This window comes from Pristiophorus japonicus, chromosome 2 (assembly GCF_044704955.1).
Source record: "Pristiophorus japonicus isolate sPriJap1 chromosome 2, sPriJap1.hap1, whole genome shotgun sequence".
NCBI classification, from domain to species: domain Eukaryota; kingdom Metazoa; phylum Chordata; class Chondrichthyes; family Pristiophoridae; genus Pristiophorus; species Pristiophorus japonicus.
This window is the reverse complement of record NC_091978.1, coordinates 63647125-63719213: the sequence shown is the minus strand read 5'-3', so window position 1 is coordinate 63719213 and position 72089 is coordinate 63647125.

Genomic DNA, 72089 nt, shown 5'->3' with positions numbered 1-72089 from the left:
CCCTTTCCAGAGCCCATATCACCACTGAGAGGGCAGGCTCGGTGCTCTGTCAGGCCTCTGGCAATTCCATTGTGTTACCCTGTGCTGCAGAGTTCACAAGAGGGTAGTCCATGGGGTTTTCCTCTCATTTTTCTTCACTCTCTGTGCCAGTGTCTTGGTCCACCTGCCACTACCCCCCTAAAGACCTTGACCAAGACCAAGAACGCGACAGGGTGGGCCCAATTTTAGCTCCAGCCGGGATTCATAGAAACATAGAAAATAGGTGCAGAAGCAGGCCATTTGGCCCTTCGAGTCTATCCTGCCATTCAATATGATCATGGCTGATCATGCAACTTCAGTACCCCACTCCAGCCTTCTCTCCATACCCCCTGATCCCCTTAGCCGTAAGGGCCATATCTAACTCCCTCTTGAATATATCCAATGAACTGGACTCAACAACTTTCTGTGTTAGAGAATTCCACAGGTTCACCACTCTCTGGGTGAAAAAGTTTCTCCTCATCTTGGTCCTATATAGCTTACCCCTTATCCTTAGACTGTGACCCCTGGTTCTGGACTTCCCCAACATTGGGAACATTCTTCCTGCATCTAACCTGTCCAGTCCCATCATAATTTTATATGTTTCTATGAGATTCCCTCTCATTCTTCTAAATTCCAGTGATTATAGGCCTAGCTGATCCAGTCTTTCTTCATATGTCAGTCCTGCCATCCCGGGAATTAGTCTGATGAACCTCCACTGCACTCCCTCAATAGCAAGCACGTCCTTCCTCAGATTAGGAGACCAAAACTTCACACAATATTCAAGGTGTGGTCTCATGAAGGCCGTGTATAACTGCAGTAAGACCTCCCTGCTCCTATACTCACTATGAAGGCCAGCATGCCATTTGCTTTCTTTACTGCCTGCTGTACCTGCATGCCTGCCTTCAGTGATTGATGTACCATGACACCCAGGTCTCATTGCACCTCCCCTTTTACCAATCTGTCACCATTCAGATAATAATCTGCCTTCCTGTTTTTGCCACCAAAGTGGATAACCTCACATTCGTCCACATTATACTGCATCTGCCATGCATTTGCCCACTCACCTAATCTGTCCAAGTCACCCTGCAGCCTCTTAGTATCCTCCTCACAGCTCACACTGCCACCTAGCTTAGTGTCATCTGCAAACTTGGAGATATTACATTCAATTCCTTCATCTAAATCATTAATGTATATTATAAATAGCTGGGGTCCCAGCATTGAACCTTGCGGTACCCCACTAGTCACTGCCTGCCATTCTGATAAGGACTCGTTTATTCCCACTCTTTGCTTCCTGTCTGCCAACCCGTTCTCTGTCCATGTCAATACATTAACCCCAATACCATGCGCTTTAATTTTGCATACTAATCTCTTGTGTGGGACCTTGTCAAATGCATTTGAAAGTCCAAATACCCCACATCCACTGGTTCTCCCTTAACCATTCTACTAGTTACATCCTGAAAAAACTCGAGAAGATTTGTCAAGTATGATTTCCCGTTCATAAATCCATGCTGACTTGGACCAATCCTGTCACTGCTTTCCAAATGCGCTGCTATTACATCTTTAAGAATTGATTCCAGCATTTTCCCCACCACCGATGTCAGGCTAACCAATCTATAATTCCCTGTTTTCTCTATCCCTCCTTTTTTTAAAAATGGGGTTACATTAGCTACCCTTCAATCCATAGGTACTGATCCAGAGTCCATGGAATGTTGGAAAATGACCACCAATGCATCTACTATTTCTAGGGCCACTTCTTAAGTACTCTGGGATGCAGACTATCAGGCCCTGGGGATTTATCAGCCTTCAGTCAAATCAGTTTCCCTAACACCATTTCCTGACTAATACGGATTTCCCTCAGTTCCTCCTTCCCGCTAGACCCTCGGTTCCCTAGTATTTTCAGGAGGTTATTGGTGTCTTCCTCAGTGAAGGCAGAACCAAAGTATTTGTGTAATTGGTCTGCCATTTCCTTGTTCCCCGTTATGAATTCACCTGATTCTGACTGCAAAGGACCTACATTAGTCTTCACTAATCTTTTTCTCTTCACATATCTATAGAAGCTTTGCAGTCAGTCGGGAGCAGCGTCAAGGAGGTGCGTTGGTGAGGCCTATAAAAGGCACAGCAGGGAGTCCGGGGCCCAGCGTCGGCGGCAGTCGGGAGCAGCGTAGAGGAGGTCCATTGGTGAGGCCTATAACAGGCGAGCTTGTGCAGCTACAGGGAGAAGGCAAAAAGAAGTAGAAAGAAACAGAAAGGTGATGTCACAGTAAGTGATTGGCTGGTGATTGGTGAGTAGCTTTTCTTTTTCTTTCTTTTTTATATCAGTCAGTAACTTTTAACATTGTTGTTGCCAATTTAAGTGTATGTAAGGGTTAAGTCATGGCAGGGGAGCTCGGTCACGTGATATGCTCCTCCTGTACCATGTGGGAACTCAGGGACACTTCCGGTGTCCCTGACGACTACGTGTGCGGGAAGTGCATCCGCCTCCAGCTCCTGACAGACCGTGTTGCAGAATTGGAGCTGAGGGTGGATTCACTCTGGAGCATCCACGATGCTGAGAATGATGTGAGTAGCACGCGTAGCGAGTTGGTCGTACCGCAGGTAAAGGGTCCACAGCCAGCTAGGGAATGGAAGACCAGCAGGAAGAGTAGTGCATGGAAGGTAGTGCAGGGGTCCCCTGTGGTCATCCCCTTGCAAAACAGATACACTGCTTTGAGTACTGTTGAGGGGGATGACTCATCAGGGGAGGGCAGCAGCAGCCAAGTTCATGGCACCGTGGCTGGCTCTGTTGCACAGGAGGGCAGGAAAAAGAGTGGAAGAGCGATAGTGATAGGGGATTTAATTGTAAGGGGAATAGATAGGCGTTTCTGCGGCCGCAACCGAGACTCCAGGATGGTATGTTGCCTCCCTGGTGCAAGGATCAAGGATATCTCGGAGCGGGTGCAGGACATTCTAAAAAGGGAGGGAGAACAGCCAGTTGTCGTGGTGCACATTGGTACCAACGACAGAGGTAAAAAAAGGGATGAGGTCCTACGAAACGAATTTAAGGAGCTAGGAGCTAAATTAAAAAGTAGGACCTCAAAAGTAGTAATCTCGGGATTGCTACCAGTGCCACGTGCTAGTCAGAGTAGGAATCGCAGGATAGCTCAGATGAATAAGTGGCTTGAGCAGTGGTGCAGCAGGGAGGGATTCAAATTCCTGGGGCATTGAAATCGGTTCTGGGGGAGGTGGGACCAGTACAAACCGAACGGTCTGCACCTGGGCAGGACCGGAACCAATGTCCTAGTGGGAGTGTTTGCTAGTGCTGTTGGGGAGGAGTTAAACTAATATGGCAGGGGGATGGGAACCAATGCAGGGAGACAGAGGGAAACAAAAAGGAGACAAAAGCAAAAGGCAGAAAGGAGATGAGGAAAAGTGGAGAGCAGAGAAACCCAAGGCAAAAGAACAAAAAGGGCCACAGCAAAATTCTAAAAGGACAAAGGGTGTTAAAAAAACAAGCCTGAAGGCTTTGTGTCTTAATGCAAGGAGTATCCGTAATAAGGTGGATGAATTAACTGTGCAAATAGATGTTAACAAATATGATGTGATTGGAATTACAGAGAAGTGGCTCTAGGATGATCAGGGCTGGGAACTCAACATCCAGGGCTATTCAACATTCAGGAAGAATAGAATAAAAGGAAAAGGAGGTGGGGTAGCATTGCTGGTTAAGGAGGAGATTAATGCAATAGTTAGGAAGGACATTAGCTTGGATGATGTGGAATCTCTATGGGTAGAGCTGCAGAACACCAAAGGGCAAAAATCATGAGTGGGAGTTGTGTACAGACCTCCAAACAGTAGTAGTGATGTTGGGGAGGGTATCAAACAGGAAATTAGGGGTGCATGCAATAAAGGTGCAGCAGTTATAATGGGTGACTTTAATATGCACATAGATTGGGCTAACCAAACTGGAAGCAATACGGTGGAGGAGGATTTCCTGGAGTGCATAAGGAATGGTTTTCTAGACCAATATGCCAAGGAACCCACTAGGGGGTGGTCATCTTAGACTGGGTGTTGTGTAATGAGAGAGGATTAATTAGCAATCTCGTTGTGCGAGGCCCCTTGGGGAAGAGTGACCATAATATGGTGGAATTCTGCATTAGGATGGAGAATGAAACAGTTAATTCAGAGACCATGGTCCAGAACTTAAAGAAGGGTAACTTTGAAGGTATGAGGCGTGAATTGGCTAGGATAGATTGGCGAATGATACTTAAGGGGTTGACTGTGGATGGGCAATGGCAGACATTTAGAGACCGCATGGATGAACTACAACAATTGTACATTTCTGTCTGGTGTAAAAAAAAAGGGAAGGTGGCTCAACCGTGGCTATCAAGGGAAATCAGGCATAGTATTAAAGCCAAGGAAGTGGCATAAAATTGGCCAGAAATAGCAGCGAACCCGGGGACTGGGAGAAATTTAGAACTCAGCAGAGGAGGACAAAGGGTTTGATTAGGGCAGGGAAAATGGAGTATGAGAAGAAGCTTGCAGGGAACATTAAGACGGATTGCAAAAGTTTCTATAGATATGAAAAGAGAAAAAGGTTAGTAAAGACAAACGTAGGTCTCCTGCAGTCAGAATCAGGGGAAGTCATAACGGGGAACAAAGAAATGGCAGACCAATTGAACAAGTGCTTTGGTTCAGTATTCACTAAGGAGGACACAAACAACCTTCCGGATATAAAAGGGGTCAGAGGGTCTAGTAAGGAGGAGGAACTGAGGGAAATCCTTATTAGTCGGTAAATTGTGTTGGGGAAATTGATGGGATTGAAGGCCGATAAATCGCCAGGGTCTGATGGGCTGCATCCCAGATTACTTAAGGAGGTGGCCTTGGAAATAGCGGATGCATTGACAGTCATTTTCCAACATTCCATTGACTCTGGATCAGTTCCTATCGAGTGGAGGGTAGCCAATGTAACCCCACTTTTTAAAAAAGAAGGGAGTGAGAAAACAGGGAATTATAGACCTGTCAGCCTGACCTCAGTAGTGGGTAAAATGATGGAATCAATTATTAAGGATGTCATAGCAGCGCATTTGGAAAGAGGTGATATGATAGGTCCAAGTCAGCATGGATTTGTGAAAGGGAAATCATGCTTGACAAATATTCTGGAATTTTCTGAGGATGTTTCCAGTAGAGTGGACAAGGGAGAACCAGTTGATGTGGTATATTTGGACTTTAAGAAGGCTTTCTTGTCCCACACAAGAGATTAATGTGCAAAGTTAAAGCACATGGGATTGGGGGTAGTGTGCTGACATGGATTGAGAACTGGTTGTCAGACAGGAAGCAAAGAGTAGGAGTAAATGGGTACTTTTCAGAATGGCAGGCAGTGACTAGTGGGGTACCGCAAGGTTCTGTGTTGGGCCCCCAGCTGTTTACACTGTACATTAATGATTTACACGAGGGGATTAAATGTAGTATCTCCAAATTTGCAGATGACACTAAGTTGGGTGGCAGTGTGAGCTGCGAGGAGGATGCTATGAGGCTGCAGAGTGACTTGGATAGGTTAGGTGAGTGGGCAAATGCATAGCAGATGAAGTATAATGTGGATAAATGTGAGGTTATCTACTTTGGTGGTAAAAATGGAGAGACAGACTATTATCTGAATGGTGACAGATTAGGAAAAGGGGAGGTGCAACGAGACCTGGGTGTCATGGTACATCAGTCATTGAAGGTTGGCATGCAGGTACAGCAGGCAGTTAAGAAAGCAAATGGCATGTTGGCCTTCATAGCGAGGGGATTTGAGTACAGGGACAGGGAGGTGTTGCTACAGTTGTACAGGGCCTTGGTGAGGCCACACCTGGAGTATTGTGTACAGTTTTGGTCTCCTAACTTGAGGAAGGACATTCTTGCTATTGAGGGAGTGCAGCGAAGGTTCACCAGACTGATTCCCGGGATGGCAGGACTGACATATCAAGAAAGACTGGATCAACTGGGCTTGTATTCACTGGAGTTCAGAAGAATGAGCGGGGACCTCATAGAAACGTTTAAAATTCTGACAGGTTTAGACAGGTTACATGCAGGAAGAATGTTCCCAATGTTGGGGAAGTCCAGAACCAGGGGTCACAGTCTAAGGATAAGGGGTAAGCCATTTAGGACCGAGATGAGGAGAAACTTCTTCACCCAGAGAGTGGTGAACCTGTGGAATTCTCTACCACAGAAAGTTGTTGAGGCCAATTCACTAAATATATTCAAAAAGGAGTTAGATGAAGTCCTTACTACTAGGGGGATCAAGGGGTATGGCGAGAAAGCAGGAATGGGGTACTGAAGTTGCATGTTCAGCCATGAATTCATTGAATGGTGGTGCAGGCTAGAAGGGCCGAATGGCCTACTCCTGCACCTATTTTCTATGTTTCTATGTTATGTTCCCTGCAAGCTTCTTCTCATACTCTATTTTCCCCCTCCTAATTAAACCCTTTGTCCTCCTCTGCTGAATTCTAAATTTCTCCCAGTCCTCAGGTTTGCTGCTTTTTCTGGCCAATTTTTATGCCTCTTCCTTAGATTTAACACTAACCCTAATTTCTCTTGTTCGCCACGATTGAGCCACCTTTCCTGTTTTATTTTTAGGCCAGACAAGGATGTACAATAGTTGTAATTCATCTATGTGATCTTTAAATGTCTGCTATATCCACTGTCAACCCTTTAAGTATCATTCGCCAGTCTATCCTAGCCAAATCATGTCTCTTACCATCGAAGTTACTTTTTTTTAAGTTCAGGACTCTAGCCTCTGAATTAACTGTGTCGCTTTCCACCTTAATGAAGAATTCTACTATATTATGGTCACTCTTCCCCAAGGGGCCATGCATGACCAGATTGCTAATTAATCCTCGCTCGTTACACAAGTCCCAGTCTAGAATGGCCTGCTCTCTAGTCAGTTCCTCGACATATTGGTCTAGAAAACCACCCCTTATACACCCCAAGAAATCGTCCTCCACAGTATTGCTACCAGGTTGATTAGCCCAATCAATATGTAGGCTAAAGTCACCCATGATAACTGCCATACCCTTATTGCAAGTGTCCCTAATTTCCTGTTTGATGCCATCCCCAACCTGCCAAACTACTGTTTGGTGGCCTGTACACAACTCCCACTAACGTTTTCTCCCCTTTGATGGTTCGCAGCTCTACCCATATAGATTCCACATCATCCACGCTAATGTCCTTCCTTACTATTGCGTTAACCTCCTCTTTAACCATTAACACTACCCCACCTCCTTTTCCTTCCTGTCTATCCTTCCTGAATATTGAATACCGCTGGATGTTGAGTTCCTAGCCTTGGTTACCCTGGAGCCATGTCTCCGTAATCGCAATTACATCATATCCGCTAACAGCTATCTGCGCAGTTAATTCGTCCACCTTATTACGAATGCTCCTCGCATTGAGACTCAGAGCCTTCAGGCTTGTTTTTTTTAACACTCTTTGTCCTTTTAGAATTATGTTGTAATGTGGCTCTTTTTGATTTTTGCCCTCGATTTGCCTGCCCTCCACTCTTGCTTGTCTCCTTCCTACCTTTTGCTTCTGCCCCCTTTTTACTTCCCTCTGCCTCCCTGCATAGGTTCCCATCCCCCTGCCATATTAGTTTAACCTCTCCCCAACAGCACTAGCAAACACTCCGCCTAGGACATAGATTCCGCTCCTGCCCAGGTGCAGACCATCCGGTTTGTACTGGTCCCACCTCCCCCAGAACCGGTTCCAATGCCCCAGGAATTTGAATCCCTCCTCCTTGCACTATTCCTCAAATCACATATTCATCTGAACTATCCTGCAATTCCTACTCTGACTCGCACGTGGCACTGGTAGCATTCCTGAGATTACTACCTTTGAGGTCCTACTTTTTAATTCAACTCCTAGCTCCCTAAATTCAGCTTGTAGGACCTCATCCCGTTTTTTACTTATATCGTTGGTACCTATATGCATCACGACAGCTGGCTGTTCCCCCTCCCTCTCCAGAATGCTCTGCAGCCACTCCAAGACATCTTAGACCCTTGCACCAGGGAGGCAACATACCATCAGGCATGCAGATAGCAAGGTGAGTGTGAAACTCTCCCGCTACCATAGCAATAAGGCCTAGGCTACTTTAACTCCTGGGTCGCATGTAAATCCCACGGACCAACTTCATCGAGGCAGCAGAAAATTGCATGGCATGGAAGCCACCCTCCAACACAAAGTAGGTGGCAGGATTGGATTCCAGGGTGATCTTCCGTGGGTCTCGCATTCAGGAAGGGGAGGAAGCCCAGGGCAGGGGATTCCTAAGCTTTCCTCGTAGGTCTCAGAGGAGCACTCCTGTTTTACCTGCTTATCGTTATCAGCCTCTTCTTCCCGGTAGGTCCTGACTGGCCTGCTCCTGGCGGAAAACCGCGGTGGCTTCCCCGCTCAGGCTTCAGTTAACTTTGCCATCATTGGGACCCGACGTGCATTCTAAAAAAGGGCCCCATCAGCTTTGGGCAGGTGGCCTTGCTGCCTGCTCAAGAGAATCGGTTAAAATCCCGGACAGTAGATCCTGCGGCTTTCCAGCAGGCATGTAACCATGGCGATTTTAACATCGTTCACCCGGTTTACACCGGGCAGTTGAGAGTTAAAATTGCTTCATTGTTGCATTTGTGAAGTGATGTTCCACCCAATGTTTCCTGTCATTTTGGGGCGGGGAGGGGCCATCCTGCCCCTTTATTGGATGTGCAGTTCTTCCAATTTAAAAGCCGGATGGACCCCTGGAGCATTGCGCAGTTTAAAGGGAGCATTGGTTCTACCAGTCTGCGCAAACATGTACAAAAAGCATTAACCTGGTACGTACCTACGATAAACTGATACAGTAATTCACTCAAGCCCATTATTACGGTTATTTCTTTGCACTCCAGTGAATTATCACTTGTTTGGGCAATGACAATAATGTTTACTCCCAGAGGATTAAATATGTTTTACATTAGAGAAAATTATTATCATAAACTCAAAGGAAGCCCAAAAATACAGAAGAAGACAAGGAAATTACAGTGTAAGGTTAATATATTGTATCCCATCATGCAGTACCTCACGTGTTCTCTTTGTTCATGCTGTATGGATGCATGGGCAAGCAGTTCAAGCCAGTGCCCATAACATTCGGGGTTTATTGGAGGTTATTAGGCGTGTTCTTGAAAGGTATGTACATAGAATTCCACTTAAAGAGTCTTATTTGAGATTTATATTCCCACAATTGCCGGTTGCTGAGGGCGTTCATAAGGGCAATATCACCAGGCTTGTATGTATTATTCTTTGTCAAGTAGAGTCCTGAAAAAAAGTCTGAAAACTGTATTATATTTTTATTAATCACCTGTCATAGCTCTCCTTTGTTTTCCCTTCATGCTGCAGCAGCATTATTTTACAGGTGCTCGACAAAATATAAGAAGACGCAGGTTTGAATTTCATTTAGCAGAGCTTTTTTTTCCAGTGGGGAGGTTAGTGTGTGCATGGCACAATCTGTTTGGTTAATTTTTTTTGCTGAAACGTATTCAATTTTAAACGATACTTTTTTCTATTTTTTGCAAACCAAGTAACTTCCACATAAACAGAGGACACTGGAGATTAACCCCCTACACTGCACTATCTCTTATCCATGCGTACATAGGAGACTCTGTTGGAAGATGTCACATGCTTCCGTATCATTCTTACAAGATCCTGGAGAAAAATGTACAGAATTGTCCTGATCTAAATAATAGTGATCTACCATTCCATCCAAAGCAGACAAAGCTATTAAACCCCATTGCATGGCAGCTCATCATCATCATCATCATAGGCAGTCCCTCGGGATCGAGGAAGTCTTGCTTCCACTCTTAGCATGAGTTCTTAGGTGGCTGTACAGTCCAATACAGGAACCACAGTCTCTGTCACAGGTGGGGCAGATAGTCGTTGAGGGAAAGGGTGGGCAGGGAGCCTGGATTGCCGCACGCTCCTTCCGCTGCCTGCGCTTGATTTCTGCATGCTCTCGGCGACGGTACTCGAGGAGCTCAGCGCCCTCCCGAATGCACTTCCTCCACTTAGGGCGGTCTATGGCCAAGGACTCCCAGGTGTCAGTGGGGATGTCGCACTTCATCAGGGAGGCTTTGAGGGTGTCCTTGTAACGTTTCCTCTGCCCACCTTTGGCTCAGTGGGTAGCACCACTGCTTCTGCATCAGAAGGTTGTGAGTTTAAGTCCCACTCCAGAGACTTGGAGCATAAAAATCCAGGCTGACAATCCAGTGCAGTACTGAGGGATTGCTGCACTGTCGGAGGTGCCGTCTTTCAGATGAGATGTTAAACCAAGGCCCCGTCTGCTCTCTCAGGTGGACATAAAAGATCCAATGGTGCTATTTTGAAGAAGAGCAGGGGAGTTCTCCCCCTGTGTCCTGGCCAATAATTAACCCTCAATCAACATAACAAAAACAGATTATCTGGTCATTATTACATTACTGTTTGTGGGAGTTTGCTGTGCGCAAATTGTCTGCCACGTTTCCTACATTATAACAGTGATTTTGTTTTCTTGGAAATAATGGAAATTTCAGAAAGGTCAGGGAAGGTTAAATCAGACTTTTAGCTCTTGTCTATTGTTGTATTTATATGGCAGTTTCGTGCCATTATCCAGGACTAGTGCAGATCAGTTGGAGCTACCTGATTATACTACCGTCTGTAAATGGGGGGGCACCAAGGTTTTTTTTTACATAGCGGGCCCAATGTTCCTGACCACCTCTGCCCCCGGAGCTTGGACAGGTGTAGCATGTATGTCTAAAGTGTGCAACATCTGTCCAAGCTGTGTCCAAATTTGGCTATCACACCTAACTGCAGGCCTGCCCCCTGCCAGAATCGAGCTCTGGGAAACTGGACTGCAGCTACAGGCCTTGCTACCAACCCGGGGACCTTCCTGCTGTTGTTGGAGAACATAAGCCAGCTTGTCCCAAGGCCTAAAGATCCAGTTAGTCATAGAATCATTGAATAATAGAAATTTTACAGCACGGAAGGAGACCATTTCAGCCCATCATGTCCACGCTGGCCGACAAAGAGCTATCCGGCCTTATCCCACTTTCCAGCACTTGGTCTGTAGTCCTGTAGGTTACAGCACTTCAAGTTCACATCCAAGTACTTTTTTAAATTTGGTGAGGGTTTCTGCCTTTACACCATTTCAGGCAGTGTGGTCTAGACCCCACCACCCTCTGGGTGAAGACATTTCCCCTCAAATCCCCTCTAAACCTTCTAAACTTTAAATTTATGCCCCCTGGTTGTTGAGTCCTCCGCTAAGGAAAATAGGTCCATCCTATCCACTCTATCTAGGCCCTCATAATTTTATACACCTCAATAAGGTCTCTGCTCAGCCTCCTCTGTTTCAAAGAAAACAAACCCAGCCTTTCCAATCTTTCCTCATAGCTAAAATTCTCCAGTCTAGGCAACATCTTCATAAACCTCCTCTGTACCTTCTCTAGTGCAATCACTAGTCACTAGAAAAGAGTTTGCAGCATGCCTTCAAGATCCTCTGTCAGGTTTACTGGCAAGTCCCTTCAGACTATCTCATCTGAGAGGTGGGGGTGGGTGGAGGTGTGAAAGAAGTCCCACCATTAGTTTTTTGGGGAGCCCATGTATGTGAGAATGCTCACGTCTGCCTTATTAACATCAGCACAGACCCAGCTCCATCCTTCAGGGCAAGCTCTGGAAAGAAAGGCAATTATGAGAAGCAAAGGAGGAAATAGCAGAGGCTCTGACCATCTTTTTCCAGTCCTCTCTGGCTACAGGTGTGGTGCCAGAGGACTCAAGGCCTGCTAATGTTGTACCTCTGTTTAAAAAGGGAGAAAGAGATGGACCGAGTAATTACAGGCCAGTCAGCCTAACCTCAGTGGTGGGAAAATTATTGGAAAAATTCCTGGGTGACTGGATAAATCTTCATTTGGAAAGACATGAATTAATCAAGGACAGTCAGCATGGATTTGTTAAGGGAAGGGCATGTCTGCCTAACTTGATTGAATTTTTAGAAGAGGTAACCATGAGGGTCAATGAGGGCAGTGTGTATGATGTAGTGTATATGGATTTTAGCAAAGCTTTTGATAAGGTCCCACATGGCAGCCTGGCCATGAAAGTAAAATCCACTTGGAATCCAGGGTAAAGTGGCAAGTTGAATCCAAAATTGGCTCAGAGGCAGGAAGCAAAGGGTAATGGTTGATGGGTGTTTTTGTGACTGGAAGGGGTTCCGCAGGGTTCAGTGCTGGGTCCCTTGCTTTTTGTGGTTATATATCAATGACTTGGACTTGAATGCTGGGGGTAGAAGTTTGCAGATGACACTAAAATAGGCTGTGCGGTTGATAATGAAGAAGAAAGCTACGGACTGTAGGAATATATCAATGTACTGTTCAGGTGGGCAAAACACAGGCAAATGGAATTCAATCTGGATAAGTGTGAGGTAATGCATTTGGGGATGTCTAAAAATGCAAAGGAATACACTTTAAATTGTACAACACTGAAACGTGTAGAGGAATAAAGGCACCTTGGAATGCAGGTCCACAGATCCCTGCAGGTAGCAGGCCAGGCAGATAATAATAATAACTTAATAACAACTTTTATTTATACAACACCTTTAAGGTAGGAAAATGTCCCAAGGCGCTTCACAACAATTTTACAACACGTTAGATATTGACCATTATGGGAAAGAGAGAAAAAGCGTGAGAAGGAAGTGTAAAAAGATGTTAAAGGCTCGGGTCCAAAGCGGCAGCCAAAATGTGCACGCAGATAGACACAGCGAAAAAACTAAAAAAAAAGAAATTCAAATTACATTGTAAATAATACAATAAGGAGTATACAATAGTAAAATCAGTATAATAAAGGTTAATTGTAATTAAACACAATTAAATAATATATTGTTTATTATAAATTATCAATTAAATCAAATTAAATCAAATTAAATCAGTTATTAGCTTTCTTTAAGATCCATTCCCTGTCCAGTGATACAATTAATATGGAAGAACCAATCACTGTCCCTAATCCTTGTGATGTCAGAATTTTATTACTTTTTATTTCTCATTTTGTCCTCTTGACAAGACCTGTAATAGCTCCAAGTTCGAGCTGCCTCCGTTGTCAGGGAGACGCTGGTGTTTAAATCTCCCTCCAGCTGCTCCAGGCTCGAGCTGCCTCCATTGTTAGGAGGCACTGATGTTTAAATCTCCCTCCAGCTGCTCCAGGTTCACACTGCCTCCGTTGTCAGGAGGCACTGATGTTTAAATCTCCCTCCAGCTGCTCCAGGCTCGAGCTGCCTCCGTTGTCAGGAAGCACTGGTGTTCAAATCTCCCTCCAGCTGCTCCAGGCTCGAGCTGCCTCCGTTGTCAGGAGGCACTGATGTTTAAATCGCCCTCCAGCTGCTTCAGGCTCGCACTGCCTCCATTGATAAGGAGATTAAGAAGGCATATGGAATACTTGCCATTATTAATTGAAGCATGGAATACAAGAGCAAAGAGGTTATGCTTGACCTGTATAAACACAGGTTAGGCTGCAGCTGGAGTACTGTGTGCTGTTCTGGTCACCACAATACAGGAAAGATGTGATTGCACTGGAAAGGGCACAGAGGAGATTTACAAGAATGTTGCCTGGAATTTTGGCTATGAGGAAAAATTGGAGATTCTGGGTATGTTTTGTTTGGAATGAAGGAGGCAGAGGGGAGACCTAATTGAGGTGTATAAAATTATGAGGGGCCTGGATAGATTAGATAGGAAGGACCTGTTTCCCTTGGCAGAAGGGCAACAACCAGGGGACAAAGATTTAAAATAAATGGGGAGAAGTTTAGAGGAGATATAAGGGTAAATTTCTTCACCCAGATGGTAGTGGGGGTCTGGAACTCATTGCCTGAAAGCGTGGTAGAGGCAGAAAGCATCACCACATTTAAAAAATACTTGGATGTGCACTTAAAGTGCTGTAACCTAGAGCGCTACGGACCAAGAGCTGGAAAGTGGGATTAGGCTGGTTAGATCTTGGTCAACCGGTGCGGACACGATGCAACGAAATGGTCCCCTTCTGTGCAGTAAATTTCTGTGATTCTATGATTCTATGAAATCCAGGGGCAACATAAGGTTGAACTTTTTCTTTCCACTCTATGGGCTCAATTTTCCCCAATTATCTGCGCTGTTTTTTGGTGTGCACCGTTTTTTTTGGAGTAAATAAAAATCTCCAAGTTTCCCCAAAGTTGGAATTCCCCCAGCGTAATTCACTTAGGTAAGATTTCTTTAGGTTACGATTTTTTTGCTCATGGGAGCGTAACATGATGTCTGTGCCAGTTTTTAGATTTAAGCAAGTTTGGCCAACTTATATTTTTCCGAGGACGGCGAATGTGACCACTCCCAAAGAACCTTCTGGGCATTTAACAAAAAACAGCACACATTATAAAACTGGCGCAGAAAGACGTCATTGTTTTTAGCTGAAGTTTGGGAGGGAGTGAAGAAGGCAGAGAATATGCATCATAAATGTTGATTTTTTTCAAAGTCAAAAGGGAGAAATTGAACGTGTAATACAATTCTTGAATTTTTGATTTTTTTCTAAGTACCGCCCCACCACCGAACCTCTCCTCACCGGGCTCAAAGATTGTAACATCGGCTGACAGAATCGCTACCTCGTCCGGACACAGGTTTCTCGGGGCTCGCCTTCAAAAGAAGCCCGGAGTGACAGGGAGCGGGGGGGTGGGGTGCAATTGGAAGCCGAACTGAACTGCCAGCCACTTAGATTTCTTATATAAGGAATGAGAACCCTTAGGCTATAAATTATCAATTTCTAAAAGTACTGTTTTAATCCTCAATACTGTCCACCACAGCAGCTTCAAAAGAAGCCCGGGGGGAGGCGGGGCGGTGGGGGGGGGTGTGGAAGCCAAGTCCCCAGCCCATGTGTCTGGATGAGGGAACGATTCTGCCGGCCGACACTCCAACCTTTGAGCCCGGTGAGGAAAGGAGAGGTGCTGGGATGGTACTTTGAAAAAATTAAAAATGTAAGAATTGCATTACACTTTGTTGCTCCAAATGTCTTCATTGAATGCCTAGCTTCACGTTGTAAGCAATCTTATTGTGCATGCGCAGACGAGGGTGAGGTCCATACTAGGGCATCCACTTTGTAGAGAGAGAGGAAAGAAGAGGTGAGTGCTTTCTCCTGCTCTTTTGAGTTTGTTGCAAAGCTACAATATAAGTATGGGGGCAATATTGGCAATGCCATACCTTGTGCAAGCCTTCTGCATGATGGTGCTGTGGAGGAGATGAGTGATTAAACAGCATCACCTGAGGAACCTCAGAGCATGTAGGATGATGGGCAGGAGGCCTTACCCACATTGGGTATATCGAGACAGGCATTTATACCTGCACCTGAGTGATGCAGACTGTGTGAGAAGGCTGCGTTTCCGCAAAGAAGTTGTAACCAAGATCTGTGAGTTAGTAAAAGCAGACCTGCAACCTAGAAGCGTCAGGAGGAATGCTTTGTCAGTTGAAGTAAAGGTTACAGCTGCACATTCATTTTATGCACCTGGATCATTTGACACCACAACTGGGGATGTGTGCGTCATTTCTCAACATGCAACACATACCTGCAGTCGGCAGGTGACTGCTGACCAGAGGAATGATTACATAAAGTTCCCATGACCGCCTAGGAAATGCGTGACAGGGTTGTGGGCTTCTCCAGGATTGCTGGCTTCCCCAAGGTACAGGGCTACATTGATTGTACCCCACATCACCTTGCGAGTACCTTTGGGGGATTCCGAAATGTACAGGAACAGAAAAGGCTTCCACTCCATGAACGTGCAGCTCATCTGTGACGACATGCATCGCATCATGGCAGTTGATGTGAGATACCCTGGGAGCACCCATGATGCTTTCATCATACACGAGAGTGCTATATCTGCCATGTTTCAGCAGCAGCCAGAAGGGCAGAGCTGGCTGCTTGGTAACAAAGGGTACAGCCTCGCCAACTGACTCATGACGCCCCTACACGTAACCCGGATGGAAGCAATATGTCGCACATTGCAACGCGCAGCACAATAGAGAGGACCATTGGCATCTTGAAGCAGCATTTCCGATGCCTGGACCATTCCAGAGGCTACTTGCAGTACTCCCCTGAGATTGTCGATCAGTTCACTGTTGTGTGCTGCATGCTGCACAACTTAAACATCATGAGGCAACAGCAGCTGGTATTAGAAGACCCACCTGAGATGAGAATGGCTGATGATGAGGATGAAGATGCAGATAACGAGAAGGAGGACGAGGACAAGGAGGACGAGGAAGCCATGAAACTACCTTAACCCGGAGCATGACAGCGGAGGAAGGCAGGCTATCGTGGCCCTATAACGATTGCTAGAGCCTTGCGCCAGCAGTTCATCCATGAACACTTTGCTGCCTGAAGGCTCAGTGGCAACTATTCCACATGGACCCTGTTTATTGTTTGGACCTGTTCCGTAATGTTGTGTTGTGTTAATACTGGAACAAATAATGTAAATAATTCAGTTATAATTTAAAATATATTTTATTCAAAATTTTAACATGTTTGTACTTAACTTTAATAAAAATATTTGTGTATCAAACTTTAAACTATTCAGTTATGATCATTTACAAATTTTAAGATCACTTACAAACTTTTAAACTTGTAAATTTAAATCACTTACAAAAAACTTAATTTGAGAACAGTTGCAACAGTAACAACAATAATAATAACAATAACACCAGCAGCAAACAAAGGCTGCACCCATCTCTCCTCCACTTTATTCTAAGACCGCCTGCTGCGCTTGGTCTTGGTGACTCCACCTCTGCCCATAGACGATGGCACAGCGTTTCTTGGATTGGTACCAAGCTTATTCTTCCGAGCATCTCGGGTAATGCGCACTTCTTGATGAGGGGCATGGGCAGGCGGTAATGTGGAAGGCCTGGCTTGGGCCTCTTCAGAGGGTGGTCTGGGGATTGGAGTGGGAGTGGCAGTTGATTCCGTCAAAAGCCGCAGGATCTGTGCATGTTCCTTTATTGCATCAGCTACCTTTGACATTCCATCCCTCATGTACCCCAACAGCGTATCAGCTACCTGCGACATTCCGTCTCTCATGTTCACCGACAATGTATTAGCTACCGGCGACATTCCCTCCTTAATCTGCCCGGACAGTGTTCTCATTTCTCGGGAGAGTGCTGTTACATTTTCCGACAGTCCCAATACCTCATCACCCACCCCACCGATGATGTCCAGGAGTGCTCGTGTAAGGTCACTGCTCTCCGCACTCATTGCCATCATCCGAACCACATCTGTTACATCCTGCATCTCAGGAGAGCGCTGTCGAGCTCTCCTTCCCCTCCTCACCCTGGGTGTGGCTCACTGCACCCCACTGGGACCTGCAGCCTCGGAAGGCAGGGCCCTGGATGTGCCTTGCTGTATCCCACTGGGACCAGCTGTCTCGCTGCACCCTCGGACAGTATGAAACCATGAAATGTCCCAACACTCGCAACAATCAGGAATGGGGCTGGCACCTCAATGGGCGGCATGAGCACCTCCTCTAGAGTGAGTACGAGAGCGAGGGTTTCATCCTCTCCCTTCCCCTCACCCCCATGCTCTTGGTCTGCAAGGTCAGATTGGAAGATGTTCTCCTCTTCAGGCTCGTCCGCCTCTGAATCTTCTTCTGCAGCGACTTCAGCCTCGTCAGCGTTGACACCAAGTTCTGCAAAATATAACAGAACAGACAATGGTTAGCAGCAGAGGAGGGGGCAGGGTGGGTGGCATGAGTAGGCTCACACAGCGCAAGCAGCAGGCTGATTTGAAGGACCACAATGAATGATAGCACATTGCATCAACCGAAGCGTAGCTGATGGAGACATCCCCATGAACCGAAGCATGACTAGCCTGCGCAGTATTTAACATTTAGCAAAGCCAGACTGTGGAATTTGCAGGACTTACCCTCTCCCTCGAGTGTGGACCCAGCTTGTGCAGTGGTGGTTGCTTTTCTCCAGGCAGGACCCACCAAAGCAGCGTCCCTCTCTTCCAACAGTGTCAGTGGGTGCAGATTTGCCGGGCCTCCTCCTGTTCGAGTTCTCTCTCTTTTGTTGTGTGCCACCTTCCTCTGCAAAGATGAAAATATAACTTTTTAGAGAGGGTGTCTTTCTGCTGGGTGGGACATATACAGATGGTCACATTTACAATTGCAATTTCAGTGAATAAATGAAAATATTACTTAAACTAACTGCTTGACCATGGTCCTGTCATTTCTTTTTGCATTGGCCTCCGGACCTCGGGGTGGTCACCATAGAAACATAGAAACATAGAAAATAGGTGCAGGAGTAGGCCATTCGGCCCTTCTAGCCTGCACCGCCATTCAATGAGTTCATGGCTGAACATGCAACTTCAGTACCCCATTCCTGCTTTCTCACCATACCCCTTGATTCCCCTAGTAGTAAGGACTTCATCTAACTCCTTTTTGAATATATTTAGTGAATTGGCCTCAACAACTTTCTGTGGTAGAGAATTCCACAGGTTCACCACTCTCTGGGTGAAGAAATTCCTCCTCAATCTTGTGAAAGTTGGTTCCAGCGTTTAATTTCTTTTGGTGAAGCTTGTATTTGATCTCTGCTGGTGTCCAGCTCATGCCATCTGGCCTCAATTACAGTAACCAGGGCCTCCACTTCGTCTTATAAGAAATTCTTGGTCCTTGAACTGCGTTGCATATTGCAGCTCTGATTTTTTCCACTCAGAATAAAAGTTCTCACACACAACTGGCTCTTTAAAAATGGCTGAATGCAGACTGGGAGCTGTACTGGGCATGCGCACCCATACAAGTCATGTAGAAAACTTCATTTTTTTTTGCGCATATGCAGAAGGGGGGGGGCCTCATTTTATCGGCGCAGACCTTAGGCTCCATCTCCCAAAGCTAAAGGATAAGCTGCGTGGCACCAATTTCAAATATTCGAACGGAGAAACTTTAAAGGTTTTTTTTGGTGTAGTCGGGCCTAAAAAAACAGGCCAACTCTTCAAAAAACGGTAGTAGAGAAAATTGAGCCCAGACTTTGCATCTATTTTCACAAAAGAGAGGGGCGATGCAAACATTACTATCGAGGAGAAGTGTGAAATATTAGATGAAATAAACATAGTGAGAGAGGAAGTATTAAGGGGTTTAGCAGCTTTGAAAGTGGATAAGTTCCCTGGCCCAGATGAAATGTATCCCAGGCTGTTAAGCGAAGCAAAAGAGGAAATAGCAGAGGTTTTGACGATCATTTTCCAATCCTCTCTGGCTTCAGGTGTGGTGCCAGAGGACTGGAGGACTGCTAATGTGGTATGTTTGTTTAAAAAGGGATAAAGGGATAGACCGAGTAATTACAGGCCAGTCAGCTTAACCTCAGTGGTGGGAAAATTATTGGAAAAAATCCTGAAGGACAGGATAAATCTTGACGAAGAAAGACATAGATTAATCAATGACAGTCAGCAGATATTTGTTAAGGGAAGGTCGTGTCTGACTGATTTGATTGAATTTTTCGAGGAGGTAACCAGGAGGGTCGATGAAGGCATAGATAGCGTATGTTGTAGCGTATATGGATTTTAGCAAAGCTTTTGATAAGGTCCCACATGACAGACTGGTCACAAAAGTAAAAGCCCATGGGATCCAGGGCAAAGTGGCAAGTTGGATCCAAAATTGGCTCGGAGGCAGGAAGCAAAGGGTAATGGTTGATGGGTGTTTTTACGAATGAAAGGATGTTTCGAGTGGGGTTCCGCAGGGCTCTTTACTAGGTCCCTTGCTTTTTGTAATATACATCAAGGATCTAGACTTGAATATAGAGGGTATGATTAAGAAGTTTGCAGATGATACGAAAATCGGTTGTGTGATTGACAATGAAGAAGAAAGCTGCAGACTGCAGGAAGATATCAATCAACTGGTCAGGTGGACAAAACAGTGGCAAATGGATTTTAATCCAGAGAAGTGTGAGGTAATGCATTTAGGGAGGGCTAACAAGGAAAGGGAATACACATTAAATGGTAGAATACTAGAAGTGTAGAGGAACAAAGAAACCTTGGTGTGCATGTCCATAGATCCTTCAAAGTAGCAGGCCAGGTAGATAATGTGGTTAAGAAGACATACCGAATACTTGCCTTTATTAGCCAAGACATAGAATACAAGAGCAGGGGGGGTTATGCTTGAACTGCATAAAATACTAGTTAGGCCACAGCTGGAGAACTGTGTGCAGTTCTGGTCACTGCATTACAGGAAGGACATGATTGCACTGGTGAGGGTACAGAGGAGATTTACGAGGATGTTGCCGGGAATGGAGAATATAAGCTATGAGGACAGATTAGATGGGCTGGATTTATTTTCATTGGAACAGAGGGAGGCTGAGGGGACACCTCATTGAGGTGTATAAAATTATGAGGGACCTAGATACAGTGGATAGAAAGGGCCTATTTCCCTTAGCAGAGGGGTCAACAACAGGAGGCATAAATTTAAAATAATTGGTAGAAAATTTAGAGGGGATTTGAGGGGAAATTTCTTCACGCAGAGGGTTGGGGGGATCTGGAACTCACTGCCTGAAAGGGTGGTAGAGGCAGAAATCCTCACCATATTTAAAAAATACTTGGATGTGCGCCTGAAGTGCCGTAACCTACAGGGTTGCAGACCTAGAGATAGAAAGTGGGATTAGACTGGATAGCCTCTTGTCGGCCGGCATGGACACGATGGGTCGAAATGGCTTCCTTCTGTGCTGTAAATTTCTATGATTCTATGATTCTGTATTCTGTTTTTAACTAGTTGGATCCAGATGCTCAATTTCAGTGACAATGTAGACTCTTACCCAAGTAAAAAAAATGTCCACATTTTACAATTTTGTAACAATGCGTTGTACTTTATTCTCGTCACCACTGTTATGTCCAAATAATCATCATCATAGGCAGTCCCTCGGAATCGAGGAAGACTTGCTTCCACTCTAAAAATGAGTTCTTAGGTGGCTGTACAGCCCAATACGAGAGCCACAGTCCCTGTTATAGGTGGGACAGATAATCATTGAGGGAAGGGGTGGGTGGGACTGGTTTGCTGCACGCTCTTTCTGCTGCCTGCGCTTGGTTTCTGCATGCTCTCAGCGATGAGACTCGAGGTGCTCAGCGCCCTCTCGTTTAGGCCGGTTAGTTTAACATCTGTAGTGGGGAAAATGCTTGAAATTATCATTAAGGAAGAAATAGCGGGACATCTAGATAGGAATAGTGCAATCAAGCAGATGCAGCATGAAGGGGAAATCATGTTTAACTAATTTACTGGAATTCTTTGAGGGTATAACGAGCATGGTGGATAGAGGTGTACCAATGGATGTGGTGTATTTAGATTTTCAAAAGGCATTCGATAAGGTGCCACACAAAAGGTTACTGCAGAAGATAGAGGTACGCGGAGTTGTTGAAAATGTATAAGCATGGATAGAGAATTGGCTGGCGAACAGAAAGCAGAGACTCGGGATAAATGGGTCCTTTTCGGGTTGGAAATCGGTGGTTAGTGGTGTGCCACAGGGATCGGTGCTGGGACCACAACTGTTTACAATATACATAGATGACCTGGAAGAGGGGACAGAGTGTAGTGTAACAAAATTTGCAGATGACACAAAGATTAGTGGGAAAGAGGGTTGTGTAGAGGACACAGAAAGGCTGCAAAGAAATTTAGATAGGTTAAGCGAATGGGCTAAGGTTTGGCAGATGGAATACAATGTCAGAAAGTGTGAGGTCATCCACCTTGGGGAAAAAAAACAGTAAAAGGGAATATTATTTGAATGGGGAGAAATTACAACATGCTGCGGTGCAGAGGGACCTGGGGGTCCTTGTGCATGAATCCCAAAAAGTTAGTTTGCAGGTGCAGCAGGTAATCAGGAAGGCGAATGGAATGTTGGCCTTCATTGCGAGAGGGATGGAGTACAAAAGCAGGGAGGTCCTGCTGCAACTGTATAGGGTATTGGTGAGGCCGCACCTGGAGTACTGCGTGCAGTTTTGGTCATCTTACTTAAGGAAGGATATACTAGCTTTGGAGGGGATACAGAGACGATTCACTCGGCTGATTCCGGAGATGAGGGGATTACCTTATGATGATAGATTGAGTAGACTGGGTCTTTACTCATTGGAGTTCAGAAGGATGAGGGGTGATCTTATAGAAACATTTAAAATAATGAAAGGGATAGACAAGATAGAGGCAGAGAGGTTGTTTCCACTGGTTGTGGAGACTAGAACTAGTGGGCACAGCCTCAAAATACAGGGGAGCCAATTTAAAACCGAGTTGAGAAGGAATTTCTTCTCCCAGAGGGTTGTGAATCTGTGGAATTCTCTGCCCAAGGAAGCAGTTGAGGCTAGCTCATTGAATGTATTCAAGTCACTGATAGATAGATTTTTAACCATTAAGGGAATTAAGGGTTACGGGGAGCGGGCAGGTAAGTGGAGCTGAGTCCATGGCCAGATCAGCCATGATCTTGTTGAATGGCAGAGCAGGCTTGAGGGGCTAGATGGCCTACTCCTGTTCCTAATTCTTATGTTCTTATGTTCTTATGCACTTCCTCCACTTAGGCCAGTCTTTGGCCAGGGACTCCCAGGTGTCGGTGGGGATGTTGCACTTTATCAAGGAGGCTTTGAGGGTGTCCTTGAAATGTTTCCTCTGCCCACCTTTGGCTCGTTTGCCGTGAAGGAGTTCCGAGTAGAGCGCTTGCTTCGGGCGTCTTGTGAACAATGTGGCCTGCCCAGCGGAGCTTTTCGAGTGTGGTCAGTGCTTCAAAGCTGGGGATGTTGGCCTGGTCGAGGACACTAACGTTGGTGTGTCTGTCCTCCAGGGGATTGCAGGATCTTGCGGAGACATCGTTGGTGCTATTTCTCCAGCGATTTGAGGTGTCTACTCTATATGGTCCCATGTCTCTGAGTCATACAGGAGGGCGGGTATCACTACAGCCCTGTAGACCATGAGCTTGGTGGCAGATTTGAGGTCCTGATCCTCGAACACTCTTTTCCTCAGGCAGCCGAAGACTGCACTGGCTCACTGGAGGCGGTGTTGAATCATGTCGTCAATGTCTGCCCTTGTTGATAAGTGGCTCCCGAGGTATGGGAAATGGTCCACATTGTCCAGGGCCACACCGTGGATCTTGATGACTGGGGGGCAGTGCTGTGTGGCAGGGTCAGGCTGGTGGAGGACCTTTGCCTTATGGATGTTTAGCGTAAGGCCCATGCTTTTGTATGCCTCAGTAAAAACATCGACTATGACCTGGAGTTCAACCTCTGTATGTGCGCAGACGCAGTTGTTGTCCACGTAATGTAGTTCAATGACAGAGTTTGGGACGGTCTTGGATCTGGTCTGGAGATGACGAAGGTTGAACAGGTTCCCACTGGTTCTGTAGTTTAGTTCCAATCCAGCGGGGAGCTTGTTGAGTGTGAGGTGGAGCATGGCAGCGAGGAAGATTGAGAAGAGGATTGGCGCGATGATGCAGCCCTGTTTGACCCCAGTCCAGCGGTGGATTGGTTCTGTAATGGATCCGTTGGTAAGGATCATGGCTTACATGTCGTCGTGGAGCTGGCGGAGGATGGTGATGAACTTTTGGGGCAATCGAAATGGAGGAGGACGCTCCATAGACCCTCGCGGTTAACAGTGTCAAAGGCATTTGTAAGGTCAAAGAAGGCCATGTACATGGGTTGGTGCTGTTCTCTGCATTTTCCTTGCAGCTGTTGCGCTGTAAAAATCATGTCCGTTGTACCCCGTAGGGGACAAAATCCGCACTGTGACTCCGGGAGGAACTCCTCAGCCACAAAGAGAAGACGGTTGAGGAGGATTCTAGCGATGACTTTCCCAGTGGTTGATAACAGGGAGATTCCTCTGTAGTTGTCGCAGTCAGACTTATCCCCTTTTTAAAAAAATAAACACTTAAGTTGGTGTGGTAACAACTAGTTACTTTTATTTCAGGACCTTCAGAATATTCCGTTAAAGAATAACAAAATAATACAAGATATTGGAGTGTGATTGTTACAATGTGCTTACTCCCAAAAGGGGCCATCTAGTGTTGAGTTAACAATATGCAAGTACCATACATATCAGATATATCACAGATCCAAGAGGAGATTTCCCATTTTGCTGTGCCTAGGGAATGCTCAGCAAATCTGGATTAGGAAGAGGAAAACTGAAGCAGGGTTCCTGCTCCTAACCACAATCCAATGACTCCTGTTGGAAAGTACATGTGTAGATGTTGGATGAAGACAGAATCAAGCTTCATGTGATGTCCTCCACAGTTGTATAGTTGGCTAACCATCTAAGGTCACACACGAAGAACAGATAGTTGAGTGAGACACTGCTGGTTGCTGGTGCCCATGGAATTTTCCACCACCACGAATCAACATATGCAAGCGAGTCAGATGGAAATTGGTAGGGAAAACTTCTTATAAAAACCATGTGTGGCCTAAAATCACCTTTAATAGCTAATTATCAGTTTTGGTTGTTTTTAATGACGTTCATATGTAACTTACATTTTCGACCATTAGGAGGACCTCAAAGATCAGGGTTTCAGGCTCTGAAAATCCTTGAAACTGGTTGGCAGATGAAACATTCAAAAAATTTCATAAAACCCTTATTTATGGGTCAAAAAGCACAACTTTTCAAAATTTTTTGAGAACAGCTAAGTAATAAACATAAGAAACGTAAGAAATAGGAGCAGGAGTAGGCCATTTGGCCCCTTGAGCCTGCTCTGCCATTCAATAAGATCATGGCTGATCTGATCATGGACTCAGCTCCACTTCCCCGCCCACTCCCTATAACCCTGTGTTTGGCTGTTTTGGAAGCTGTATCAGGCTTCACAAACTAACTCTAACCCAGCCTTAGACACAAATTAAACCATAATTTGGGTAGATTCCAGACCATACGTGTGTCATTGACTATTACCGGCTCTGTACTAACTGATGCCAATGCTAATCTACAAATGATACTACGTGGTGTTTTTGTTTCCAAAACAAATTCTAATAACTGATTATTTACAGAGAAATGCATTTGAGAAGATCAGCAAAGCTCTGTGAATAGGGGCCTTAATAGGTTTAATCATCAATAAAACGGAACAACTTGTTTCTCATTTAGACAGGAAGGTCATCATCGCATCATCAGTATGAAGAGTGAGTCCCAGTACACGTTTCTTATTCTCCATCTGGAACAGTTATCCATTAGAGCTGACAAACTTTTCTTCCTTTTACACCATATGTTCAAATAAACAGTTTGGCTTCCACCTAGGTTTATCTATTATTGATCTTTTATTTTCAATTATATCAGCTTTGACTAAGTGTTTTTTCTTATTTTCCTTTTGTGGTACTTAAACTCATCACCTGTTTCCCTCCCCCGCCCACCCCCACCCTCCACTGTCACCTCCAACAGCAAATACGAGGAACTCATGAACTACTTTGTCACTAAGATTGAGACCATCCGTTCAGCTGCCTCTGACGCATTCCCTCACCACACAACTCCCCCCGCCACCACCCCTTCCCACCAGCCCCTCACCCCCCCCCCCCGCCCCCAGCCTGTCTGCTCTCCCAACTCTATTCCTACAAAACTGCTGACCACCCAATTTCCCTTCCTGGGTCCTCATGCTAGCTGACATTGTAAACATTCCGGGGCCGAAACTCAGCACCGCTGGAAACCTGGTGCTTCTCCCAACTTTTTGGGGCCATTACTGCCAAAATTTTTTCGCCAGTGGACCGATCCAGATTCAGCTCCAACAGTCCAAAAATAATAGCCAGTGCTGAGGAACCCTTCCAAAGCGCATTTTTCAGCGGTGTGGCTGTCTTAATTGGAGCGAAATTCCCACAGAGAAATTCAGCATGCAGGTAAGTGTTTCTAACCAGCCTGCTGCTCCCTGGCCTTTGTAAAGACCAGGTTTTGCAGCTATGCCCTGAGGGGGGAATGAGTTGGATTGAAGGATGGATGGCCTGAGACAAGGAAGCAAGGTAAATAGGTTTACGGATGTGAAGCACAAGACCCTGATGCAAGGTGTGGAGGGTAGATGGCGAGTGATGTTTCCAGACTTGGGGAGATCAAGCAGATAGGTCATAAATAATGCATGGAATGAGATAGCACAGGAGGTGGCAGGCACCTCCATATATCAGAGGACGCCAGTGCAGTGCAGGAAGAGATTCCGTCTTATGCAAGTGAGTACCTCTTCCACCAACTGCTGACCTTGCATCTACAAGAATCTCCTTCAACATGCTCTTATTTCCCATACTCACTGTTTAGTCACTCAAGCAACATTTCATTGTTCACGCCTCTAGACATATATGTGTGTGTTCTCAGAATGGAGGTTCCCTTTCGTCTCACACATTCAGTTGCATGTCATGGACAAACACTTTTGCACTCATTTCTGATGCGCCATCACAGTTGTACTCACCAACCATGCTTCCTTCTGCTGGCCAAACTGGCATACAATAGAGGTGAGCAAAGGATGACAGGAGGTGGTGATGCAGACACACAGATGCTCACACCTGTAGAGCAGAGGGCTCAGGCATTGGTCAGCGGCCATGCTGCATTCCCTGTGGCCGACGGTACAGCTGACGCTGATGTGGGTAAGTAAATGCCGTCTTTAAATGCACTCTCTCCTTCAATGCGCCAGCGCCTACTGTTCCTTTATTTCACGGAAGTCTGCTAATTGCATCCTCCATGCCTTCATCCCCCACCTCCCTGTCACGGCAGCCCTTCTCCCATTTATGCTTGCAGATGACATGCCCCCCTCTATGGGCAGTGTAAAGTCCTGTCCCCTCAGTACAGATTCACACGACGCATGTAGTGAAGTCAAGGTCACCTGGACCTGCACCTTTATTTCATAGCTCTGGAATGCTGCACTTGCCTGAGACCTGTCCTTATATACCTGTCTCTTGCAAGTGCACCCCTGGTGGTAAGGTATGCTGGTGGTTACAGGTCATATCTTATTACAGTCATGTATAGCATGTTAGGATACAGTTATATATAATAATGTAAGATACATGACATTACCCTCCCCCAAGGTCTTATTGTCTTTATAGGTTCAGTCTCTCAGGTGGTCTATGCTCTCGCATGGAGCGTCTGAGTTGTGGTTCAGTTGTTTGCCTTGATGTCTGTTTTTCTTTGGGTATAGTTGCTGGTGTCTCGCCTGGGCTGTCTGTTTCGATTGGTGTGATTGTTGTTGACTTGCCTGGGCTGTCTGTTGGGATTGCCCTTTCCTCAGGTTGTTCCCTCTGTCTGTCCACCAGGTGTGGTGTGAGTTCCACATTGTAGTCTGCCTCTGGTTCCACAGTATTGTTGGTAAATCTGCTTTTGACTTGGTCGACATGCCTCCGGCAGGTTTTGCCATTGTCCATTTGTACTACCAGTAGCCTGTTTCCTTCCTTGCCCGTTACTGTCCCTGCAAGCCATTTGGGACCCTTGCCATAGTTTAGTACAAACACTTTGTCCCCTATCTCATTCCATCTCCCCCTCGAATTTCTGTCATGGTACTCAGTTAGCTTACGGCGCTTTGCCTCAATGATTTTGTGCATGTCTGGGAGGATTAATGAGAGCCTTGTTTTTAAAGTCCTTTTCATCAACAGTTGCGCAGGGGCGAGAAACAGGCACTTGGATTTCTTGACTCGTAGGCCTACCCGATCCAACCACTTTAGTACTTCCTCCAAATTACGGAGATGGTAGTCAGTGTCCCTGCCCGTGATAAGTATGTCGTCTTGAAATACAACCGTCCCCGGGATGGACTTGAGCAGACTCTCCATGTTGCGCTGGAATATGGCAGCTGCTGACCTGATGCCAAATGGGCATCGATTGTACATGAAAAGGCCTCGATGTGTGTTGATGGTGGTGAATAGCTTCGATTCCTCGGTCAATTCTTGCGTCATATACGCAGATGTGAGGTCTCATTTTGAGAAAAGTTTACCTCCAGCCAATGTGGCAAATAAGTCCTCCGCTCTTGGCAGCAGGTACTGGTCCTGTAGGGAGACTCTGTTTATGGAAGATTTATAGTCCCCACAGATTCATACGGACCCATCAGGCTTCATGACTGGGACGATGGGACTTGCCTAGTCGCTAAATTCCACAGGTGATATAATGCCTTCCCGCAGAAGCCTGTCTAGTTCGTGTTCAATCTTTTCCCTCATCACATAGGGTACAGCTCTGGCCTTGTGATGGACCGGTCTAGCATCCTGTGTGATGTAGATTTTGACTTTGGCCCCTTTGAAAGTGCCCACACCTGGCTGAAAGAGATGTTCAAATCGCTTTATAACTGTTGAGCAGGAGGTCCATTCCTCTAATGACATGGCATGGACATCATCCCATTTCCAGTTTAGTTTTGCCAGCCAGCTTCTCCCCAGCAGTGCTGGGGGTACTCCGGGGACAATCCACAGGGGAAGTCGGTTCACTGTCCCTTTGTGTGTGACAGAGAGCATGGCGCTGCCGAGGACTGGTACGATTTCTTTGGTATAGGTCCTTAGTGTGGTGTCGACCCTTGTGAGTTTTGGTCTGTCTCTTTTATGCGGCCACAGTTGTTCAAATTGTTGAGCGCCCATGAGAGATTGACTTGCTCCCGTATCCAGCTCCATGTTGACAGATATCCCGTTGAGTAGGACCTTCATCATTGTAGGAGGCATCCTGTTGTAGGAGCAGCGGCCATTGATCATGTTGACCCGCTGTACACCGGTGTCCAGGGTACTGTCCCCACCATCTTCTGGTCCGCTTTCCGACCCATCTGATTCGTATACCAGCCAAGCTGCCATTTATTTGCACATGCGGGCCAAATGCCCTGTATATTCACAATTTCTGCAAACAGCCTGCTGAAATCGACATCCCCTTGATGAGTGCCCACCCCCACACCTCCAGCACAGACCTGTTCCATTGTTCAAAGAGTTCCCAAAGAATGAACTGCGTCTGGCTGATCTCTCTTGAGCTTCTCTCAGCTTGTAGTTGATTGCTTGCATTGTGGGTTGATGAGGTGTGAACGGCCGTTCCTGTGGCCTTTGATGGCTTCTGCCTGCTGTCGAGAGCCAGTTCTCCCGGTTTTATCTGTGTGTGGGGGTAGCAGCTTGTTTAGTGCTGTGAACTTCTTCTTCCGATATTTCGTTAGTTGTCGTACCTGCATTGTAAATCAACCTCGTTTCTTCTTTCCCTACCAAGAATGTCTGTGCAACCAGTGCTGCTGCCTCTAAGGTCAGGTTCTTGGTCTCTATGAGCTTTCGGAATATGCTTGCGTGGCCTATTCCTTCAATGAAAAAGTCTCTCAGCATTTCTCTCCTCAGTTCATCGGAGAACTCAAATAAACTAGCCAACCTCCGAAGTTCCACCACAAGTCGCGTATGCTCTGGCCATCACAGCATCTGTAGTTGTAGAACCTGTGTCTGGCCATGTGTAGGCTGCTTGCTGGCTTCAGGTGGTCTCTTACCAGTGTGCTCAACTCTTCAAACGACTTGCTTGCTGGTTTCTCGGGTGCAAACAGATCCTTCATTAAAGCGTATGTGTTCGAGCCACAGCTGATCAAGAGATGGGCTCGTCTCTTGTCTGCCTTATCGTCGCCTAACCAGTCTTTGGTTACAAAGCTTTGCTGGAGCCTTTCTATAAAGTCCTCCCAATTGTCTCCCGCATTGTACTTTTCATCTGATCCATTGTTCGCCATTCTGTGGATTCTGTAATCCCGTAACCCGTCGCCACTGTAAAGTCCTGGCCCCTCAGTGCAGATTCACACGAGGCATGTAGTGAAGTCAAGGTCACTCTGGACCTGCACCTTTATTTTACAGCTCTGGAATGCCGCACTTGCCTGAGACCTGTCCTTATATACCTGTCTCTTGCAAGTGCACCCCTGGTGGTAAGGTATGCTGGTGGTTACAGGTCATATCTTATTACAGTCATGTATCGCATGTTAGGATACAGTTATATATAATAATGTAAGATACATGACAGGCAGCGGAACTGGCGACGCCGGTGTGGGCAGCATTGGTAAGTGAGGCCATCGTTGAATGTGGTCGCTACTTCAATGCGCCAGCGCCTACTGTGCTTTTCTGTCCAAAAGTGTGCTAGTTGCATGCTCCATGCATCAATCCCTCACCTCCCCCTCACGGCAGCCCTTCTCCCACTTATGCTTGCAGATGAAACACCGAGTGGCAGCACAGCACAAATGGACACATCACCTGTGAGACCAGCTACAGGCCTGAAGCACAGGCCTGTGGACAGAAGCTCTCCAACCTCGACAAGCACTGATGATGAGATTGAGACCTCAAACGATGAAGAGACCATTGTCAGCACTCGCCGGCTCATCCAGAGAATGCTGAGGAAGAGAAGGAGGAGGACACAGATGGCGCAAGCGTGCCACTGCTTCCACCCACACGCGCTAGCTCAGATACTGGTGAGAGTGCGCGGTCTGAATAGTTGACGTGGTAGGTGGAGCGGCACTGGGTATTGCACCAGGGACTAACGGGCTGCAGTATGGTGACGGGGCGAGGCAACCTCAGGTGCCACCTCTCCGGGGGGTGAGTCTGCACTGGAGTTCTGCCGACGAGGTCTCAGATGATGCCATCGACGTAGCGGCTTACGAGAGAAGGGTGTAGGCTATGGGGATGTTCATTTTCCACTCTACTTTAATTCATAGACCTCGGGAATAACAGGAAGGACTCCATGTAATGCAAAGTTTAGGCTTAAACCCAACTATTAGTTTATTACACAAAAAACAACTAAAAATTATCGAACAAGACTTCTTAGAGAATTGATCGAAGACATACAATCACCCATCCAGCCAATTGCTGCTGTTAGAACATAAGAACATAAGAATTAGGAACAGGAGTAGGCCATCTAGCCCCTCGAGCCTGTTCCGCCACTCACCAAGATCATGGCTGATCTGGCCGTGGACTCAGCTCCACTTACCCGCCCGCTCCCCGTAATCCTTAATTCCCTTATTGGTTAAAAATCTATCTACCTGTGATTTCAATATATTCAATGAGCTAGCCTCAACTGCTTCCCTGGGCAGAGAATTCCACAGATTCACAACCCTCTGGGAGAAGAAATTCCTTCTCAACTCGGTTTTAAAAGGCTGCGAGGTCGGGCGGTGCGTCGCTGAGTCGGGAGCAGCGTCGAGGAGGTGCGTGGAGAGGCGTGGCTTGTGCAGCTACAAGGAGAAGGCAAAAAAGAAGTTGAAAGAAATAGAAAGGTGACGTCACAGCCAAGGGGGTAAGTGATTGGCTGGTGATTGGTGAGTAGTTTTTCTTTTTTCTCTTCGAGAACAGTGAGTATACTTTAACATTGTTGTTGCCAATTTAAGTGTATCTAAGGGTTAAGTCATGGCAGGAGAGCTCGGTCACATGATATGCTCCTCCTGTACCATGTGGGAACTCGGGGACACTTCCGGTGTCCCTGACGACTTCGTGTGCGGGAAGTGTGTCCACCTCCAGCTCCTGATGGTCCGCGTTGCAGAATTAGAGCTGAGGGTGGATTCACTCTGGAGCATCCACGATGCTGAGAATGACGTGAGTAGCACGTGTAGTGAGTTGGTCTTACCGCAGGTGAAGGGTCCACAGCCAGATAGGGAATGGAAGACCAGCAGGAAGAGCTGTGCAAGGAAGTGCACACCTGGAGTATTGTGTACAGTTTTGGTCTCCTAACTTGAGGAAGGACATTCTTGCTATTGAGGGAGTGCAGCGAAGGTTCACCAGACTGATTCCCGGGATGGTGGGACTGACATATCAAGAAAGACTGGATCAACTGGGCTTGTATTCACTGGAGTTCAGAAGAATGAGAGGGGACCTCATAGAACCATTTAAAATTCTGACAGGTTTAGACAGGTTACATGCAGGAAGAATGTTCCCAATGTTGGGGAAGTCCAGAACCAGGGGTCACAGTCTAAGGATAAGGGGTAAGCCATTTAGGACCGAGATGAGGAGAAACTTCTTCACTCAGAGAGTGGTGAACCTGTGGAATTCTCTACCACAGAAAGTTGTTGAGGCCAATTCACTAAATATATTCAAAAGGGAGTTAGATGAAGTCCTTACTACTAGGGGGATCAAAGGGTATGGCAAGAAAGCAGGAAGGGGGTACTGAAGTTGCATGTTCAGCCATGAACTCATTGAATGGCGGGGCAGGCTAGAAGGGCCGAATGGCCAACTCCTGCACATATTTTTCTCTGTTTCTATGAAGGTAGAGCAGGGGTCCCCTGCGGTCATCCCCCTGCAAAACAGATACACCGTTTTGAGTACTGTTGAGGGGGATGACTCATCAGGGGAGGGCAGCAGCAGCCAAGTTCATGGCACCATGGCTGGCTCTGCTGCACAGGAGGCAGGAAAAAGAGTGGGAGAGCAATAGTGATAGGGGATTCGATTGTAAGGGGAATAGATAGGCGTTTCTGCAGCCGCAACTGAGACTCCAGGATGGTATGTTGCCTCCCTGGTGCAAGGGTCAAGGATATCTCGGAGCGGGTGCAGGACATTCTGAAAAGGGAGGGATAACAGCCAGTTGTCGTGGTGCACATCGGTACCAAAGATATAGGTAAAAAAAGGGATTAGGTCGTACAAGACGAATTTAAGGAGCTAGGACTTCAAAAGTAGTAATCTCGGGATTGCTACCAGTGCCACTTGCTAGTCAGAGTAGGAATCGCAGGATAGCACAGATGAATACGTGGCTTGAGCAGTGGTGCAGCAGGGAGGGATTCAAATTCCTGGGGCATTGGAACCAGTTCTGGGGGAGTTGGGACCAGTACAAACCGGACGGTCTGCACCTGGGCAGGACCGGAACCGATGTCCTAGGGGGAGTGTTTGCTAGTGCTGTTGGGGAGGAGTTAAACTAATATGGCAGGGGGATGGGAACCAATACAGGGAGACAGAGGGAAACAAAAAGGAGACAAAAGCAAAAGACAGAAACTAGATGAGTAAAAGTGGAGGGCAGAGAAACCCAAGGCAAAAAACAAAAAGGGCCACTGAATATAAAGGGGCTGCAGGAGGGGTCAAAACTAAAAATCATGGTTTAAAAACTAGTATTAAAACACTCTACCTAAATGCACGCAGCATTCGAAATAAAGTAAATGAGTTGATAGCAGAAATCATTACAAATGGGTATGATTTGGTGGCCATTACAGAAACATGGTTGCAGGGTGGCCAAGAATGGGAATTAAACATACAGGGGTATCTGACGATTCAGAAAGATAGACAAGAAGGGAAAGGAGGTGGGGTAGCTCTGTTAATAAAGGATGATATCAGGGCAGTTGTGAGAGACGATATGGCTCGAATGAACAAAATGTTGAATCATTGTGGGTGGAGGTTAGAGATAGTAAGGGGAAAAAGTCACTGGTGGGCGTAGTTTATAGGTCCCCAAATAATAACTTCATGGTGCGGTGGGCAATAATCAAGGGAATAATGGAGGCATGTGAAAAAGGAACGGCAGTAGTCATGGGGGATTTTAACCTACATATCAATTGGTCAAATCAAATCGCACAGGGTAGCCTGGAGGAGGAATTCATAGAATGCATACGGGATTGTTTCTTCGAACAGTATATAACACAACCAACAAGGGAGCAAGCTATCTTAGATCTGGTCCTGTGTAATGAGACAGGAATAATAAACGATCTCCTCGTAAAAGATCCTTTCGGAATGAGTGATCACAGTAAGGTTGAATTTGTAATACAGATTGAGGGTGAGGAAGTTGTGTCAGAAACGAGCGTACTATGCTTAAACAAAGGGGACTACAGTGGGATGTGGGCAGAGTTGGCTAAAGTGCTCAACAAAAATATATTCCAATGAAAAAGAAGGGCGGTAAGAGAAGGGATAACCAGCCATGGATAACCAAGGAAATAAAGGAGAGTATCAAATTAAAGACCAATGTGTATAAGGTGGCCAAGATTAGTGGGAAAATAGAAGATTGGGAAAATTTTAAACAACAGCAAAGAATGACTAAGAAAGCAATAAAGAAAGGAAAGATAGATTACGAAGGTAAACTTGCGCAAAACATAAAAACGGATAGTAAAAGCTTTTACAGATATATAAAACGGAAAAGAGTGACTAAAGTAAATGTTGGTCCCTTAGAAGATGAGAAGGGGGATTTAATAATGGGAAATGTGGAAATGGCTGAGACCTTAAACAATTATTTTGCTTCGGTCTTCACAGTGGAAGACACAAAAACCATGCCAAAAATTGCTGGTCACAGGAATGTGGGAAGGGAGGACCTTGAGACAATCACGATCACTAGGGGGGTAGTGCTCAACAGGCTAATGGGACTCAAGGTAGACAAGTCCCCTGATCCTGATGAAATGCATCCCAGGGTGTAGGTGCAGGTGGATGAGGATGCTAGTTCCACAGTAAATGGACTGTGTCCAGGTAGTCTGATGGCGGCGCTATGCCCCCTGCCAGCTGGGTGGACTCGGATCGCTCACCTGGCTGAGTCTCAGGGCCTTTGTCGTTGCCTAGTGGTGGGCAGAGCCACAGGAGTGTGTGGCCTCCCTGTCCTCCTTTGAGGGCTGCAGTGTCTCCCTGCTGCCCCTCAGCGGTAGTGGGAGCCTGGTCATCCCAGGTCCCGTTGGGAGGGCTGGAGGGTGCTAGCCTCCTGCTCCTGGTACTGGCCCTGGTGGCCAGCGAGGTAGAGCCGATCTGGGGCAGGGTACCAGTAGTGGTGCCTTTGCCGTCCGCTGATCGCTGGCCCTGCAGTGGGTATGCTCCCTCTGTGTGTGGCCACTCTCCCTGGGGCATCACATTGGTCCCGGAGGTGCAGGCTACATGATCGGGTAGCCCGCTGGACCTGGGTGCTTCCGACGGAATGTTGCCCTTGGTTTTGTTGGCGTACATGTAGAACCCGGCATCGCACATCATTTCTTCATTTACTGTCATAATAATTTGGTTCCGACCGCAATCGCCCGACTCGACACGGTTGGTTACATTTACATACTTGCATTTGTCAATTACATCTTTTCCATGTGTATTACCAGCATCGCTGTACAAAGTTACATTTACATACTTGCATTTGTCAATTACATCTTTTACATGTGTATTACCGGCATCGCTGTACAAAGAGTGGAACTGTCCCTTTAATTGTGATGGGTTGCCAGTCTCCTTTAAGAGGGCCTTGCAATCTTCACCCCAATCTGGTTTGCTGCTCGGCATCACATGTTGCTCCCTCAACGCTGCCCCTCACGGTCTGGCTGCCGTCATCTTTACTTCAAGTGCTTCACCTCGTGGTGTGGGTGCCATCTTCTTTCTCTCCATGAGGTAGGCTGCGGTGATCCTTTTCCCCCCAGGTTCTGCCACGGAAACAGGGAAGTTACCTTCTGCACCAATTTCCTTCCTCCGGAGTCCTGCCACTGGAGCCTGGAAGGTGAGGTCAGATCGTTTGGGCTGGATCACCTCGCCGTTGGGTTAGCGGGCTGTGTCGTCGCCACGCAGTCGAGTTGGGTGGTTGGCTTTTCAGGTGTTGTGCTGGATCCAAATTTGGGGCCGCGTATGTCATCGATCACTGGGGCCTGGAGATTTCCCCACCTCCAACGGATTTGTTTCATCCATCTTCTTTCTAGCAGCGTTGGACCTTCACCAGCAACAATCCACAAAGGTAACTTGTACATCGCGCTATCATGGGACACCTGGAGCTCCACGCTGCCAACGACTGGGATGGTGTCGTTTGTGTAGGTGAGCAGCTTCACTTGGATTGGGATCGTTTTAGGTCGTTCGATTGGATTGTCCCAGAGTTTCTCAAAGGCCGCCTGATTCATCAGCGATTGGCTCACCCCTGTGTCCACCTCCATCGTGACTGGAACACCATTGATTTCAACTTCCATTTTCAACGGAGAACTCTCGGTGGAGCAGGTAAATATTCCGTACACCTCATCGTGGGGCTGAGCTGCCTCATGGACTCTCTTTTCATCGTCGCTGGAGTCCAGATGATCTTCATCGACTCGGTGAGTACAATTTCTCTTGCACTTTCGCTGGAGGTGGCCCTTCGTGTTACAGCCTTTGCAAGTATAGTCTTTGTGGCGGCACTGGTGGGCCCTGTGATTTCCTCCACAGCGCCATCATGGGGCTGGCCGGTTGGCCCCATGTGGCAGACTCAGGGTTGCGGGACTCGGGATTCTGTTCTCTCTACCCTGAGAGAGACCACTTGCAGCAGCCTTGTCTCTAAAAGGTGCCAGTTGGTTCACAGTACTTGCCGAGTTGGAGTCCTGGGGGTGAGTCATCCACTTAGAATCGCAGGACGAGGCCATGAACGACTAGCTCACGTTAATTGCCTTCTTCAGGGTGACCGTGGTGTCCGCAGAAAGCAACCTGTGGAGAAGGCCCTCGTGGCCAATTCCAAGAACGAAGATGTCCTTCAGTGCTTTGGTGAGCTGGTCGCCAAAATCACACGGTGCAGCCAATCGTCTGAGGTCTGCAGCATATTTTGTGATTTTTTGGCCTTCAGGCCGCCGGTGTGTGTAGAACCGGTGCTGGCTGTGAGGATGCTCTCTTTAGGTTTGAGCTGTTCCTGTATCATCGTTACGAGCTCCGCATATGTTTTGGTTGTTGTCTTCTCTGGGGCTAGCAAGTCCCTGACAAGGCCATAGACGGTGGGTCCACAACTGCAGAGCAGGATAGCTCTGCGCTGATCAGCCAGCGAGGTCGGTGTGTCTCCCGCCAGGTCGTTCGCAATAAAGAAGTGTTCGAGCCTTTCCACAAAGGCATCCCAATCTTCCCCATCGGCGAATTGTTGAAAGTTGCCAAGGTTAGCCATTTTTCGCATGGAAATTTGTAATCTCGTCACCAGTTGTTGTCTCTGTAAGCACTCTAGTAATGACTCCACGAGGTAAGATATTGTACTTGAACTGTGGTGACATTAATCCATATATTGCAGCTCCTGAGTGAGGCTACAGCATGGTGAGCTCCCTTTTATACCTGGTTACCTGTAGTGTACAGGTGACCCCTAGGTCTCCACCAGTTGCACCCTCTGGTGGTACAAGAATAGTGTATACAGTGTGAAGGTACATCCAGTAGTCTTATGTGACTGTACATTGAGTGTACAGGGTATATACATATGTTATACATACACAACACTTAGGAGAGGATGGCCATGACCCTGGAAGCTCAGAATGCTCTTATGCTCTCCAGGCAACAGGCCACGGAACATCTTAGTGCTGGTATGGAGCGTCAAACTGCTGCCATCTCTGGTGGATTTGAAACTCTGGCTGCTCTCATGCAGTCTCAGCTCAATGCCACCAGACACCTCAGTGTTGCATTCACAGCTAGGTCCACCACTGGCCGCGAGAGATCTTCCGGTGTCGCGCCAACGCACCGACCTAACCTCCCTCGACTTGCTGGTGGTAGTGTGCCATCCCTGGGGAGTGACTCAGGCTCCTCGGACCAGGATCCTGATGATGTGCTCCCTCAGGATCGCAGCATTCTAAGAGGGTTTTGACCAGTCTGCACCCGGTCCTTCCAGGCCCAAAGGTGCTCAGGGCATCCTAGAAAGACAGCTGTAGCTCCCTCACAACAACCACAGCAGCCTTCCCGGACTGATGATGCAGCCACAGTGGAGGCAGTTAGACATAGTGTTAGGGTAGGCATGCGTAAGAGGTGTTATAAGGACATGCACAGGGGTAAGACATGAGTATTGGTGTTAGTTGATGGTTTTTCTTTTTGTTTATGTTGTGCTTTTGCACTGAATTGAATATTTTGATAAATCTTTATTTTAAACACATATCTGGCCAGGTGTTTCATTTAGGAGTGGGCAATTGCGATGGCCATTGAAAGTGGGAGCTGAAAGGACATTGTGGATGTGATTATCTGAAGCAAGCAGCTACGAGACGCAGCTGCACCTCCCTTGCAGGGTTGCGATGGGGACGACGCCTCCTAGCTCAGTGGCAACGGGGATCCTCCTCCTCCTCCTGATCTTCATCGGGTGGTACTGCTGGCTCGACCACCAGCGGCTGTCCCCTCATGATGGCCAGGTTGTGCAGCATGCAGCAGACCACGACGAATGTAGCGACCCGTTGAGAGTACTGCAAGGCGCCACCAGACTGGTCCAGGCAACGGAACCTCTGCTTGAGGATCCCAATGCACTGCTCGATGATGCACCTGGTGCCACAATGAGCATCATTGTATGCATGCTCTGGCACTGGCATGGAGTTCCACAGGGGAGTGAGCAGCCAAATGGACAGGGCCTTGTCACCAAGCAGCCAACCACAATCCTGATTTGGACCTGTGAAGAGGGCGGGCACACTGGTCTGGCGCAGAATGAAGGAATCATGGCTGCTGCCTGGGTACCTCGCATCAACTGCCAGAATCCGACGCTGGTGGTCACACATGAGCTGAATTGCGAGATGTTGCCAATGTCTACAGTGGTATAAAAATTCAAGGTGATGGTGACCTTGGTCTCTATGGTCAGGGCAGTCCTCAGCATTGTGTGTGACTGGAGATCTTCGTGCAGGACAGTGCAGAGCTCCCTGTGTACATCTTTCCTAAATCTTAGCCTTCGCAGGTATTGCTCATCACTGAGCTGGACGAAGGAGAACTGAGGTCTGTAGACCCTTTGAGGGTATGGCCTCCTTCCCCCATGTCTGCGTTGGCCACCTCCCCTGGCAGCTGGTTGGTGCCCAGCTCCCTGGTCCTCCTGATTGTCAAGCGCCTCTGGTGGCTGTTGCTGGTCAGGCTCCTAGCCTATTATTTGGTGGTGTGGGGGGGGGGCATCAGCATACCTCACCTGCCTCCTGACACCATCTCCCTCCTGGCCACCCTCTCTAGCTGCAGATCTGTGCACATCTGCAGGCCTTTCTCTCTGTTGGCCAGCCATTGCTGCTGCCTTCCTTGCTCGCTGCCTCTCTAGACGTTGCTGATGATGACGCCTTCTCCTGCATGCCGCCCTGTGTCTGCCCAGGTGTGCAGGTGGTCCTCTGCCAACAATGATCCCATTCTTTTTCAGGCTGCACCCTGCCAACTAGACCTCTGGAGCACAGAATACAGGCCTCCGCTAAAGACTGAGAACTGAAAGTCTTCAGAACTCTCACAAAACCTCTGAACACCACTGTAAGAGAAAATTGGCACTAGGGGTTTAAGCGAAATAAGGTTTAAAGTGTCGACTTCTACATTGACTCAGCAAAAGAGGCAGGAGGTCTGTGGCTGACATCACATTCTAACATATTCCAGCACCAAGGACCCAGAGGCTTCTGATTCAACATTGATGTACCAAAACACTAGATAACTTTAAAGTACGTCCAGTCCGCCAAGATAAGACTCTGTTAAAAGACTCTAAACAGACTTTTAGGCGCTACGTACGATCAGCAAATTCTAACCCAATGAGGTCATCCCAGTTAAGGTCTAAAAGTTGCCTTGAGATCTTGGTCTGTCAGTCCAAAATATTACTAATAAGGTAACCCAATTAGAGATCGAGGGAGGTCATACCGGGGTGGGGGGCGAAAGGATCTATGAAATGTATAAATGAAGTACAATTTTCCTATTCAGGGAACATCTCCACTCACAGGCGGCTGTGATGAGAAGTGTTCCCGGACATCCGTAATTAAAGATCGTTATACCTTGCCATCCGTCTCCATCTAATACTTCAAGGGCTGCTACGCAGGTTGCGACGAGCATCGACCCTTTATATCAAAGGGCCCGCTCATGGGAAGAGAAGCATTCCCATTTTACCCTACATTTGGCGCTTCCCGAACAGAACAATGACCCAGCTGTTGGGGTGAGTATGCTTAATTTACCACCTTCAAGTTAGAACTGTGGCATTGTAAACCGGGAGGGAAGGACATCTGTACAAAGAACCATCTGTAGCAGGTCCCGGTGGGATGGAGACAGAGGACAGCGATGATCTAGGGTTGGGAGGGGGTTAAAAGGCATACTCTGAGATGCACGCATGTAGGAAGCCTGGCAGTGCAAGGGTACAACGCAAGGGAATATATATGGACGTGACCTATTGACCCAAGCAGTATGAGCACACAGCGCAGGGACAAGACAGAATGACCTGTAAGTGTGGCAGTACGGGTGCACGGTGCAAAAGGAAGACATATAGACGACGTCCCCGCAGAGACGAGACATATTGACCCAGAAGCGTGGCATTATGAGTGTAGGGCGCCAAGGGGAGACATATCGATGATGCCCTGCATCCCAAACACGAATTAAAGGGAATGCCCAAGACCCCTACACCTTCCCCACAGTGAGATGGGTAACCCGGCTAGTAAAAAGGCGAATAAAACGAATGAGGGAACAGGAACACAGGCCAGCAAAAAAATGGAGGAAGAATGTAACTGGGGACCAAAAGGATCTCTACTAAATTTGCTGGGCAAAAAATACGCAACATCAATGGAAGAAATGAAACGGAAAGGGTGGCAGCCCACTGATACCTCGATAGACAGAAAAACTGGTGGGATAATCAGACCAAACACATGGCCCAAGTAATTATCCTTACCTGTTACTGGGAACAGGTAAAAGAAATCGATACCCACACTGAATTGATTCAGGAATTAAAAACTAAAATAACAAATTAGAAAAGGCTGTAAAGGAGAATGGACAAACCCTACAGTGCGCATCAGCAACACCCGACCCAAAAATAACCCCCCCAGTACCCCAAATATACCCCTCCCTGAAAGAGGTACAGGCAGAGGAGCCCTAAGATAATAATGGGACCCAGGAAGGGCCCCCGGCATATGACAGGTACGTACAGGCAGCTCCCGTACGTACTACCACCATCCCTGCACACGGGCAGCAATCCGGTCACGTCACCATACAAGAAGTTCCCCTCACCCCGCATGAGAGACAGACACTGCTAAAAGATTTACCCATCCCCAAACCAAATAGCAGAAATACAGAATTCTGGCAAATGATTGAGGAAATGTTTGATGCACATAATCTAACCCTAGGAGACGTACACGGTCTGGTAAAGGCCAAAGCCAGTAATGTAAGCTGGCAAAGGGATACCCCAAGCCGTGCAAAACGGCAACTGGATGACGATGGGAAACCTGATGCAAACTAAGGCACAGCAGATACTAGACCTCAAGCACGGGATGGATGAATGTTGGGGACCAATAAGAACTAATTGGAGCAGGATATTAAAAGTAATCCAAAAACCGAACCAAACTGTAGGGGAATATGGAGAGCGGAAATGGCTCGAGTACAAGGACCACTCCGGTGCTAACAACCCCGATAAAGAGGACGCGGCATTTTTAGAAATGTTTAAGGATGGACTGGGGGAGACGCATCAAAAAATAATTAAGCTGGGATTCAAGCTAGGAGATGATTATGATCAAATCTTAGAATGGGCACAAAACGTGGAGGAATTAAAGGCCGAGCAAAAGGAAAAGGTAGCCAAGATAGTGGCAGCAACATTAGTGATGGGAGAAAAGGAAGATAGGGGGGAGCTCCACACAGCCCCCTTGACGTGTTACACATGTCATCAGGACGGGCATTTTAGCAGAGATTGCCCGCAAAGGGAGACTGAAAAAGGGACGGATCGACCCAGGTGCCATAATTGCAACAAACTGGGACACGTAGCAAAAAGATGCTGGGCAGCGGGAGGCGGGGTGGCTGGAAATGGCCCCCAGCAAACCAGAAAACAGACAGGGATGCCCATCACGCGTGAGGAACGGATGGAAATTCTCCAACAAACAACACTACCAGCCCCACCCCCTCCAGAGCCACCCTCGAACGAGGAGCTCATCAACTTACTTAAATTGGCCAGTACCCGTTAGGGGTTACCGACCCCCGAGGGAGGGTTGGGACGGCCGACACTAGATCCCTATATGTTTATTAGTGCAGTGTTAGGGGGCCGGCAGTGCAACATGCTAGTGGACACGGGAGCGTCGGTATCCATAACTAATCTGGACCTCCCTCTTACAAGAACCATGGTTAATATTCAAGGGATAGGAGGAGGATTCAAAAAGCGACATTAAGAGAAGTAGTACTGTTAGAGATACAGGGGATAATGATACCCATCCAATTTTGGTGCTGCCCTAACCCGGAAGGCACCATACTAGGGATAGACACCCTGAGGGAAGTAGGGGCACTTATAGACCCCCAGCGTAATCGGATAATATGGGAAAAGAAACATCAGACCCAACAGAAGTTCGATTGTCCGGGACATCAGCAGCAGCGAGTAGCAAGGATTGTCCCAATACAGCCCGAATGGGAAACGAAGGGCGTGTGGGGCAGCATATGCTGACTATACCAAGCTCTGTGGGCATAGCACAAACAGGATTGCAGGCTGGCCCGAGTTGACCCAGTCAAAATTCCCGGGCTGGAACATAAGGCCCACAGACAATATCCTTTAAAACCCGAGACTGAAGCAGCCGTCCACCAAATAGTGCAAGAATTCGAAGCACAAGGAGTGGTAAAGCTAGTAACTGCCACCACTAATTCATCAGTGTGGCCGGTAAAGAAACCCAATGGAACCTACAGGTTCACTGTCGACTACACAGCTCTGAACAAGGTCACCCCAAGGGAACATTCAATTGTGGCGAGCCCATCCACTATTTTCAGTGGCCTGAACCCAGAACATAAAATCTTTACTGTACTCAACATAGCGAATGGATTCTGGTTATACCTTTGGATGAGGAGTCACAGAGGAAGTTTGCCTTCACTGTAAAGGGGAAACAGTATACCTGGAAAGGGTACCACAAGGGTTTCACAATAGCCCGGGCATATTCCACCGGGCATTGTCAGGAATCCTGGAACCCCTGGACGTAGGAGAGGGAAGCACTATATTACAGTACATGGACAATATTCTTATCGCTTCAGGTTCTGAGCAACAACACATGTTGGCCTTAACTACAGTATGAGGGGCCTTACAGCACTCGGGGTTGAAGGCAAATCCTAGGAAAGCCCAGGTGGGAAAGGAGGAGGTTACGTACTTGGGGTACATAGTAGCCCAAGGGAATAGACGGATGCCTGCAGATCGGAAGGAGGCTATTAGAACAATGACTAGACCAGGAACGGTAAAAGGGGTCCGACAGGTATTGGGACTATTTAACTATTGCCGGAACTTTATTCCGGAGTATGCGGAGATGGCCCAATCGATACAGGACCGAGTATAAGGAGGAAGGCCCTCCCAGAAGCCCATCGACTGGGGTAGCTCCCAGGAGGTGGCGTTTATACAACTGAAGCAAGCCCTTATGTGCACCCGCCTTAGGATTGCCGGATCAGAATAGACCCTTCCACTTGTATATGTACCATAGTGAGACCCATTACAACGCGATGGTAACACAGGAACACGGGGATAGGCAAAGGCCCATGGCATACTATTCCACGAAACAAGGACCGGTGGCCACAGGGCTGTCCCGATGTGTCGCAGCTCTCGATTGTGCGGCGTGGGCTGTGAGGGCCAGCGAGCCTATAGTGATGACCAGGCAGGTCATCTTACATACGCCACATACCCTCGTGGAAATACTTAACACAGGAAGGTTAAGAACCGTATCCGATGCATGGCGTGCCAATTGGGAAGCAATGCTCTTACCCCCAAACGACTATAATAAAGGACATCGGGAATAATCCCGCAGGATGGATAATCACCGAACGTAAAGAACACCACGGGAAATGAGGCGGAAGGGAGTCACATTAGTGAAACCCTGCTTGAAAAGGCAGATATGGACCTCTATGTGGATGGATCCCGTCGATATATAGACGGAACCCCACGAACAGGATGGGCAGTGGTGGACAACAATTGACAAGTCAGGAAAAGGGGACCCTTAGAGGGAAACCTATCGGCTCAGGTAGCGGAATTGGTAGCCCTCACTGAAGCATTAAAAATAGCAGCAGGGAAAAGGGTCAACATATACACTGATAGCCGTTACGCCTTCGGGGTGGTACATGATTATATGACTGCTTGGAAGAGGCGGGGGTATGTGACATCGGGAGGGGGACCCATTAGGCACGAAGAGATAGTTAAGGAATTGGTAGAAGCATCCCTCCTCCCTCAGGAATGTGCAGTGATAAAAATTAAAGCGCATCTAAAGATCACGAACAGGCACCAGCAGGGAAATGCCTGGGCAGACGAAGCTGCCAAACAGGCAGCCGAATTAGATATGACTAGTAATGCCCCGATTGGCTCATGTATTACCCAAATGGAGGAAGTAAACATACTCAAGATACAGGGAGAATCCACCCCGCAAGAAACAGAAGGATGGGAACAAACGGAGCTAAAAGGGGGGTGGATGGAGTTTGGAGGAAAAATTACAATGTAGTGGCCCCGGAATGTATCCAACAGAACCTATTGAGTCACTACCACGGATACACCCATACCGGTAGGACCGGCATGATGAACTCCATGTCACGATGTTGGTGGTGGAAAGGAATGGGTAGAGACATAGAAAACCATTGTAGGAAATGTATAACCCGAACTAAACACAACCCGGGGAAAAAGATAAAGGTCCGGCTGGGACACCAAACTCGCCCAAAGGGACCCTGGGACACCTTACAAATAGACTTTACTGGGCCACTGCCTAGCCAAAGGGGGAAAATATACTGTCTGATAATAATAGATCAATTTACAAAATGAGTAGAAGCCTTCGCCACTAGACACTGCACCGCTGATACAGTAGCTAAGATCATGGCCGGGGAAATAATACCCAGATGAGAATGCCACTACAGTTGGACTCAGACCAGGGTACACACTTTACGGGAAAAATCATGAAGCAAGCTTGCACTCTGTTGGGGATCAAACAAAAATTCTACATCCTGAGTCTTCCGGATTGGTAGAGCGAATGAATAGGACTTTAAAAAACAGCACTGGCTAAGGCAATCGAGGAGACCGGACAGGGGTGGATTGAGTTACTACCACGAATCCTAATGAAATTGAGAGCTATCCCTAACTGGGCTACTGGACTGACCCCCTTTGAACTAATGACAGGAAGAGCCATGAGGCTCCAGAAGTGCTGGTTACTGGAAGTGATGACGTAGGGCCCTACAAGGATAAGATACGAAGGTTCGTGATGGAACTTTGTAAACAATCACATGAATTACGAGTACAAGCCAGAGACCAACAAATTATTAGGGATCTAGAAAGGAACATGAAGGAACAAAGGGTTCAGGTACCTCAAATAGGGAGCCGGGTCATGGTAAAGATAAATCCTGAAAGACCCGGATTCTCACCAAAATGGACCGGACCCCACCAGGTGATTATGGTTAGGGACACATGCGCTTGCATAGACATAGGAGGTGTTGGCAAATGGAAACACTGGACCCAGTTGAAACAATTTGGATCCTAACCAACCAGTGGCCACCGGAAAACGTCGTGTTTTACAGGATCCTATCCCTCCTTGGAGCCGGAATATCCACCGAAGAAGAAAGTAACGGACCTCAAGGCCTATATTATAAGATGTCGGAAAACATTAGCTGTGATCCCGATTCAAAAACCCTAATAGTGGTAGTCGGCACAACGGTAGATTTAAATTGTAGCATTGGACTAATGGGCATAACACAACTTAACAGAGATTCCAACCGACAGTGGGGGTGGAACAATAACAGGGGCATAACATTAGCAGTAAATGAAACCGCAGTATGCTCCGTGTTAGAAGAAGAACGAGGAAGTTGCACTCGTAGGGAGAGGATACAGATAAGGTGCACGCCCATCTTCACTCAATTCTCGGGAAGGCCACGACAAGGGGATACCAGGTGAAAGATATGTCCGGACTCCCCGTGAGTGGGTACGGACCAGTGGTGTTGGAACATCCTTGTCCGAGATAGACCCCCCACCGCTGCCCCGACAACCACCCTGGGGACAACAACTCTTCCCAGCACAACCACGCAAGCCCCTCGCCCCCGTCCATAAAGACTGGAGCCAAAGAGGGACCAGTAATAAAGGAATCTAAGGAAAGGATATAATTTGGGGAGCATCAGCGACTACTTACGGTAGTCCGAAACCTAACGGATATCATCCTTCCTAGCTTCTGTGGAAATGAAACTATAAGTCTATACCAGAACCTGACACAACGAATCCTCGAAGGCCCGGAATCTACTACCCTGAGATTTAATGTCAGAGAGGGAACAGAACAAAGTCGAACGAAAAGGGGAATACTGGAAACCGATGAATTCCTTGGATCTGTATGCAATAGACGACCGGGTTAACACCTTAACACAAATCTTAAGGGGTTTATTGGGGAGGGAAATAGATAGCCAAGCCCTACAAGCACAGTTGGGAGATGGCGCAGAAGGGGAACTGTTACAAGTGGCCACACATTATAGGAACATGCCAAGAGCATAAATTTGATCCACGCAATGGGGAACGACCTAAGTAAACGATTACAAGCTGAGATAGTTTGCTCCGGGTATGGGGCCTGGATACTGAGTGAGGTACAACATAACCTGGAGCAACTCCAGAATGGGTACATACCAGATTGGATCCCGAACGGCATATTTAATAATTGGACTCTAGACAAAAACATGAACAACACGTGTGAAGGTACGGAAAAATAGTCACGCATGGGTGCCAAAATTTAGATGTATTACTGGACATGTGAATATGATCGGAATCGTGTTATCAATACCACAGTATAACGTAACAAAGGGAGACCCCTTATACCAAACCCACAATATCGGTGAAGTAAGAAACTGAACACGGTTGCATTACCATCAACCAGGTGATTAAAATTAACAATAGTACCAAAGGTTTTGACATAACCGACTGCTATATAAATAACCAAGTGGTTTTATGTCGAGGTACGCTAAGAATGACGGATAATGATTGCGGATTCCACTAAACAAATGGATGCATGCTGAGTATCACTCCTCTCGAACATGATTCCGAAACAATCGCTGCTCCACAAGGGAATGGAGATTGGTGCGTGAGCACAGGAGCAGCCAACCCGACGATTAAGACCAGGGGAGGAATCACCCCGTGTGTCATCACCAACCCTAACTTCTGTTTCAGGCCCATGGGAAAAATAGACATAAATGGATACCACATACATCCTGAGACAACAGAAATTATCCACAGAACGGTCACGGATACCCTCCGAGAAGGATACAAGGAGGCGGTATGGGAACCGCAAGGAAAACAGAAACCCGAATTAAGTGAGGAACAATTACAATTGGTGCAAGGAATCCAAAACCAAAGAAAACAGTATATCCGGCTGATGGAAGAAATAGACAACCTACAAAGAGACACTAACGCGATGCTGGCCGACCAGCCTTGGTACTCAAAACTGTGGAACATTGGACTTAATATTCAGATCCACCCATGGATAAGGATTATATCACATGTACTTGTAGTAATACAGGGCCTGGTCCTGATGGGACTGGTAGGGTTAACCTGTGCACGAATTAAACAGGCCAAACGACACGCTAGGGCACGCACTATGATTAAGACAATAAGGAACGAAAATTTAAACAGTCCTGCAGGAAGGACTTACCTTATATAGTCCTGCGGGAGAACTCACAGGAGGTCCTGAAGTTTGGGAGATGGCCACCCAAGCGAACGGACATATCTGGAACTTGCCCACAGGGAAGTAGTTTCTAGGGAATATGGCCTACTTGGCGTATAGCCAAGGGCCAAAGTGGGAATTGTAAGAGAAAATTGGCATTAGAGGTATAAGTGAAATAAGGTTTAAAGTGCCGGCTTCTACCTTGACTCAGCAAAAGAGGCAGAAGGCCTGTGGCTGACATTACATTCTAACATATTCCAGCACCAAGGACCCAGGGGCCTCTGATTCAACATTGATGTACCAAAACACCAGATAACATTAAGGTACGTCCAGTCCGCCAAGATAAGACTCTGTGAAAAGACTCTAAACAGACTTTTAGGCGCTACGTACGATCAGCAAATTTTAACCCAATGAGGTCATCCCAGTTAAGGTCTAAAAGTTGCCTTGAGATCTTGGTCTGTCAATCCAAAATATTACTAATAAGGTAACTCAATTAGAGATCGAGGGAGGTCATACTGGGGGGGGGGGGGGGGGGTGCACGAAGGGATCTATGAAATGTATAAATGATGTACAATTTTGCTATTCAGGTAACATCTCCACTCACAGGTGGCTGTGATGTGAAGTGTTCCCAGACGTCCATAATTAAAGATCGTTATACCTTGCCATCCATCTCCGTCTAATACTTCGAGGGCTGCTACGTGGGTTGGGATCAAGCGTCGACCCTTTATATCAAAGGGCCCGCTCGTGGGAAGAGAAGCCTTCCCATTTTTCCCTTCAACCACTCAGCAGGTTCAATGCAGGCAAAAAACAGAAGCAAAACTTTGCTCCAAAAATCGCCCTGATCGCGGGAATCGTCAGTTGACCTCATCCAGTGGTGTCGCGTTCCACGGCAAAGCGGACCGTCACAAAACCTGGCGGGGTCACTGCCGAAAAAAATACTCACTTTTTCTACCTGAATATGGGTGACGTGGCCGTGTAGCAGCGGCGCACAGCCTGGTGACATCACCGCAGCTGAAATCCCTTTACCGATGCTTCACCCCGCCAATTTTGGCGGAAGTGCACACCGCTGGAACCCTCTCGCACCCCCCCCCCCCCCCCCCGAGCTAAATATGCTTCAGGGGGGGTAATACACCGTACGCGGCGGCCGATTGATTTTTCTGATCGGCCGTCAAAAACCCACTTTAATGGTCCCTCCAGGGTCACTGAATTTCGGTCCCTCCCTCTCTCCCATGCACTATCTTTCGAAACTGCCGCCATCACACTATGCAAAGAAAACTCACCTTCGACCCTACTCCAACCTTCCATTCCTCTCCAATGTCCTCGATCATATTGTTGTCTCCCAAATCCATGTCCATCATTCCCGCAACTCAATATTGGAACCCCTCCTAGCCACAGCACTGAAATAGCCCTAATCAATATCGCAAATGTGATCCTCTGTGCCTGTGGCCGTGGTGTACTATCCTTCCTCGTCCTTCCCAAACTCTCTGTAGCCTTTGACATAGTCAACCACACCATCCTCCTCCAATACTATAGTTTCAGCTGTGGCTATGTTGGTAGCACCCTTACCTCTGAATCAGAAGGTTGTGGGTTCAACTCCCACCCCAGAGACTTGAGCACAAAAATCTAGGCTGACAGTGCAGTGCTGAGGGAGTGCCGTCAGAGATGCCATCTTTTGGATGAGACATTAAACCAAGTTTGCTCTTTTGGATGGATGTAAATGATCCCATTGCACTATTTCAAAGAAGAGCAGGGGGATTATCCCTGGTGTCCTGGCCAACATCTATCCCTCAATCAACATCACTAAAAGCAGATTATCTGGTCATTATCATATTTCTGTTTTGGAGAGCTTGTTGTGCACAAATTGGCTGCCGTGTTTCCTACATTATAACTTCAAAAAGTACTTCATTGGCTGTAAAGGTGGTCCTGAAAGGTGCTATAGAAATGCAAGTCTTTCTTTTTCTTTAATGCCTCGCCTCCATTGTTTGTGGTAATTGTTCTCTTAACTTTCCTGAACCTTCCAGCTCTACCCTCAAAGTAACTCCCATATCTACATTATGGGGCTGATTATAAGAGTGGGGGAGCTACAGAGTTGGTTGAGTGGAGAGCATGTTAAAACAAGACAAGAAAGCCCAAGGCTATTTTTTTCAATTGACGAACACAGAGCCATACTCTAGTCAGGCTGCAATTTAAGAGCAAAGAGCAATCTCATGTTTCATGTGTTGCCCTCATTAAAAATGAGGCAAATAGATTTAAAGTGCGTGTTAACAGCATTTTGCATTTTCAGCACCAAGGCTACTGACATTTTAGTGCCAGTTAAAATGGGCACTGCTTTGAAGACCACCAGGCATTTTATAAATCGTGCTCTTGAAGGAGAGTGTCATTATTAGCTGCGTAGCTGCAGTATTTGTATGGTTATCAGCGCATTTGTTACTGGTTTTCATTTGTAGCCTGCTTTTTGAAACTTTGGATCATTCTGAGCGAGACCATTGTTCGGTCACAGTCATAATATTGCGTGCAGTTCTGGGTATCCCCGTGTAAGAATGATATTCGAGCCGAGGAAGATTCATGTGAAGCATACCAGGGATGAATGGTTATAGTTACAAAGAAAGGCTAAAAATAAATGGAACAGAGAAGATTAAGGGGAATCTATTAGGGTTTTTCAAAATTATGAAAGATTTTGAGGGTAATTAGTGAATGAGTGTTTCCACTGGTTGGGGGCATAGACTCAGGATAAAAACAAAAAAGGAAATCAGAACTAATTTTTTCACACAGAGGTTTATTAGAACGTGGAATGCTTTATTGCAAGTGGCTATTGAGAAAGAGATTGCAACATCATTCAAAAGGATGCGGGGATAAGTATTTAGAAATAAGGATATAAAAGGATGCGCAAAAAGGGTAGGGAGATAAGATTAGAGTAAACAGCTTCGGCTGAACAATTCGGTACATGTTGGGCTGCATTGCCGGCTTTAATTCTATAAATTATATCATTAAATATTCTGATTATTTCAGCACAATGGCATCACAGCACAAATTGGTGAGTAAGGACCGATGTGATTTGCAGCTGATGACGCAGGCATCATTACTGCCATAATTTGACCTATTAATATGTTGAAGATTTCTAAATCACCCTTAACAAATGCCTGACTTACTGCCTGACTTAGTTTGCAACGTAAGTATAGCTAGTTGTGTCACAGTATAACGGTAACATTGCAGATCTTTTGCTGGCACACCCAAGTTGACCAGTAGCCACCACAAAGCCTTCAAGTTGTCCGAATCAAAGGGCTTTTTGAAATCAAAAAAGGGTAAATAAAATGGTCTATTGAACTCCCATTGATGGTCAGCCAGAAGCTTGACAATGAAAATTGGATCGATGGTGTCAGTGGCCCACCATGAAAATGGACAGCTTTCAGCACTGAGGGGCAGAGATATGGTAGGTTTCAGTCGATCAGGACAGATATGAGAATTTTGATAGGGTAATAATAGCAGAACATATGGAGAAATAAAAATGGCCTCTTTTTGCTTCCATATTTATTATTTGTTGCTGAACAGGTGGGGTTTACTCCACACTGCAGACGGAATACATTCTACCCGACTGGAATAATTGCCCCTATTTGGAGGCAGAATCGGAACTGCTTTGATTGTTCAATACATCACAGGAGATAGCTGATGGAGAAGTGCAAATGATAGAAACTTAAAGCTAGATCATGCCTTAGTTTTAAGTTTATTTTCTACTTCCTACTTCAATAAAATTCCATCAAGCTGCCTTCTGTATAAATCAGCAGACTCAGAGTTTACTGCACTAGGTGGCAGCTTATTCCACAAGTCTGCACAGCCCGATGTAAGAAGTTCCTTCTCCATATCCTGTCATGGTTTTCGGATTTTAAACAATGCCTAATTGTCCGCTGCTTTTAATTCAGTTTTCAGTTTGAAGTATTTATATTAGCCCCTAATTTATCTATTCTCCTCAGAACTAACATGACTTATCATCATCATCATAGGCAGTCCCTCGGAATCGAGGAAGACTTGCTTCCACTCCTGAAGTGAGTTCTTTAGTGGCTGAACAGTCCAATATGAGAGCCACAGACTCTGTCACAGGTGGGACAGATAGTCGTTGAGGGAAGGAGTGGATGAGACTGGTTTGCCGTACGCTCGATCAGCTCTGCTGGGCAGGCAACATAGTTCGCATGCCAGACACGAGACTCCCAAAGCAAGTGCTCTACTCGGAGTTCCTTCACAGCCTGCGCTTGATTTCCGCATGCTCTCGGCGTTGAGACTCGAGGTGCTCAGCGCCTTCTCGGATGCACTTCCTCCACTTAGGGCGGCCTTGGGTCAGGGACTCCCAGGTGTCAGTGGGGATGTCGCACTTTATCAGGGCGGCTTTGAGGGTGTCCTTGTAGCGTTTCCACTGCCCACCTTTGGCTCGTTTGCCATGAAGGAGCTCCGAGTAGAGCACTTGCTTTGGGAGTTTCGTGTCTGGCATGTGAACTATGTGGCCTGCCCAGTGGAGCTGATTGAGTGCGGTCAGTGCTTCAATGCTGGGATGTTACCCTGGATGAGGACGCTGATGTTGGTGCACCTGTCCTCCCAGGGGATTTGTAGGATCTTGCGGAGACATCGTTGGTGATATTTCTCCAGAAACTTGAGGTTAATAGGCATAAAGTTCAATGGGGAAAACTGTTCCTAACTAAGAATCTTCAAAATTATGACAAACAAAGTGATAGAGGATGGTAAGTCAGTCACACTGCCCTTTCTGCACATCCTTTTATATCCTTCCTTTCCAAATACTTATCGCCTTCCCTTTTGAAGCGAGTGCCGAATAACAAGTTAGGTTTCTATTAATTTGATTAAAACCGAAAATCTCAAACTGATCTCTATGTTTCCCCATTGTAAACGTTCCTCTCAGCACAATCATGTTTGTTACACACATTTCAGATTTAAACAAATTTACAGCATACTACGTAGTTCCAACTCCACAAAACACGTTACATAACTTGAAGTAAATGGTTTCAAGATTTGGGCGGTAATCTGCCGGGTTAGATTGCACACTCTTTATAGAATCCATCCGATTTTCATTCTCAATGGAATGAAAATCAGGTGGGATATATAAAGGGTGTGCCATCTATCCCACCAGATTACAGCCAAAGCGGTGAAGCCAAAATTCCACCCCCTGCATTTCTGCAATCTACAGTGACTAAATGTTGCAAGAATGTGAGACGGTTTACAATTTCATTACAAAGTAAGGAAAGAATCACATATAAAAATAGGAAGGAAAGTCCTTGGTAATATTTGACTCTGTCTTCACCAAAAAGGAACATTCCTCGTGAATAATATTTTAGCGCCATATGGATTTCAGGTGCAACGTCAGAAATAGTTATTTTTCTATTCATTCATGGGATGTGGGCATTTGCCCATTTCTAATTGCCCTTGAGACATAGGTGATGAGCAGCCTTCTTGAACCGCTGCAGTTCTTGGGCCCGAAATTCATCAACATACCACCCGCGTACCGCCCAAAAATGCAGAATATTCATCATTGACATACCGCCGAGCGGTATGCACACCATCCGCCGTGCAGCATCGCCCGCATACCACCCAAAAAGTCCGATTTTCATCACATACCGCCGACATACCACCGGAGCTGCATACCGTCCTGGAAAAGGTGCTTTTATGCAATGGTAAGTGAGCGGGAATGGGCGGTCATGCTCGGAGCCGCCATTTTGGAAATCGGGTACTGCCAGCTAAAGCAGTACCTCTGTATTTCTGAGATGAACCGTGACTTTACAGAGCGATTTACAGTGGGAAAGGTATTTTTATTGGTACTGAGTAACTTATTAAGTTAGAGGGCATTTTACTTGTATTTGTTTCATTGAAAAATATTGTGGAGATTTAAAAAAGAATGGGGCCTGTACTATCTCAGCCTGTATTGTTGACTACCTGTCTAATGGAGGAACTAGATGTGAGAAGGTTAATAAATGAACGCTTTGCTTGAATGTGGAGAGCTGCGTTTTAGGACCCTGATGATTGTTACCCCAAAAGTTTGACACTGTACAAGAGTGCTTAATTTCAATTCAAACGTTTATGTAAAAATATACAACAATTTAAAAACTTAGTAAAACTTATTCCCAGTGCCCCTGAGCCCGGACCTCCCCGTGGTGGTACCAAGTTGGCATGCAGCACCGCACCCCAAGTGCTGTTCCTATTGTTGGGGGTCAAACATTGCAGGTGCAATAAATGGGGTCCTAGGAGAAGCTCGTGATGTGGAAGGCACGGCTTCAGGGCTGGAAGATGATGTCAGCTCCCTAACCTCAGATGCTGTCGAGCTGACTACTATGGCACGGGGGTATTCCACGCCATGTCCCGATCCCGTTGATTGCCACATGACTGCGACGGCGTCGGTGGTTCACTCCATCCCGGTGATCATACGCGACACACCCTCCGACTGCTGCTCTGATAGAGCCGCGAAGTTTGCGACTATTGTAGCCATGTGTTGGAGCGTATTTTTGGACATATACTGGACTAGTATACGGGACCAAACATTTGTTTTATTTTCCCCTTTAATGAATTTTGTAAGGGACAATACTGATGCATTATGCTTTAAACAGTTAGACTTTAAGGTATGCTGGCCTTGAGTTAATGAAGATAGGAAAGTGAGATAATGAACACTGGAGAGTTAAGTGCTGTGTATGTTTGTTTATACCGGTGTCAAAAGCCTGCATTTGTTTATACTGCCCTGTCACAATGCAGGATGGGTGATATCAAAAGCTTAGCCTTCAATAGTCAAAGCTTTGTAGTGCTAAAGCATGTGTTGTAAAGTGACGTAATTTTTAAGATAAAAGAACTTCACTGCAGATACCAATTTGAGAAGATAGTTCAAAGACAGGGGTCTTTAACACTTCTCCCAAAGCTTTGTCTCCGATTTAATAAACCTCTCTTTATATATTATATAGTCTCAGAAATATTTTTCCACAACAAAATGGCGTAGTCAGCAGGATACTGTCTGATCAGACGTGATCACTTAAGACAGTATCTGGAATCTGGTGTTAGAGACTGAAAAGAGGTGTACGGGATAGTGTATAAGATATGAGTAAACAGATAGCGGGAAGAGGCTGACTAACCAGTTTGAGTTGTCCCTTTAGTAAATAAGGTCGTTGAGGAAGGGAACTGATCGATCCAACCTAGAGCCGAAAACTCCGGTGGTAAGGAAACACGCTAGCTTTGTTGCGAAGACAAAGGGTCTCCACAGAGTAGTCGTGGCCGTGAGTATTACAGAAACAAAGGGAAACATCTGAGACTGGCGAACATGGAAGGTAAGGAAGGGAATGTAAAACGCGGGCTACCCGGGTCATTAATTAATTCCTATCATTAATTGTAACTTGCGTAATTACGTAATGCCATTAAAAAAAAACTGATAGTGACTATCTTAAGTGACATATGGATCCAGACATAAGCTTTGTTGAATGAAGAGACACTTTTGTGAGTGTCTATTTTGAATGAAGAGAGTACTCGAGTGATTTGACTGTGGAATGAATGAAAGCCTGTTTGGGAAGGTGTGAAGTTGCCTGCCTGTTTTAGCTCCACCCACTCTTTCCAAACAGAGTGAAATGTTTTTTTAACCCTTCGTAGTGTTGTCCTGTATGTGGGAAGTTTAAGAAACTGTGAACCTTATGGTATTACATTTTAAATTAGAAACGAAGGTGTGGATATATTCGGATGATAAGTTACGGAGCTAGGAAATGCACAAAGGATAGGTTTGTTGAGTAAAAGATAAAAATATATGGTCCCGGTAGTAAAAAAAAAGGAATTTGACACGCTCACTTACTTGTCGAAAGAAAACATGCAATTGGGTTGAAAGACATAAATTTAGTCCAGGAATGAGATAAAGAATGTCTTTTAAAACGCTCCCATTTTCCTTTGTGTAAAACCTTGACACGAAAGCTTCTAGCTCAGTAAAATAAAAAGAGTTTTAAATTTAGAAATACCTTCAGGGATTAGGTCAAACTCGTGGGCGAGTGGTGAGCTATCTGTGAAGGTGTAAAAGGGACTTTTGAAAAAGGCTAAAACAGTAAGCTTTAGCAGTTTAGAAAAGAAAAAGATAAAGCAGAAAAAGGTCTCTGCCATGGGAACAGGAGGAGGGCAGAAAAGGGGGACTTGCCATAATTGTGGAAAACCGGGCCATTTGCCAGGGAATGCAAAGGGAAAGGCAGTGAAAAGCAATGTACGTATTGTGGTAAGAAAGGGCACCTGGAAGCGACATGCTATGGTAAAAATGGCTATCTTGATAAGGCAAGGACCCTGTCAGAACAGGAATACCAGAGGTGGCAGGCGTACAAAGCCACCCAGTGATGTTCGGCGGCCCCGGTACAAAGTAAAAAGGAGGGAAGGATATATGTGTCTGCACTAGTAGGGGGCCGACAGTGTGAGATGCTAGTGGACACGGGAGCCTCAATATCCATTACTAATCCAGATGTATAGCCGCGCTAGATTGCGCAGCTTGGGCGGTAAAAATTAAGCGAGCCTGTGGTGATGACTGGAAACATCATTCTCCACACTAAACACACATTGGTAGAAATGTTAAACACAGGAAAACTGAGAACCGTATCTAATATGAGACGGGCAAAGTGGGAAGCAGTCCTCTTACCACCTAACAAAGCGGTAACCATAATTAGGGATGTAGGAAACAACCCCGCAGAAGGTATGATGGATGAAGGGGAACCCCACTTTTGCGAAGAGGTATGTGAGGATATAGAAGAGGATAGAATAAAAGACGCCCCCCTTCAAACCGCAGAACAAACCTTGTTTGTGGACGGCTCACGAAAATACGTAGAGGGACTACCTCATACCGGATGGGCCGTAGTTAACCAGGATCTAGAGACAGTTGAAACAGGGCCAATTAATGGGCGGTCATCAGCTCAAGTGGCAGAACTGGTAGCCCTTACCCGGGCACTGGAATTATCCAAAAATAAGATTGTTAATATCAAGACGGACAGTAGATATGCATGCGGGGTAGTACACGATTATATGACAGCATGGGGGAGAAGGGGTGTTTGCGATGGATAAAGACATAACTTACTAAATACCAGTTGATATCAACTGTGAAAAAGATATTGGTTTAATTGAAGAAAAAAAAGAATTTGAAGAGTTAAAAAAAAAAACACTCTCCATTGATAATGATTTTAAATTATTAAAATTAAGTCAGTGCCGCTGGGGCCCGAGACCAACAGATAAGTATTGAGAAACTACACCAGGACACTTCTGAGGAGGAAATAGGTATGTGGACAAAGCAGGGCGCAACGCAAGGGAAGGATAACGTTTGGAGACGAAACGACAAGGTAATGGCGCCTGAATGCATACAGAATACATTATTGGAGTTGCATCATGGCCTGTCTCATTCAGGATGAGAGGCCATGACCGGGAGTCTTGGGAGAGATTGGTGGTGGAAGGGGATGGGGAGAGATAGATATTGCCTAGTGATTATAGATCAATTTACCCGCTGGGTGGAAACTTTCCCCACACGTGATTGCACTGCCTCAACAGTGGCAAGGATATTGACCGAGCAGGTGATTCCCCTCTTCAAATAGATTCCGACCAAGGCACCCACTTCACCGGAAAAATTGTAAAAACAATATGCCAGCTGATGGGCATAAAAAAAAATTCCACATCCCCTACCACCCTCAGAGTTCTGGGATGGTAGAGCGCATGAACCATACCCTTAAGAACACCCTGGCAAAGGCCATGAAAACGTCAGGAAAAACGTGGACAGAAGTATTACCCATTGATGAAGTTAAGAGCCACGGTAAACCGGACAACCGGATTAACTCCTTATGAACTAATGACAGGAAGGGCGATGCAATTACCAGAGAACATCATAACAGGGGGGGCCGATGTAGGCCCATTAAAAGACAAAATAAAACGGTATGTTTTGGAACTAAGTACTCAATTAAAAGGGCTGCGTAAATTAGTTAGGGACAATCAGGAAGAAAGAGACGCGGAAGCAGAGCTTACAAAACTCCCTGAAGTCCCGTTGGCGGGAAGTCGCGTTATGGTAAGGGTCCTCCCGGGAAAACCGAGGTTTGCCCCCAAAAATGGATAGGACCGTATGAGGTTATAATCAGCAGGGACACTGCTGATTATAAAGGGAACGGACAATGGAAGCATTGGACCCAGCTTAAGGTTTTTGAACCAGCCTTCTAGCACACGTATTAGTTGTTGTTGTTTGTCTATTTACAGATTGACAGCGAGAGATTCTTCAAGCAAGCCATACAGCCATTTTGCCTTTGACTATTTGTTAATTATAGAGTAATACGATGAAACTATATATTGCTATCGGTGCGATTATCATAGTTCGTGTTAGGTTCGGCCTGCTAGCTAGACCGAAACGAGAGTTACATGTGAATACCTTTTTGTACATGTCTTATGTTTATGCGCAAAATGAGAACTTTTCCAGTTGCTGGGTATGTTCGCAAATCCCCATACATAGCAAAGGAGGCATCCCCTCGAGGTCAATCTCCCTTAACATTTCGGAAGAAGCAGAGTGGGTAAGGCGACAAAACGATACAGAGGAAGTAAATGATACTTGGAACGAGAGTGGGTAATAAAGAAACGTGGAGATCGGGGGGTTACCTTTTGGATGCATTTGACGGATGGTACCAGCCGGAATACAATAGGTCGGTACGACCCCCGTTCCTGGTTTTGACCAACACCTCAGGAGTTGGAAGGCCCACCACTGACATTTGTTTCACTAGAGACCTGACTGGTGAGGAAACAGGTTTTGTAGCAGGATATAGCAATTGTACGCAATACTTTAACCTCACAAGGTGGAACATAATAGCCAGCGAAACAACAAACCAGGGGTTCTTTGAAATAGAGGGTTTGAAGAATCAGACAAGTAGCCAGGACTGGGACCCTAAGATTAGGTGGCGACGGGGGCTGAGAGAGAGATTGGGATCGAATCTAACAGCATACAATGGCACTTATTTTGTGTGCGAGCATAAGGCCTAACCCTGGTTGCCTCAGAACTGGAGGGGGTCCTGTTATTTGGGATATGTAGTCCCTTTTGTCAGACGGGTACGTATTTTAGCAGAAGTACAGACACCAGGTCGACTAAGACGAGATCTTACCCCGGTAGAGAGGCTATTTGGGGTCATGATGCTCCCATTCGGGATAGGACGCACCATGGATGAATTACGTAACCTAGAGAGGGTACTGGAACAGATAGTTAACGACACTGCTGAAGCAATAGAGGGCATAACGGCTGAAATGGTAGCCATACGCACAATGGTACTCCAGAACCGAATGGCCCTAGATTATATACTAGCACAAAGTGGGGGCACATGTGCCTTAATTGGAGCTGAATGTTGCACTTACATTCCCGATAATTCAGAAAACATAACCAACCTCGCTGATCACATAAGAAGGGAGGTAAAGAAGTTATCCATTACAGCAGGAGGATCTGGCTTGTTTGACTGGCTGTTAGGGAGATCCTGGGGGTCCTATCTTATGCATGGAGTAATTATTCTGGTTGTAATAATAATTACTTGCTGTCTGATTATCGGGTGTTTTAATATCTGCTGTAAAGTTATGATGGCTCGACTGATGCCAGTAGCCAGTGTAATCGCCGAAGAAGAAGCACATCTGATGGAAATACCTGAAGACACCAAGGATGAAGAAACAGACGATGATGACACCGACCACTATCTTTGAAGGGTAGCCTAGAGCTACAGGCAAGGTGGACATATGGAACATCAGGGAAGTAACATACCCCAAAGGACGAATATATGACATCATGCTACTGTCATTGTGGTCATCTGGATTTCGTGAACATCATCCAGGACCAAAAGGGGGAATATTGTTGGAGCGTATTTTTGGACATATACTGGACTAGTATACGGGACCAAACATTTGTTTTATTTTCCCCTTTAATGAATTTTGTAAGGGACAATACTGATGCATTATGCTTTAAACAGTTAGACTTTAAGGTATGCTGGCCTTGAGTTAATGAAGATAGGAAAGTGAGATAATGAACACTGGAGAGTTAAGTGCTGTGTATGTTTGTTTATACCGGTGTCAAAAGCCTGCATTTGTTTATACTGCCCTGTCACAATGCAGGATGGGTGATATCAAAAGCTTAGCCTTCGATAGTAACAGCTTTGTAGTGCTAAAGCATGTGTTGTAAAGTGACGTAATTTGTAAGATAAAAGAACTTCACTGCAGATACCAATTTGAGAAGATGGTTCAAAGACAGGGGTCTTTAACACTTCTCCCAAAGCTTTGTCTCCGATTTAATAAACCTCTCTTTATATATTATGCAGTCTCGGAAAAATTTTTCCACAACACCATGGCCTTGTGCAGCTCTCGACCTATGTCGACGCTGACCTGTGACAGACGTACCATGTCCTGGTACACACCTACAGCAACCGACCTTTCCTGCATTAACTTCCGTCGCTGCGGCAAAGGTGCTGCAACACTGGAGGTGCCTTGCTGCGCATCGCTTGGTCCCACAGAATCAGGGGAGCCATGGGGGAATCCCCTGAATACAGACTCAGTGATGGAGGATGTTCCAGCTGGCCCACATGGAGCTGGTGTATCCTCCTCCATCTCCACCTCCACCTCCACTGGCTCCAGGATCGGCGGGTCTTCCTCTTAGTCTTCCTCATCTCTGCCAGTGGTGATGTCGGGAGAGGGCTGGGTGACACCAGAGGTGGAGGCAGTGGATCTGTTGTCTGTCTCTCTGTGTCGGTGTGGTCTGAACCATCCAAGTCTGGAAGTACAAAACAACATTTAAAAATGCAGAGGCGGGGTCAGGGTTACATGATATGGCCCTTACGGCTAAGGGGATCAAGGGGTATGGAGAGAAAGCAGGAAACGGGTACTGAAGGAATGATCAGCCATGATCTTATTGAATGGTGGTGCAGGCTCGAAGGGCCGAATGGCCTACTCCTGCACATATTTTCTATGTTTCTATGAGTACATAGTACAGTGACTTATCGCAGTCTTAATTAAATGTCCACCACTGCTGCAGTACTGCATTACCGATCGCAGACAGACAATACATATATGCATTGCGTTACATGCCCACAACATTGCAGTACATCACATGAGACCAACATTACAGTTACAGTTATATTACATGACATGACAGGACCGGAACAGACTGGATTGTATTCAACTTACCATCCTGTGTGAGTGGGTCAGCTCCAGTGTCAGTGGTGACATGGTTGCTATCCCCAACCAGGGACAAGGCACGGTTCTCGATGTCAGTCAGAGGCTCCTGGGTTGTGGGTCCTCACCCGCATACGCTGCTGATCAGCTGCTATTGCAGATGTCTTCTTCTACAGAAAGTATAGTAAATGAAAGTAAAAATCTTCAATCCATGTAACATCGCAGACACACAGGGACACACACACACACATTCCTCTTGTCATTGCCTGAAAGCACGAATACATCGTTGTAACCTTAAGATAAATAACATCATCCGTGTGACACTGAACCTACATTTACATGGTATGACCATGTACAGTAGAGATCTCAAGTCGCTGGAGAAATACCACCAGCGATGTCTCTGCAAAATCCTGCAAATCCCCTGGGAGGACAGACGCACAAACATTAGCGTCCTCGTCCAGGCCAACATCCCCAGCATTGAAGCACTGACCACACTTGATCAGCTCCGCGGGAAGTGCATCCGCCTCCAGCTCCTGACAGAGCGCGTTGTGGAGTTGGAGCTGAGGGTGGATTCACTCTGGAGCATCCACGATGCTGAGAATGACGTGAATAGTACGATTAGTGAGTTGGTCATACCGCAGGTGAAGGGTCCACAGCCAGCTAGGGAATGGAAGACCAGCAGGAAGAGCAGTGCAAGGAAGGAAGCGCAGGGGTCCCCTGCGGTCATCCCCCTGCAAAACAGATACACCGTTTTAAGTACTGTTGAGGGGGATGACTCACCAGGGGAGGGCAGCAGTAGCCAAGTTCATAGCACTGTGGCTGGCTCTGCTGCACAGGAGGGCAGGAAAAAGAGTCGGAGAGCGATAGTGATAGGGGATTCGATTGTAAGGGGAATAGATAGGCGTTTCTGTGGCCGCAACCGAGACTCCTGGATAGTATGTTGCCTCCCTGGTGCAAGGGTCAAGGATGTCTCGGAGCGGGTGCAGGACATTCTGAAAAGGGAGGGTGAACAGCCAGTTGTCGTGGTGCACATTGGTACCAACAATATAGGTAAAAAAAGGGATTAGGTCCTACGAGATGAATTTAGGGAGCTAGGAGCTAAATTAAAATGTAGGACCTCAAAAGTAGTAGTCTCAGGATTGCTACCAGTGCCACGTGCTAGTCAGAGTAGGAATCGCAGGATTGCTCAGATGAATACGTGGTTTGAGCAGTGGTGCAGCAGGGAGGGATTCAAATTCCTGGGGCATTGGAACCGGTTCTGGGGGAGGTGGGACCAGTACAAACCGGACGGTCTGCACCTAGGCAGGACCGGAACCAATGTCCTAGGGGTGTGTTTGCTAGTGCTGTTGGGGAGGAGTTAAACTAATATGGCAGGGGGATGGGAACCAATGCAGGGAGAAAAATGGAAACAAAAAGGAGACAAAAGCAAAAGACAGAAAGGAGAGGAGTAAAAGTGGAGGGCAGAGAAACCCAAGGCAAACAACAAAAAGGGCCACTGAATGTAAAGGGGCTGCAGAAGGGATCAAAACTAAAAATCATGGATTAAAAACTTGTATTAAAACACTCTACCTAAACGCACGCAGCATTCGAAATAAAGTAAATGAGTTGACGGCACAAATCATTACAAATGGGTATGATTTGGTGCCCATTACAGAAACGTGGTTGCAGGGTGGCCAAGACTTGGAATTAAACATACAGGAGTATCTGACGATTCGGAAAGATAGACAAGAAGGGAAAGTAGGTGGGGTAGCTCTGTTAATAAAGGAAGATATCAGGGCAGTTGTGAGAGATGATATTGGCTCTAATGACCAAAATGTTGAATCATTGTGGGTGGAGATTAGAGATAGTAAGGGGAAAAAGTCACTGGTGGGCGTAGTTTATAGGCCCCCAAATAATAACTTCACGATGGGGCGGGCAATAATCAAGGAAATAATGGAGGCATGTGAAAAAGGAACGGCAGTAATCATGGGGGATTTTAACCTACATATCGATTGGTCAACTCAAATCGCACGGGGTAGCCTGGAAGAGGAATTCATAGAATGCATACGGGATTTTTTCTTAGAACAGTATGTTACAGAACCTACAAGGGAGCAAGCTATCTTAGATCTGGTCCTGTGTAATGAGACAGGAATAATAAACGATCTCCTCGTAAAAGATCCTCTCGGAATGAGTGATCACAGTATGGTTGAATTTGTAATACAGATTGAGGGTGAGGAAGTAGTGTCTCAAACGAGCATACTATGCTTAAACAAAGGGGACTACAGTGGGATGAGGGCAGAGTTGGCTAAAGTAGACTGGAAACATAGACTAAACGGTGGCACAATTGAGGAACAGTGGAGGACTTTTAAGGAGCTCTTTCATAGTGCTCAACAAAAATATATTCCAGTGAAAAAGAAGAGCGGTAAGAGAAGGGATAACCAGCCGTGGATAACCAGGGAAATTAAGGAGAGTATCAAATTAAAAACCAATGCGTATCAGGTGGCCAAGGTTAGTGGGAAAATAGAAGATTGGGAAAATTTTAAACGACAGCAAAGAATGACTAAGAAAGCAATAAAGAAAGGAAAGATAGATTACGAAGGTAAACTTGCGCAAAACATAAAAACGGATAGTAAATGCTTTTACAGATATATAAAATGGAAAAGTGACTAAAGTAAATGTTGGTCCCTTAGAAGATGAGAAGGGGGATTTAATAATGGGAAATGTGGAAATAGCTGAGACATTAAACAATTATTTTGCTTCGGTCTTCACATTGGAAGACACAGAAACCATGCCAGAAATTGCTGGTCACAGGAATGTGGGAAGGGAGGACCTGGAGACAATCACTATTACTAGGGGGGGTAGTGCTGGACAGGCTAATGGGTCCCCTGGTCCTGATGAAATGCATCCCAGGGTATTAAAAGAGATGGCGGAAGTTATAGCAGATGCATTCGTTATAATCTACCAAAATTCTCTGGACTCTGGGGAGGTACCAGCGGATTGGAAAGCAGCTAATGTAACGCCTCTGTTTAAAAAAGGGGGCAGACAAAAGGCAGGTAACTATAGGCCGGTTTGTTTAACATCTGTAGTGGGGAAAATGCTTGAAACTATCATTAAGGAAGAAATAGCGGGACATCTAGATAGGAATAGTGCAATCAAGCAGACGCAGCATGGAGTCATGAAAGGGAAATCATGTTTAACTAATTTACTGGAATTCTTTGAGGATATAACGAGTATGGTGGATAGAGGTGTACCGATGGATGTGGTGTATTTAGATTTTCAAAAGGCATTCGGTAAGGTGCCACACAAAAGGTTACTGCAGAAGATAGAGGTAAGCGGAGTCAGAGTTAATGTATTAGCATGGATAGAGAATTGGCTGGCGAACAGAAAGCAGAGAGTCGGGATAAATGGGTCCTTTTCGGGTTGGAAATCTGTGGTTAGTGGTGTGCCACAGGGATCGGTGCTGGGACCACAACTTACAATATACATAGATGACCTGGAAGAGGGGACAGAGTGTAGTGTAACAAAATTTGCAGATGACACAAAGATTAGTGGGAAAGTGGGTTATGTAGAGGACACAGAGAGGCTTCAAAGAGATTTAGATAGGTTAAGCGAATGGGCTAAGGTTTGGCAGATGGAATACAATGTCAGAAAATGTGAGGTCATCTACCTTGGGAAAAAAAACAAAAAAAGGGAATACTATTTGAATGGGGAGAAATTACAACATGCTGCGGTGCAGAGGGACCTGGGGGTCCTTGTGCATGAATCCCAAAAAGTTAGTTTGTAGATGCAGCAGGTAATCGGGAAGGTGAATGGAATGTTGGCCTTCATTGCGAGAGGGATGGCGTACAAAAGCAGGGAGGTCCTTCTGCAACTGTATAGGGTATTGGTGAGGCCGCACCTGGAGTACTGCGTGCAGTTTTGGTCGCCTTACTTAAGGAAGGATATACTGGCTTTGGAGGGGGTACAGAGACAATTCATTAGATTGATTCCAGAGATGAGGGGGTTACCTTATGATGATAGATTGAGTAGACTGGGTCTTTACTCGTTGGAGTTCAGAAGGATGAGGGGTGATCTTATTGAAACATTTAAAATAATGAAAGGGATAGACAAGATAGAGACAGAGAGGTTGTTTCTGCTGGTTGGGGAGACTAGAACTAGAGGGTACAGCCTCAAAGTACGGGGGAGCCAATTTAAAACCGAGTTGAGAAGGAATTTCTTCTCCCAGAGGGTTGTGAATCTGTGGAATTCTCTGCCCAAGGAAGCAGTTGAGGCTAGCTCATTGAATTTATTCAAGTCACAGATAGATAGATTTTTAACTAATAAGGGAATTAAGGGTTATGGGGAGCGGGCGGGTAAGTGGAGCTGAGTCCACGGCCAGATCAACCATGATCTTGTTGAATGGCGGAGCAAGCTCGAGGGGCTAGATGGCCTACTCCTGTTCCTAATTCTTATGTTCTTATGTTCCACTGGGCAGGCCACATAGTTCGCATGCCAGACAAGAGGCTCCCAAAGCAAGCACTCTACTCGGAACTCGTCCACGGCAAGCGAGCAGAGGAAACGTTACAAGGACACCCTCAAAGCCTCCCTGATAAAGTGCGACATCCCCACTGACACCTGGGAGTCCTTGGCCATAGATCGCCCTAAGTGGAGGAAGTGCATCCGGGAGGGAGCCGAGCTCCTCGAGTATCATCGCAGAGAGCATGCAGAAATCAAGCGCAGGCAGCGGAAGGAGCATGCGGCAAGCCAGGCTCCCTGCCCACCCTTTCCCTCAACGACGATCTGTCCCACCTGTGACAGAAACCGTGGTTCTCATATTGGACTGTACAGCCACCTAAGAACTCATGCCAAGAGTGGAAGCAAGTCTTCCTCGATCCCGAGGGACTGCCTATGATGATATGGCACATGGCGGGTACATAAATAAAATCATTACTTACTCTTACTACCCTCACCAGGTCATTCCACCTCTTACAGCACCTTTCCCCAGTGCGTACCACGGTACTTGTGGAGGACACAACCTCCCCGATCTCGTCCCATATCCAGTTGTACTCCTTTGGGGGGGGCTTTCCATGGCCACCCTTCGTTAGCTCAGAGTGCATCTCTCTGATATTCTCGAGAAGGGCAGGTAACTCCGTCTGGTCGAAGGTGGGCGCCCTCAACCTCCCGTCCTTTTCAATAGTCCTGCGCTTCGATTTTTTTTTTAACATTTCCATAATATTTATCTTGTTATGATTTTTGCTTTGTAAAATATGTCTTCTTATTCTTCAAACTGTAGAATTAATAGTTATGAATATTTTTTAATTCTGCAATGTGTTTTTAAAGTAAATGCCCATCGACTACCTTGTTGCTACTTCTCACTCTCTCTCTGTTCTTCAACTCACTGTGCATGCGCAGGTGACCCCTGACCCCCGAAATCACTGGTAAAATGCTTCTGTGAAAAAAAATGAGAAAAAAAATCACGCATCCGCAGTTTAGTGCTGCATTGTCCATCGAAGAGAAAGTCGATCTGGATCGACTGCTAGCTTACATATCGCCCGCTGCAGCCCGCTGGCATACCGCCGACATAACGCTGGAAAAAAAATCAACCAATTTTGTCCTCTTCGGTCCCGTCAGTACGCCAGCAGTTTGAAATGACGCACCGCCGGCATATCGCCGACCAATTTCGTGCCCTTTGTGATGAAGGCACTCCCATCGTGCTATTAGGGAGGGAGTTCCAGGGTTTTGGCCCAGCAGTGATGAAGGAACGGCGATATATTTCCAAGTCAGGATAGTGTGTAACTTGGAGGGGAATTTGCAGGCGGTGATGTTCCCATGCACCTACTGCCCTTGTCCTTCTCGGTGGTAGAGGTCATGGGTTTGGGAGGTGCTGCCAAAAAAGCCTTGGCGAGTTGCTGCAGTGCATCTTGTAGATTGTACACACTGCAGCCACGATGTGCCAGTGGTGGAGGGAGTGAATGTTTAAGGTGGTGGTTATTGTATTTAGTTTGTGCATTAAAATATTTTGACTGTTCTCAGAAATGTTTTTTTAAGTATTTTCATTGAACAGTCTATAATTCTTTGTCATTGTAAATCCAGTTTATTTCACACCTGCCATACTTTTGCAAGATCATTTTCAGTTCAGGTCATTGGAATAAATAAAACATAAAGCTGACATTGAGAACCGATAAATTTTCAGGAGTATACTATATCTAATTTATTTTCGGTCGGAAGGATTTCAAGCTTTGGGAGGGTACAACACCTTTGGGAATAAATGTGTACAAGCAGTGGATATAGACACAAGGTGTTCTGCTTCTGTGCTGACCAGCCCACGATTTTCCCATGATTCATTTTAATGGGCACGAAAATCGCAGGCTCACGAGTGCACAAGTGGAAACCCTGAATCAGAATCTACAAAACTAGTGATGGATTTTTAATATTGAAACACCAAGGTTCATAATGACTACTTTCTGATTTACCTCATCTTTTCTATTATTATTCTCAGCCTTGGTGGCAGCCTGCATTATGGAACAGGACATTTTTATTCCTCAATTTAAAGTAAAAATACTTGAATGATAACTATAATAGTGCTTTGCATTGCATTGTGGTAGTATACTTTAGCAACGATAACTTAGGAGAAATTGTATTCATTTGCTACCATAACTGTTAGTAAGCAATTTGACATTTGCTAACAAGTGTGGTTTATAACCAAAAAAAATGTAAAGACTAAACACTGATTTTGTTGAGAAAAAACAGGTACGAGAATTCACAAAAGAGAAACTGGGAGATTCCCCCAAGAAAATAGAATCACCTTCTATGCATTCAAATGACTGGGACAAAGTGAAAGGAGTTTTACTCTACACTTAAGGACAATGCTAACACTGATGTCTGCAATGGGAAAATGTTTCATTCCCTGTGTCTAACCCCTTCATGAGCATGTCATTTCACAAAAATTGTTTACTCATGATTGGTGCTGCTACGGCTTGGGAAAATTTAGTGCCAGGAGAAGAGAGCATTTTTATTTCCATCTGTCAGCACACTGACCTGTACAGGGAGCACGTCTAATTTTAATGGTCACGTTGACCTCTGACTCTTACTATATATGATTAATTTAGTCAGGGACTTCATTCCAACATTTATCCCTCAACAAACATAATTTTTTTAAATCAGGGTTACTGGTCATTTATCACATTGCAGTTTGTGGGATATTGCTGTGTGCAATGTTTTTGCCATAATTCCCTAAATTACAACAATAACTACATTTCAAAAGTGCTTCATCACAGGCTCCTCGGAGCACCCCATTTGAGCACAGGCTGTCAGCAATCTGCTGGTAAGGCGCCCAAAAATGGATTTTACTGAATTTCTAGGCCGGCCACTCGATTTTTTAATACCATTCCCACACTTTCACCATAATCTAGGTGTCATCAGCCTACATGTGGACACTGACATATTGTCAGATGATGTTGCCAAGGGTCAACATATAGATAAGAAATAGGATGGGGGCTATGAATAGATACTTGGGGAACTCCAGAGGTAATGGTGCGAGGGAGGGAAGAGAAGCAGTTGCAGGTGATTCTCTGGTTACAACTGGACAGATAGAAATGGAACCAGGCAAGTGCAATACCACCTAGCTGGACGCCGGTGGAGAGGTGTTTGAGGAGGATGTGGACATAAGCTCAGTACAGCTAACATATACAAGGCAGCCCACTCCACACCGTAAACTACCCAGGAACAATGCTATGGAAGTTCTACTAGTAAAATAATGTAATAATTATATGATTTATCCCAATATCATCCAGTTATATAAATTGTGATGTCACTGTGTAGAATCACAGGATACAAAATAATCAAAGAGCAAGTTATTATTTAAATGGAGAAAAATTGCAAAGTGCTGCAGTACAGCAGGACCTGGGTGTACTTGTGCATGAAACACAAAAGGATAGTATGCAGGTAGAGCAAGTGATCAGGAAGGCCAATGGAATCTTGGACTTTATTGCAAAGGGGATGGAGTATAAAAGCGGGGAAGTCTTGCTACAGCTATATAAGGTATTGGTGAGGCTACACCTGGAATACTGCGTGCAATTTTGGTTTCCATATTTATCAAAGGATATACTTGCTTTGGAAGCAGTTCAGAGAAGGTTCACTAGGTTGATTCCAGGGATGAGAGGGTAGACTTATGAAGAAAAATTGAGTAGGTTGGGCCTCTACTCATTGGAATTCAGAAGAATGAGAGGTGATCTTATCTAAACGTATAAGATTATGAGGGGGCTTGACAAGGTGGATGCAGAGAGGATGTTTCCACTGATGGGGGAGACTAGAACTTGAGGGCATGATCTTAGAATAAGGGGCCGCCCATTTAAAACAGAGATGAGGAGAAATTTCTTCACTCAGAGGGTTGTAAATCTGTGGAAGTCGCTGCCTCAGAGAGCTGTGGAAGTTGGGACAATGAATAAATTTACGACAGAAATAGACAGTTTCTTAAACGATAAGGGGATAAGGGGTTATGGGGACGGGCGGGAAAGTGGAGCTGAGTCCATGATCAGATCAGCCATGATCTTATTGAATGGCGGAGCAGGCTCGAGGGGTCATATGGCCTACTCCTGTTCCTATTTCTTATGTTCTTATGTTCTTAATCCCTTAGGGGTAGAAACATAGTCATACAAACATAGAAAATAGGTGCAGGAGTAGGCCACCACCATTCAATATGATCATGGCTGATCATGCAACCTCAGTATCCCATTCCAGCTTTCTCTCAATACCCCTTGATCCCTTTCGCCGTAAGGGCAACATCTAACTCCCTCTTGAATACATCTAATGAACTGGCCTCAACAACTTTCTGCGGTAGGGAATTCCACAGGTTCACAATTCTCTGAGTGAAGAAGTTTCTCCTGATCTCGGTCCTAAATGGCTTATCCCTTATCCTTAGACTGTGAGCCCTGGGTCTGGACTTCTCTAACATCGGGAACATTCTTCCTGCATCTAACCTGTCCAATCTCGTCAGAATTTTATATGTTTCAATGAGATCCCCTCTCATTCTTCTAAATTCTAGTGAATATAAGCCTAGTCGATCCAGTCTTCCTTCATATGTCAGTCCTGCCATCCTGGGAATCAGTCTGGTGAACCTTCGCTGCACTCCCTCAATAGCAAGAATGTCCTTCCTGAGATTAGGAGACAAAGACTGCAAACAATACTCCAGGTGTTGTCTCACCAAGGCCCTGTACAACTGCAGTAAGACCTTCCTGCTCCGATACTCAAATCCACGAGCTATGAAGGCCAGCATGCCATTTGCTTTCTTTACTGCCTGCTGTACCTGCATGCCTACCTTCAATGACAGATGTACCATGATACCCGGGTCTCGTTGCACCTCCCCTTTTCCGAATCTGTCACCATTCAGATAATAATCTGCCTTTTGTTTTTGCCACCAAAGTGGATAACCTCACACTTATCCACATTATACTGCATCTGCCATGCATTTGCCCATTGATCTAATCTGTCCAAGTCACCCTGCAGCCTCTTGGCATCCTCCTCACAGCTCCCACTGCCACCCAGCTTAGTGTCATCTGCAAACTTGGAGCTATTACATTCAATTCCTTCGTCTAAATCATTAATCTATATTGTAAACAGCTGGGGTCCCAGCAGTGAACCTGTGACGCCCCACTAGTCACTGCCTGCCATTCTGAAAAGGACCAGTTTATTCCCACTCTTTGCTTCCTGTCTGCCAACTAGTTCTCTATCCACGTCAATACATTACCCCCAATACCATGTGCCTTAATTTTTCACACTAATCTCTTGTGTGGGACCTTGTCAAAAGCCTTTTGAAAGTCCAAATACCCCACATCCACTGTTTCTCCCTTATCCACTCTATTCGTTACATCCTCAAAAAACTCTAGAAGATTTGTCAAGCATTATTTCCCTTTCATAAATCCATGTTGACTTGGACCGATCCTGTCACTGCTTTCCAAATGCGCTGCTATTACATCTTTAATAATTGATTCCAGCATTTTCCCCACCACCGTCAGGCTAACCAGTCTATAATTCCGTGTTTTCTCTCTCCCTCCTTTTTAAAAAGTGTGGTTATTTTAGCTATGCTCCAATCCATAGGAACTGAACCAGAGTCGATGGAATGTTGGAAAATGACCACCAATGCATCTACTATTTCTAGAGCCACTTCCTTAAGTACTCTGGGATGCAGACTATCAGGCACTGGGGATTTATCGGCCTTCAGTCCCTTCAATTTTCCTAACACCATTTCCTGACTAATACGGATTTCCCTCAGTTCCTCCTTCTTGCTAGACCTTTGGTCCCCTAGTATGTTCGGGAGGTTATTCGTGTCTTCCTTAGTGAAGACAGAACCAAAGTATTTGTTCAATTGGTCTGCCATTTCCTTGTTCCCCATTATGAATTCACCTGATTCTGACTGCAAGGGACCTACATTAGTCTTCACTAATCTTTTTTTCTTCACATATCTATAGAAGCTTTTACAGTCCATTTTGATGTTCCCTGCAAGCTTATGCTCATACTCTATTTTCCCCGCCTAATTAAACCCTTAGACCTCCTCTGCTGAATTCTAAATTTCTCCCAGTCCTCAGGTTTGCTGCTTTTTATACATCAATACACAATACAATATACATCAATGATTTAGATGAAGGAATTGAGTGCAATATCTCCAAGTTTGCAGATGACACAAAGATTAGTGGGAAAGCGGATTGTGTAGAGGACACAGAGAGGCTGCAAAGAGATTTAGATAGGTTAAGCGAAAGGGCTAAGGTTTGGCAGATGGAATACAATGTCGGAAAATGTGAGGTCATCCACCTTGGGAAAAAAAAATAGTAAAAGGGAATATTATTTGAATGGGGAGAAATTACAACATGCTGCGGTGCAGAGGGACCTGGGGGTCCTTGTGCATGAATCCCAAAAGTTAGTTTGCAGGTGCAGCAGGAAATCAGGAAGGCAAATGGAATGTTGGCCTTCATTGCGAGAGGGATGGAGTACAAAAGCAGGGAGGTCCTGCTGCAACTATACAGGGTATTGGTGAGGCCGTACCTGGAGTACTGCGTGCAGTTTTGGCCACCTTACCTACGGAAGGATATACTAGCCTTGGAGAGGGTACAGAGACGATTCACTAGGCTGATTCCGGAGATGAGGGGGTTACCTTATGATGATAGATTGAGTAGACTGGGTCTTTACTCGTTGGAGTTCAGAAGGATGAGGGATGATCTTATAGAAACATTTAAAATAATGAAAGGGATAGACAAGATAGAGGCAGAGAGGTTGTTTCCACTGGTCGGGGAGATTAGAACTAGGGGGCACAGCCTCAAAATACGGGGGAGCCAATTTAAAACCGAGTTGAGAAGGAATTTCTTCTCCCAGAGGATTGTGAATCTGTGGAATTCTCTGCCCAAGGAAGCAGTTGAGGCTAGCTCATTGAATGTATTCAAGTCACGGATAGATAGATTTTTAACCAATAAGGGAATTAAGGGTTATGGGGAGCGGGCGGGTAAGTGGAGCTGAGTCCATGGCCAGATCAGCCATGATCTTTTTAAATGGCGGAGTAGGCTCGAGGGGCTAGATGGCCTACTCCTGTTCCTAATTCTTATGTTCTTATGTTCTTAGGTTCTGAACATGTGAGCTCAAAGTAAAGTGTGACCTTAGTCTTTTATTGCAGGTCTCCAGAGTGCCTCTCCAACCTGTGAAGCCTCCTTAAAT